This window comes from Mytilus edulis, chromosome 3 (genome assembly GCF_963676685.1).
Source record: "Mytilus edulis chromosome 3, xbMytEdul2.2, whole genome shotgun sequence".
Classification (NCBI taxonomy): domain Eukaryota; kingdom Metazoa; phylum Mollusca; class Bivalvia; order Mytilida; family Mytilidae; genus Mytilus; species Mytilus edulis.
In genome coordinates, this window is record NC_092346.1 from 51,219,633 (window position 1) to 51,291,721 (window position 72,089).

The 72,089-nt window shown below is 32.4% G+C and overlaps 5 protein-coding genes and 1 long non-coding RNA gene across 6 annotated transcripts; 2 read left to right on the plus strand and 4 right to left on the minus strand.

Annotated features, from left to right (window-relative positions):
* Positions 1 to 5,574: 5,574 nt before the first annotated feature.
* LOC139516750 (uncharacterized) lies at positions 5,575 to 16,338 on the minus strand. Its single transcript, XM_071307035.1, has 3 exons — positions 16,186 to 16,338; positions 11,885 to 12,019; positions 5,575 to 8,685 (listed from the first exon to the last, which is right to left on the minus strand). The coding sequence occupies exons 1-3, from the start codon at positions 16,228 to 16,230 to the stop codon at positions 7,408 to 7,410; spliced, it is 1,458 nt and encodes a 485-aa protein (XP_071163136.1). The 5' UTR covers positions 16,231 to 16,338; the 3' UTR covers positions 5,575 to 7,407.
* A 12,732-nt stretch (positions 16,339 to 29,070) lies between these two features.
* On the minus strand, positions 29,071 to 30,192 carry LOC139515311 (cholecystokinin receptor-like). The gene has a single exon (XM_071304878.1). The coding sequence runs from the start codon at positions 30,170 to 30,172 to the stop codon at positions 29,072 to 29,074; it is 1,101 nt and encodes a 366-aa protein (XP_071160979.1). The 5' UTR covers positions 30,173 to 30,192; the 3' UTR covers position 29,071.
* Positions 30,193 to 34,894: 4,702 nt separating this feature from the next.
* On the minus strand, positions 34,895 to 36,114 carry LOC139514879 (cholecystokinin receptor type A-like). The gene has a single exon (XM_071304472.1). The coding sequence runs from the start codon at positions 36,052 to 36,054 to the stop codon at positions 35,041 to 35,043; it is 1,014 nt and encodes a 337-aa protein (XP_071160573.1). The 5' UTR covers positions 36,055 to 36,114; the 3' UTR covers positions 34,895 to 35,040.
* Positions 36,115 to 39,697: 3,583 nt separating this feature from the next.
* LOC139516751 (cholecystokinin receptor type A-like) lies at positions 39,698 to 41,178 on the plus strand. Its single transcript, XM_071307036.1, has one exon. It carries the CDS (start codon positions 39,862 to 39,864, stop codon positions 41,023 to 41,025), a length of 1,164 nt encoding a protein of 387 aa, XP_071163137.1. The 5' UTR covers positions 39,698 to 39,861; the 3' UTR covers positions 41,026 to 41,178.
* Positions 41,179 to 47,344: 6,166 nt separating this feature from the next.
* Positions 47,345 to 49,003, plus strand: LOC139515312 (uncharacterized). Its single transcript, XM_071304879.1, has one exon. It carries the CDS (start codon positions 47,345 to 47,347, stop codon positions 49,001 to 49,003), a length of 1,659 nt encoding a protein of 552 aa, XP_071160980.1.
* A 20,015-nt stretch (positions 49,004 to 69,018) lies between these two features.
* On the minus strand, positions 69,019 to 70,263 carry LOC139514880 (uncharacterized). The gene is made up of 2 exons (XR_011662737.1): positions 70,097 to 70,263; positions 69,019 to 69,369 (listed from the first exon to the last, which is right to left on the minus strand). It is a non-coding gene; the product is annotated as an uncharacterized lncRNA (long non-coding RNA).
* Positions 70,264 to 72,089: the final 1,826 nt, after the last annotated feature.

Consider the following 72,089-nt stretch of genomic DNA (forward strand, 5'->3'; position numbering starts at 1 on the left):
GTGGTCGAGTGGTCTAGAGCGCTGGACAAGTGGCTAAGCGATTGTTGCTATAGTTTATCAAAGTTCGAATCCCGCTGAGGGACGAACAAACATTTGTCAGTAGAAAATGTAACTGTAGCAATGGTTGGTGTAATTTTCAGACTTATGTATATATATAATATTGAAACCGTTATTATCTTTTAATAAGTTTGATCTGTAAATTTTCTTTCTATATACAACTCGTCAGATCAGCTAAATTATTTATAGTAAAGGTTCCTACAAATTAATGTAAGATACAGTCAAAGAAAATAATTATATTTATAAGTACGTCTGAGCCAGTGACAACTCTACAACATATTTATCCGTCGGATCACCAGCAGTGATAGTGAAACATGGATGTGTACATTATGTATATACAACTCGTCTAAACATCAACCCACCAATGTTAGATCTTTAAGTTTGCTTTCGCAAATTTTTTCATATCCAACTATAGCAGTCATCACGTGACTTTGGTCACATATCACTCGTATTAAGCCCAAGTAAAATGTATAGAAATGCATAGGGGCTTTCTGGAATCGATGAAATACATTACTTTAAGTTCATGATACAAAAAGTGTGGGAATATTTAGTAATTCCTCATATATTTAGAAATATAAATATGCCTTTTTGAAAAGTTTAAATTTTGATCTTCTCCCTTCCAAATGCTTTTGAAAATTTTGTCTTATTGCCTCGATAGTTCACACTGTTAAATCATACAACTTCGATAAATATTGGATTTTCTGTCGTGTTTAACCTTAAATTGCGATTTAAACAAAACAGATGGAATAATTGTGGGAATATGTGCTTATTATTATATTCATAAATATTTGAAATATTGTATATGGAATAGTTTAATTTTCTATTATGTCCCTTCCAAATTGATTTGAAAATAAGCTGTTTTCAGAAAATCTGGTATTATTTTTCAAGATGGCGACCACATTGACAGCGTGGGGCGACATGGTAAAAAAATAATTTGTAAGCTTTTTTACAATGAAAATCAAATAACTGTTGTCTTACCTTAAAGCAGCATATAATCGAACATTGTTTTTTTTTTTTATTAAGCTTAAACATGCTGTTGTTATTTTAGAAAATTTTGAAAAATGGCGACCAAATAATTTTCAAACGTAGAGGATGTTCGACACTTATTTTGTCCATGCACATAATTCAATTTAATTTCACTGTTTATATTGCAATTAAAATATGACACGTTATTGTAACTATAATAATAGCCTTGGACATAGCTAGATTAAGGAGATATTAATTAAGTCATAACATCAACGTGATCAAAGAAAACAAACATGGCATCTAATTACGATGTAAGTTTTGACAATACCTATGTAGATGTAAGTTTTGACAATACCTATGCAGGTTAGTGTTGTCCGATTATCAATGAAATTCATTCGCGATATTATTTTATATTTATAAAAGAAGACATTGAATGAATACAAACCGAGGTGAAATAAATATATTTTTCAATTTTCTATAAATCATTCATCTGGTAACCAGTAAATTTTACAAAATCCTAATTGAACCAGTAACATGCAGAGTTATCGAACGTTATTATGACTGTTACAGTTGCATATGTGTTCTTCCCTCGCCGATATTCGAACCCATGCTACTGAGATATCGTGACACCAAATCGCCTGCACTGTAGCCGTCCCGCTAGACCACACGACCACCTGGGCTTCATAAAAATGAAGCTTTCGGTTGCCTAGTGTTACCTTACCACGTCAGTTTTAATCTAGCGTCGTACTACAGTACATGATATATAAGGCATGGAGATGTTATTTTCACAGATCAGCTAAATTATCTATAGTAAAGGATCCTACAAATTAATGTAAGATAAAAATATCTGCATCTTTATGTTTACTAGAATTTAAATGTTTCAAAAATCTCGGTCAAACCACGCAAATATAGATTGTACTTTAACATGAACAATACCTACGGAAATCCTCTATATACTGCTTTTAATTTATATTGTTTATTTGTATGTACTTTCTCATTTTGTATTTTTCATATTTCCTTATGCCATATTGTTCTTATTTTATGAGGGCCTCAAGTAATTCAAATGGAAACTAAATTTGTATTCCTTTTAAATAAAAAGGTTTATGCAGATAACTGCACTGCATTTAAAAGAGGGACGAAAGATACCAAAGGGACAGTCAAACTCATAAATCTAAAACAAACTGACAACACCATGGCTAAAAATGAAAAAGACAAACAAACAACAGCACACACGACACAACATAGAAAACTAAAGAATAAACAACACGAACCCCACCAAAAAACTAGGGGTGATCTCAGGTGCTCCGGAAGGGTAAGCAAATCCTGCTCCACATGCGGCACCCGTCGTGTTGCTTATGTGATAACAAATCCTGTAAATGGTCTAATTCGGTAGGTCACATTCATGAAAGGGAAGGGGATTGTTGTTACGATGTAAGGAACATATCCGATATCATTTGTGAAACGGTTATTCCATAACGGTCAACCAACTCGTGATGGCGTCCGTAAAATTTACGAAGGGATGATTTCAACTTCACCATTTGGAACTCTTGGTTTAGTTTAAACATATTTATTTATAGTGGATTGGGAAACAAGTTTTTGCAACTTATATTAATCCCTTTCCACTTTGCGGGTGCGAGTGCTGCCTTGTAGCGGCATTAGCCTACTCTTTTTCGAAATCTACAAGGGTGTCTTTAACGTGCAAGAGATATGGCTCTCTCTTAACACAGGTCAGCCATTTATCGTCCCCTTCCGACGGACTATCATCGTTTCCTTAAGACCATACTCGCAAATGGTGTCAAGGGAGAGCCGAAAATTGAGTTCCTGAAATTTTCATCCCGAACGGGAATCGAACCAGTAACCTTTGTGTTAGTAGTCCGATGCACTAACCACTACACCACGGCTCTCTATGGAACTCTTGGTTTAATAGCTTCCTTGTGAGCAGCAACCCTCTATCAAGAAAATCATGATAGGAAATGCAAGCACGGGAATATCGTATCAACTGGGAGATATATACCCCGTATGCAGGTGCTGCTGGAATGTTGCTACTTAGAAATGGAAAGTTCACAATTGGAAAGCTGAAATCATCTCTTTTGTCGTAAAGTTTTGTTTTCAACCGACCCTCATTGTCAATTTCTAGATGTAAGTCAAGATATGAGGCCGACGTAACTGTATCTGTAGTATCCTTTATCTCTAGCTCGATTGGATAGATGCGTTCCACATAGTCACCAAATTTTGAATTATTTAGTGAAAGAACATCATCTATATATATGAAAAGTAGAGTGAAAGGATATTGTTAACTTCTTATCTTTCTTTCTAAGAAGTTCCTGCATGAAGTCAGCCTCATAATAATAAAGAAACAAGTCGGCAAGTAGAGGGGCACAGTTTGTTCCCATTGGAATGCCGACAGTCTGTTGAAAAACACGTCCCCCCGAACGTTACAAATATGTTGTCAATCAAGAGAAGCAAAGCAATACCAACTCTTTCAATTTGTCTTTTAGTTTGGAATGTGGAATACTAGTGTACAGAGTAGAAAAGTCAAATGTTTTAATACTGTTACAAGATGAAAGAGAGTTAGATTGTATGTACTCTAAAAGATCTTTGGAGTTTTTAAGTATCCACATCTGATTCATTGCAGATTTCCCCAACTCGTTCGCTATGTCCGTTTCTGTATACGGACTTTTATTTTAAATTGAAGTACATAAATCTATTAGGAAAAAGTATGTATGGCTTTGTTTTCTGCTATGACGGTTTTTAGTGCATTTTACAAGTTACTGATGTCATGTTACGTTCCGAAATGGATCTGGGGTAGAAAATGATACCGACTATTGTATACTGGATAACTTTTACCAATTTTGACTATATCATTTAGATTCGAATACCAAATCATTCCAAATATTAAGATGGACACATAAATCAGGCACAATGGAATTTATATAGACTCAAAATTTGCAGTGCATATAAATTTTACATGGGTTGTGTGCGTTTCCGTAATGCTGTGAATTTCTTACTAGTATATAATTTCTTACAACAATACAATAATCATTTCTTAGTATGATCATTTACCTTCAATGAGTTTTACAATGGTCGATCAGACGATCAGAAATTGCTTAACGTATCCCCATGACTAAGTCATACTACTAATGGACAACCGTTGATAAAAAGCCATATCTATAAACTTATTAGAGTTACCCCTCTTGACATTAAGTTCAAGAAAAATACTGCATGTGTAGTAACATAAAAATTACTGCAATGAAATCTTTGATATCATTCACAATTAAGAAGGAAAAAAGGACTTAAAATAAACACAATTTAAATTTACTCATTACAAAATTCATAAATAATATTGTTGAGAAAAGGTACCGCTAAAGATGCAGTACAAATAACGTTTCTTCAGAGTTTTTTTTTATTTTTCATTTGCAAACATTAATATAAGGGGTAAATATATATATTCCCAATACGCAGAAATGTAATGCGCCCAACATATCCTCGGCAGTTCATTTTTCCCCTCTAAAAATGACTTTAATTTCGATATCTTAAAATATTCAATGATCTCCAAAATCTGTGGTCATGATATCACCTAATCAACATTCATATTAAAATCTTGATCGTGTGCACGTTATTAAGTCACGTGCTTTTATTACTTTAGTTACAAGTACATGTATGATATCTAAAATGATTTACGGGTTTGAACATCGGCAGCAGCTGCCTCTTGTTTATTTTTGTTAAAACCATATTGTGTAACATTGTTTTTAAAAAACGTTTTTATTCATGGTAGTTACACCCTAAAACAGCATCCAGTTTGTCATAAGGTTTAGCCTATTTTAAAAATATCTAACCAAAAGTTTATCCGCTTGCCATTACCTTCTTTGAAAATCTCAGTCATGTTCTGGTTCCGTTCAAGACATTTTTATCATAACCTATCAAACGTCATTTTTGTAAAAAAAATTATATATATCGTTATATCGTTTCGTTTCGTTTCGTAATTGTCATTGTGTTTCGATTTTGTTTCTCATTCAAGCACAACCCACCTAATGGTCCACGTAATCGTCATTTAAAACGATGTCAGAACACTGCTTAAAAGATAATTGTAAACTTAATAATGGAATTTTTTAATGGAAAGTGCATCGATACTTGCACATTTTATGTAAAATATCTGTTTAAAACTAAATTTGTGAAACAAGTCATGATTGAGGTTCGTAAATTATTATCTTTCCTTCATATATTTCGAAGCAAGAGTAAAAAAACAACGTTTTTATTCTATCTTGGTATGTATCTGTATCGACCAAGAACGTCTACGAATTGGAGATGAAACATGTTAAATTGTCTCAAGATATATTTGAATAATAAAGGCAACAGTTGAAACTCGAACAAGACACCCATAAGAAAAAGTGACAATGACTGAGTTGTGTTATTCTAATCACTATGGTATATCTTGATTTAAAAGCTTTAATATTTTTTTACTTTTTTTTTAAAATGTATTGAAACTTTGATGATCAATTCAATTCCAACATGAGTGTTTTAACAGCCCAAGAATAATAACAGAATCGGTACTCAAATGCCAAGCTTTTATTCAAAAGTGTTTATATGTAATGCGACCGTGCAAGTGACACGTGTATTTAACAAACAAGCATGCATATAAAAGAAAATTACTAGATTCCCACCTGACCCATATAAAAAAAAAAGTCATAATTAATTGTACTTAATTGAAATGAAAACAATAAAATGATTTACTAGTATCCGAGCAGAAAGTTGATGAACCAGGCAGGGATGGGGTAATTGAAAATGCAATGGTAATTAAGTGTATTGCATTACAATTTTCCATGTAATTGGATGTAATGTGTTTTAATTACATATAATGGTAATTTAATTAATTACAATAAAAAAAGCATGTAATGCTCAATTACTTTTGAATTACATTTCAATTACATGTACATTTATGGTATTAAGGATTTATATTTGATAATAAAATTGTAAAATTATATTTATTTTTCAAATATTGATATCACATATTTTTCAATATATGAAGTCTGTAATTTATTATGAATTTTTTATATTATTTATTTGACCTACAGAATGTTTTTTTTCTAAATAATCTTATAATTTTGATAAGTAATTAATCACCTTGAAAACAAAAACAAAAAAATATGTAAAAAATCGTTGGTAGACAGTTCATTTATAATTTAAAATCACTGCACACAATCATTTTGTCAAATTAGTATACACAAAAGGATTATAAAAATAAAAAGTAACAGCTGTAAAAACAAACAGCAATTAATCAAATTAAAATGTCAAGGGACAATGCAACTATTACATGTATTTTATCTAATTAGCAAAATGTTGCTAATATTTAGACATTATATACATTGTTTGTACTTAAAATTATTTTCAATATTGTGACAAACATCCTTTTTTATATTTTTGATTTAAAAATATACTTTTAATTTATTTATCATTTTTTTATTTATACTATGTTTGATTTAAATGACTTAAAAATCTATTTCTGAGATGTCAAAATATCCGTTAATGTATTGGCAAGTTAATAGGAACAAATTCCCTCTCCCATCAACACATCTTCTGATCATGGAAGTATAGTTCATGGAAGTATAATACGTCCATGTTCTGATCAAGCAATATCTGCCACATTAGCTCCTGTCGAAGGACTATTAAGATTTGCTGTCTGTCAAAGTGTTCAGACCAGAGAGATGCAGACTTAATGACAAAACATTAAAATTTCTAATAATAATCAAATGCTACTTACATGAATATTTTGCATATGCATTATACATACATGTATTATATTGTTAAAAAATGTTATGATAAAATGTAATGTGTAATTAATTAATTACTTTAGTAAAGTAATTGTAATTTACTGTGTAATGTGTAATTAGTGTAATTGATCAATTTTGCAATGTAATGTATAATTTAATTAATTACATTCCAATGTTATTGACCCCAAGTCTGGAACCAGGGTTATGTCAAGGAGCGTCTCTTCCTTTTTCTAAAAAAAAGTTCATCGGAAGATACCAAGACACTGTCGATAGTTATTCAGTATCAACTTCACAACAAATACAAGATTGTACTCCTATTTTTGACATTTATACCTATTATCTCTGTTCGTTTTGTTCACACATCGTTGTCAATATAATAGAATCGTATGTGATACAAGTGGGAGGTTTAGAAAGCTATTATAAAAACCAGGTTTAATCCACCATTCTCTACACAAGAAAATGCGTGTACCAAGTCAGGAATATGACATTTGTTATTAATTCGTTTGATTTCGCCATTTGGTTAGGGACTTTTCTTTTTGAATTTTCCTCAGAGTTCAATATTTTTGTGATGTATACACTGTAAAATAACTGGTTAGTAACGAACTAAGCACTTTATTTACCGAAGAAAGAAATATAAGGCACAACCAATGCCACCAAGGAACATAATGGTAATAATAGCAAAACCTGTTTTCCCACATTTACCTCTACAACACTGTTCACAATAAACTTCACATTTTACGTAACAGTTAAGACAACACTGACAATGACACAAATCAAACAGAATTCCCCCGATAATTGTGAGCAGATAGCGAAAAGAAAAGCCAACAAAAAATACAATTAAAAAATATACCAATGCTGGACGATTCAAATTTAAGAAACCGAAATATCCGCATAAAACAGCTAAAAGGATTGAACCATATCCGCCTAACACGTGCAAGGACACAATACGACAAAATTCTTTAGGACAAAGAATGTTTTTGCGTTTTGGAAGTAAACTGTGTAACACATAATAATAAAGAAAAATTGTTTCTATAGCAACCGATACTACCAGAGAAGCTCCACACGTTTTAAAAATAGCTTCCTCCGCGAGCTGTCCTGCCAAGTCACAGACAAACTTATTATACAAGAACTGCTTTGTTCCATTAAGATGCTGCTTGCTGCTTTGTTCTGCAATTCCGGATCTTGACTCCGCTACCTTAATTCTTGTCTCTGCTTCGTCAATTATATTTGCTCCTATCTTATTGCCACACTGGGGAACATGTTCTAGCGTCCCGACACTATAACTGACGATCGCAGCAACAATAATTGTGACGTAAGCACGCCGAACTAATGAACCGGCAATAGCGCCTAATGATGATACTAGTAATGCCGCTCTTAATCCTACTTCCCTCGAATCGATCAAAAAATTAAAACAATCTGCACGACATCGGTTATCATCCACCTGTTTACATGAACTTTTACCAGTAAGGATATACTTGACAACATGCTCACAATTATTCCAGGAAAGTTGATAATCTCGTTCTCCAAGTCGTTCGTAAAGGCGTTTCCATGCTTTGCTAAAATCGTCATCATTCTTTGGATAATCAGGGTTTTTAATTAAATGTAATCCTGGTATTTCTGTTGTGCCATATCCTAACAGATCATGATCACTTGAAATTGTCTGACATGTAAATTTTCCGGATCCTCTGCTGTCTTCGGATAAAATTTCTGCAGAACTTGTAAAATGGGCAACTGTGAATTCATCTGTTTTAACATTTTTATTGGGTATTCTTATAACAATAAAGTGGTGATAATATTCTCCAGTGCAAAACTTGCCGCTTCTTCTTACTCTGAAGTGTGCAAATGGTGTTGCTTTGTCTTCAAAATCATTGTAATCTTTCACATGATATTCGTCCTGAAAATAAAAAGGAACCGATAGCTGAAAACTGCAAAACAGCCGCCACTCGCATGCACATTTTGAAAGAAAAAATAAGTTCATTGTTAGCAACTTATACTTCCTTTATTGTTAATAGATGGCCAATACCCAATAGTATTCTTTAACAACAAGAAGTCAGTGTAGTTATTAGAAACTTTAACTGGTATAAAGAAATTTTCCAGGGCCCTTATACGCAGTGGCTATTTTTGTCTCCATTTTAAAACAATTGGACAAGGGTGTTCCTGACTTTGATATGTACCTGTCCCAAGTAAGGAGCCTGTTATTCAATGGTTGTCGTTTGTTTACGTGTTAACTTTTTGTATTCGTTCTTTTTTTGTACACAAATAAGGCCGTTTGTTTTTCTTGTTTGAATTATTTTACATTGTCATTTCGGGGCCTTTTATAGCAGACTATGCGATATGGGCTTTAATCATTATTGCAGGCCGTACGGTGACCTATAATCGTTAATTTGTGTATTATTGATTTTGGTGATCTTGCTGAGAGTTGTCTCATTTGCAATCGTCATTAATTTTTGTAATCTTGTCTTTCATCTTTTGTTTATGTGCTTTGTCTATATTTTCCTGGGAGTTCAGTGCTTTTTGTGGTTTTACTTTTTTGTATATTAATACAAAATTTGACAAAACAAAGAAAACTAAATTATCATTTCGAAATAAATCCCAATGCCATATCACAAACCTTCCAGCCGTTTGATCACAAAGACCCTTGTTCGTGTTAAACATTCCAAGTGTATAACATTTATTCAATCTATTCCGGGATACATACGAACATTGATATCAAGAAAGCCTCGCTTTTGACACCCTTACAGACTGGTGGATTTTAAAACAAAGGACATACTTAAAAAAAGAAAAAAATGCAGAATATTTTGATTGTTACAGAATACTGAAACCAATACATTATCAGCATTTGGGAAAAACAGTTTTGAGCAAACTTGTAATTCTTTGTCTTCGTATGACAATAAATAAACTCATCATAGCTAGATGCCAGGATTAAAATTTTATATTTACGCCAGACGCGCGTTTCGTCTACAAAAGACTCATCAGTGACGCTCGAATCAAAAAATGTTTAAAGGCCAAAATAAAGTACGAAGTTGAAGAGAATTGAACACCAAAAGTTCCAAAAGGTTTTGCCAAAAACAGTTAAGGTAAATCTATTCATTAGGTAGAAAAGCCTTAGGTTTTGAAAAATTCAAAGTTTAGTTAACAGTTAATTTATAGTAATGAACATATCAATGATAACTCAAGTCAACACAGAAGTGTAAGCATATTTCATATCAACAGGATACAACAAAAATTCTAAAGTGAAATACTCAGACGAAGTGTGAAAAAATACCATGGAATTTGGGAAACTCTACAGAACAATTTGACATAAATGAAAATTGTGTATATGTCGGATTGGAACATTGAGACTTTTTAGGAGGCACATCTATTCTAGACGATCCGGTACATAGTAAATTTGCTGGTTGGTCTTTTTTATAAACTTCTCTCTCTCTATATATAACTCGTCTAAACATCAACCCAACAATGTTAGATCTGTAAATTTGCTTTCGCAAATCTTTTGTTCTTCACTCGCCGGGATTCGAACCCATGCTACTGAGATATCATGACACAAAATTGCCTGCACTGTAGCCGTCCCGCTAGACCACACGACCACCTGGGCCAAATAATAAAGCTTCGGGCGGCCGTGTGTTACCTTTCCTCGTCAGTTTTAATCTAGCGGCGTACTACAGTACATGCTATATAAGGCATTGAGATGTTATTGTTACAGATCAGCTCAATTATCTATAGTAAAGGATCCTACAAATTAATGCAAGATACAGTTACAGAAAATAATTATGTTAATAAGTACGTCTGAGTCAGTTACGTCTGAGCCAGTGACAACTCTACAACAGACTTATCCATCGGATCACCAGCAGTGATGGTGACACATGGCTGTGTACATTATGTATATACAAGTCGTCTAAACATCAACCCAACAATGTTAGATCTGTAAATTTGCTTTCGCAAATTTTTTGTTCTTCCCTCGCCGGGATTCGAACCCATGCTACTGAGATATCGTGACACCAAATCACCTGCACTGTAGCCGTCCCGCTAGACCACACGACCACATGGGCAACATAAAAATGAAGCTTTCGGTGGCCGGGTGTTACCTTTCCATGTCACTTTTAATCTAGCGTCGTACTACATTAACATGATATATAAGGCATGAAGATGTTATTCTTACAGATCGGCTAAATTATCTATAATAAAGGATCCTACAAATTAATGTAAGATACAGTCACAGATAATAATTATAACTATAAGTACGTCTGAGCCAGTGACAACTCTACAACAGACTTATCCATCGGATCACCAGCAGTGATGGTGATACATGGATGTGTACATTATGTATATGCAACTCGTCTCAACATCAACCTAACAATATGTTAGATTTGTAAATTTGCTTTCGCAAATTTTTTGTTCTTCCCTCGCCGGTATTCGAACCCATGCTACTGAGATATCGTGACACCAAATCGCCTGCACTGTAGCCGTCCCGCTAGACCACACGACCACCTGGGCTTCATAAAAATGAAGCTTTAGGTGGCCAGATGTTACCTTTCCACGTCAGTTTTAATCTAGCGTCGTACTACAGTACATGATATATAAGGCATGAAGATGTTATTTTTACAGATCAGCTAAATTATCTATAGTAAAGGATCCTACAAATTAATGTAAGATACAGTTACAGAATATAATTATATTTTATAAGTACGTTTGAGCCAGTGACAACTCTACAACAGACTTATCCATCGGATCACCAGCAGTGATGGTGATACATGGCTTTGTACATTATGTATATACAACTCGTCTAAACATCAACCAAACAATTTGAACATCGGTATACTACTGTTGCCTTTATTTAGACCTGTACATTTGCTTTCGCAATTTTTTTGTTCTTCCATATATATATATATATATAAAAGCCAGGTAACAAATTTAAACTCTTCAGCAGTAAACTACCTTTAAAAAAACCTGTCCAAAAAGTCAGTTATAAAGCTTCAACAGCAATAAATAAACAACGACCTGATTTATGATAAAACAAACGAACAATAAGTATAACAGACAACCCAGGACTGAATTACCTTTAACGGTTTAAGTGTTTATAATTAACGTATACTTACATCATTGCTTTTACATGCAGCATTTCTCTTGTCTTCATTTTGTTTTCCTACACTATCGTCACTATATTTCTTTTCTGCATTTCCCAAATATGCACTTTGAACTTTCCCCTCTTCATTCTTTTGCTGTTGTTCATCCTTCCATTATAAAATATATAAGAATAATAGAAACTTATTTATTCAGCTGATGTAATGACTTAAATGAGGTGAACTATTATTCTTCTTTGCAACCAAAAATCTAAAATTTGACTACAATTTCTTATAACTATGACCTTGACGCTAAACGTAGATAAGGTATTATAGCTAGCTATAAAATCAGGTTTAATTTAACATTTTTACGTAAGAAAATCCCTGTCAGGATTATGACAGTTGTTGTCCCTTCGTTTAATGTGTTTGAGCTTTTGTATTTTGCAATTTGATTAGGGACTTTCTGTTTTGAATTTTCCTCGGAGCTCAGTATTTTTGTGATTTTACTTTTTGCAAAGATAATGTTAAGTGCAACTACTAATTTCATAGAAAAGCTAACTTTAAAATAACTTCTTTCTATATATATTCAAGGAATTATACATTTCGTATAATAAATTTTGCAACCGTAAGTATTAAGGTAAATCAGATAGGTCAAATCGCATATTTCACCTAACAACTGTGTTTATCTAATAGCAAGAAAATCAAAGGACCAGTCAGAATCATAAGTCTAAGAAGGACAATCAAAACGAAAAATAAAAAAAAACTATCAGCGATCTACAGTTACAAACTAACATATTAAACGGGAAACATAACAAAATTATACACCATCGATACACTTCTATATAATTCATGGGGAAATATTATTCATATTGTCGGATATGTCAGGAATATGACAGTTGTTGTCCATTCGTTTTTGGTGTGTTTTGTCATTTGATTTTGCCATGTGATAAGGGACGTTCCGATTAAATTTTCCTCGGAGTTCGGTATTTTAGTGATTTTACTTTTTTTCAGAACAGAGAATAAACAAAGCAAGTAGTATTACATACAGCACACAAACATTGTAACATTTCTTATTTGTTTATACCACAATGAAACCCCCACCCTGAAAAGTATGAAATCAGGTTCTCCAGGTGGAAACTAGTCGCATTTTTAATTCTCATTTTGGCAAGTGGTCAGTCAAATTCTTTCATAATCATGAGCATTGAAACGGTAAATAGAATTGTAGCTACGACAACTGAAACATCACGGTTGTCATCTGTAACACAGATGGTTTCTATCAGTCAACCAAGTCATGATTACGCTGAGCCTCGCAAACTTTCAAATTTATGATTCAGTTTACCACCATGAACATTTGTTAAATTCCTTCTACAGAAATAACAATGCATCTATTAGAATCCCAGGTTCCAGTATATCATATTACAACAACCTATCAAAGTTATGAAGCTTCCTTTTTTGCACTTACATGTGACAAACAAAACCGTTCGGCTGAAGACCAAATGCCACATAAAGAGCATTGGGCTAGGGACAAAAAAGTCGCAAAGATGTAACTGTGAGTAAAACCGATGAAATGCAATGTAAATAAAGTATGGTCGAAATTAAAATTGAGATAATTGCTTAAGTTCATTTCACGATCATTGAATTATTCCCCAAAGACGTTAAGCTTTGAAATTAAATGTATCGATGGTTTATAATATTGTCATGGTTCATCTTTTCCTAGAGATTCCCAGTGCATGTATCAAGACAAGAATATGACAGTTGTTTTCCATTCGTTTGGTGTGTTTGAGCTTTCGAATTTTCCTTCGAGTTTGGTATTTTTGTTATTTTACTGTTTATCAATCTGTTACTATGGATCGCTGATAGTTTTTTCGATCTTTCGTTTTGGTTATCCTTCTTACCAATCTAATTAAAAACCGATCTCTCATGCTCCCGTTTTCTGATATGTCGCGTGGGAGATCTCCCACGCGACATATCAGAAAACGGGAGCATGAGAGATCGGTTTTTAATTAGATTGCCTTCTTACAGTTATGATTTTGATTGTCCCTGCATGAAACGGTCTTTTGTATGTGTAATTCCAGCAAGCAGCAGACCTTTTTATATCTTCTTTTACTGATTATTATGTATTAGCGTGGTACCCTTCCGGAGCAACTGAGATCACCACCAGTTTTGGTGGGGTTCGTGTTGTTTAGACTTTAGTTTTTTTTTATGTTGTGTCTTGTGTACTATTATTTGTCTGTTTGTCTTTTTTTATCCTTTTTTAGTCATGGCGTTGTGTAGGGTTTGCTTGTATTAAGTCAATTATAATTTTATTATTCATATATTTTTAGAATAAATTGGACTCAAATATATCGTTGCTTCAAATTCTATAGTCTTTCAGCAATTTTTATTTTAAACTAAAAAATGTGATGGAATATAAAGTTTACAATTAACTTGCTTTATATTTTTAACTTATGTTCTAGTTTTCCTTCTTGTATTTTATATTATATAAATGATTTTCAGTAATGCAACTCTATTAAAACGATTAATAAAATTGAGAATGGAAATGGGGAATGTCTCAAAGCGACATCAACCCGACCATAGAGCAAAAAAACAGCCGAATGCCACCAATGGGTCTTCAATGTAGCGAGAAACTCCCGCACCCGGAGGCGTCATTCAGCTGGCCCCTAAACAAATATGTAAACTAGTTCAGTGATAATGGACATCATACTAAACTCCAAATAGTCCATTATTTTGAATATAGCTAACAAAAAAAGATGAAAAATATTTAAATTAATATTGACATCTGTTAAAAAATAAATGGAGGTTATATTGCCCGAGTCCGGACATGACATACCTCATCTTTTTTCCTAATAGTATGTCTTTTTTTAATCTTTTTTTGTTATTTGTAGAATAAGGTAACATATCATTGATTGCCTTGTATATATTTTATATTTTTTGTTTGTACATTCTATCGACTCGAGACGACCTTGATATGATTATCAGCAGACAACCTGCATTTCTCATTTTATATTAAGATAATACTGTCTAATGTATTTATACATTTTAAAGACTCTAAACGACCGTAACATTAGCAGACCATCTGCATTTTTTTATTTTATTATAAGATGATACTGTCTTATATTTCATATGAACTCTAGATGACCTTGACATCAGTTTACAAATTGCATTTTATATTTTCTAATACGTTAATACCGTTTAATTTAATTTTAAGAATAGGATATTAGTCGAGGACATATGTCCGAGTGGTTATATCATATTTATAGTACTGTTCCTTATTAATCAGTATATTATATCATATATGAGCACTTATTTTGATAGCCATGCTAATTTTATGATATAACAAGGTATCAAATGTCACTGAACTGTCTGTGTACAGTATATAGAAATGCATATAAAAAGTTTATTTATAAGAGTAGACTTCTGTCGGTGCTTTGTGTATATTGTTTTAATGTTAGAATTTTATTTTGCTTTGTTGCATTCTGAAGAGTCCATCCTTTTAAACGGGTTTTTACTGTTTGTTCTTATGTTGTGCTGCTTCACCATTGCTAAAGGGAAGATTTGCTCGCTCAAAAACTTGTTTACCCTGTACAAATTCTCCGGTGTCTGATATCATATATGAGCAATTATTTTTTCTATACCCATTCCAATTTCTATGATATAACCAGGTAATAAATGTCACTGTCTCTGTATAGTAACTATAAACATCTATACATCTTATTTGATAAGTGTATATCGGTGTTTTTGTCGTTTTAATGTTATATTATTATTTTACTTCGTGGCATTCTGATGAGTCAAACAATTTCACCAAGGTCAGGGGAGAGTTGCTCGCTCACAAGCTTGTTTAATCCCGTCACATGCTGTATTGCAAGACTGTACAGTAATTAAAGGTTAGAAAGTTGGGTGAGATTGTTTAGGTAGAACATTTTCACATAGTATGTGTCATTTATCAAAACTATATGGCTTGCATTGTCCTGCATTTTGTAGGACAGAATACTAATCTTGATCCCGTCTACTCATTTCCATTCATTAACATGCCATAAAAAAAAACACTTTGCAAAGCCCTATTTTACAAGGCATACATATATCTAACATGTCTAAATAGCTATATCAATAATTGTAGAACGGTGGACTTGTGCATTCTACCCTAACAATTAACAATTTGGAAATTCGCGTACAAATAGTGAACGTTAAGTGTGTTATTATTGTGTGTAAATTTACTTTAATATGTCATTTAATGATAAGCAGCCTTTATGGCACGATAAATATATAAACAAAAACGTGTGAGAGAGTTAACAATGGCACACTTAGTATGAAAAATAATATATTATATAACTACCTACCGTTTGGCATATATTCGTCAAATCAAAGTTGGTATTATCAGCCATGTTTAAACCAGAAAGAAGTTTGATACGGTTACAAACTTACATTGATATTTAATAAGTGGACCGTTGCAAGAATTTTAAATGTTGCATATTTTTAATGTGAATTACAACAATTATTGATTGACCTACACCAAGAATGTGTATTTATGATAAATCAATTCAATACACAAAATCAGTACATGCACAGTAAAAAAACACAAAAGTAAAGGAATTTGTTTATGTCTTTCACCTAGCTCTTATTTGTGTTAAAAACTTTAAATAATATTAAGATTATATTTTCAGCCACATAATTTCTTACCAAAGATGAAGCTAGTCTGTATATCATGTATATTGAACGCTTGGTTTTGAAATTTAACCTTTTCAATCTTTATGTTTTATTACATTGATCTTTTTCAATTTTTTTTTATATGTTTCACATTTTTTTTCTCACATTGATTGCTTTCATATTGATACATTGTTCTATAATTCTGTCCGTTGGATCGTCGATTTTCAAAATAATTTTGTGTGAGATCAGTCAGTTGAAGGGTTAACATATATAACTTTTTTTAAACTGACCAAAATACTGCAAATTTCAAATGGCAAAATGTGATTTCACAATTTAACTAGATGACTTCTATTTGGCATATCAGATTATAAATTACGTACGAAGTTATGAACCCCTAACTATGCACTAATTTCATTGACTATTTCTTGATGCAAGTACAAATATGGAGCAGACTTAACTTTATCTAACTTCATCTGCGGCATTCATACGGGAAAGATTCAATGCACATAGTCACAAAGCTTTGAATTGTTTAGTCAGAAGACATAAATATATAGAAAGCGGAACGTAGAAGTAAAGGAAAATGTTGTTTTTAAAAATTCTTCATGAGAAGGTCCTGTATGAAATCTGCCTAATTTATTGGTTGATTGATTGTTGTTTAACGCTACTTTCAGCACTAATACGCTATTTCGTGGCAGTAAGTTTTTACTGATGGAGGAAGCTTCAGTACCAGGAGAGAACCACCGACCTTCTATAGTAATACTGGCAATCCTTGTAAATTAAGATTGGAGTCGAAGGCACCTGTCACATGCCGGAATCGATCTCACAACATTAGTGTTGACAGGCTAGTGATACATCATTTAGACCACCACCGCTCACCCCCCCCCCCCCCCCCCCGCAAACCGGTCCAATGCAATTGATAAGTGGTAATGGTCATCCACCATTGTCATAGCTTAGAAGTAAGTGTGTATTTTACGAATGAACGAATACTTAAGACTTTCCTCATTTTTATATTATTCATATTTGTCTTTGTAAATGTCTGGTACTGGTATTGTTTTCTGTATATCATCTTTCTCTTCCTGATTTATCCCATCTCTTAATTCTTTTATAAGCAACGGAACATTTCATGAGTTATAGTCATTTGTATTATTTTGTATAAGCATCATAACTATATTTTAAAGTATGCCATGCTTTTGTAACCATAACATTTCAATAAAAAATATTCCCACACTGCATGGCCAGAAAACAATCAAAATAGATTTTATGCTTGATTTTAAATTGTTTTAATATCTCAATAAATACTTAAACATGTGTCATATTTATTAGAATGTTTACTATAAAGTACAACTTTATATAAAACTTACCAATATTATGATAAAAATTAAAGGGAAAACACTTTGAAATCGGTATAGTCATGTAAAAAGAAACCTGAAATAGTTTCAGAAATAACCACACTGGATACTGCATGGTCATTGGTTTGATACAAGTGCACAATAAGCTGTTCACAATTTGTTAACTCTAACTTAATCATGCTATTTCGTCAGATGTCTTTACATTTCACTACTTTTACAATTTTTGAAGAGCTTTTTCACTTCGTCTTGAAATAGTTTGTCGTAAAAACCATAAACGAAAGGATTTATTATATGATTCAGTATTGCCATTTCTCTGATTAACGATATAACCGTTGTGTCCACTTCATATGTGTCAAATAAATATTTGCCATCCTTTATTTCCAAGAAAAGAATTATAAACTGTGGAATAACGGATAGTCCGAATCCTATCGCAATTGCCAACAACATGTATGAAAATTTGTGTGAACATTTAAGGCAAAACAATGTTGACCCGTTAGTACCGTTGTTCTGGGCATGTTGGTTTGCGCAAGTTTGAAAACGTTGCCTCATCTTTATTTGATGATATATAGTTCTTCCGATAAGTCCATAAAATACTATTAGACCTATCAATATGATTAAGGCCATAAATGATGCGTAACTAATGAAAACATAGAATTCTACTCCCATAGAATCTTTGATTAAAATGTCACAGTTACTTCCGGTGACATTTTGATGCAAATTTGATACAAGGATCTCCGAATTATAAAAGTTCAGTGGGATTGCTGCAACTATTGATAAGACCAATGTAAAAAGAAGAGCTGCTCTCTTACAACGTAAGGTCATCTGTTTTCAGAACGGTCGACATACTTTTAAATATCGATGAAATGCAATGACAAGTAACAATAGCATCGAGGAGAAAGAAAATATGTTGATAATCATCCAAATTATTTTACAGTATTCAGTTCCTTTTTGCATGACCGGAAATGATTTTCTGGTGAGTTTAAAACACGATCGCATGGTACCTGCGAAGAAATCGAGCATGGCGAGCCAAGGAATGAAATACCGGTCTTCTTTTGTATTTAACCTAAGTTTGTACACAATAATAACCAACAGATTACCAGTAAATCCAACTATAATGTAGATAATCAGAAATAGTTTGTTTACAATAAATAATTTAGACACTTTTGAATTCCATTCGTCCACATTAGCCATTTTTCTTCTGATTACTTTGCGCGCAATAGTGTTGCAGTTATGTACTAAATTCAATATCGTTAAAGATTTACAACCACATCTATTTGTGTTGTCTTGGTTCACTACAATTTTAAAAGAAAGCAGACGACCCTTTATTATATTAATGTTTTCTCAGTAGAATTTATTTTATGGCATGTATAGTCATGACTGGTGCAAATAATGTTTGTATTTTAACAGCATCATTCGAGTAATATTGTTTTGCTATTGTTCAGTCTAAAAACCCCAGAGAATAAGTCATGACAATCTGTTTATTTGAAAACATAATTTAGTAGATGCATTAAAATTGAGGCTTTCTTGGTGAAAAATTGCATAGTATTTTTTAATGTATTGTCCTCTTTTTAAATATTTTCAACAAAAGATAATTTGTTGCAACTGATGAAGCTATAACTTAGGTTTATGACCGCCAATGTTTTAAAAACATTTATTTGATATCAGTTGTAATTGTCGTACGATCCTAGCGGAACGAAAACAACAAATATAAAGGTTCCTTCTTGAAAACATTTAAAAAAAACACAAATATACTATATATGTGCATTGGTACATTGTCGGAAAATATAAAATGTATGTGTAAAAAGTAAAATCACAAAAATACTGAACTTAGAGGAAAATCAATTCGGAAAGTCCATAATCACATGGCAAAATCAAATAACAAAACGCATCAAAAACGAATGGACAAGAACTGTCATATGAGCTTTAGAAACAGGACGAAAAGCGAGGCTGGTCGGGCTTTTCTCATGTTTTGTAGCGAATACACATAAATTCTATATTTTACGACAATGTGCATGATATATTATCTTTATCGTGAATTTTACTCCAAACAACTGACAATTTAGTTATTTAAATCTTAATCATTGTCTCCAATTTCTCAAAGAAATCGACACTGTTTAAGCGCGGACCGCGAAGAGAACGCCAAAATCAACTGGTACGGAAAAAGAAATGTCCACATTATCTGTAACTTGCTTAACATGGAAGCTGGGTAACAGGAGACTTTACTTGTATAAGTAATTAAAAAGCACAAATTAATTTGTATTCCTGTTAGTTTTAGTAAGTCAAAATTACTGCAAGATATATAGATGAACGTTATATGTAAAAAGTGTCAATGAGACAACTGTCCATTAAAGTAACAATTTATAAAAGTAAACCATTATAGGTCAAGGTACGGCCTTCAACACGGAGCATTGGCTCACATAGAACAGCAAGCTACAAAGTGCCCAAAAAATTACTAGTGTAAAACCATTCAAACGAGAAAACCAACGGTCTTATCTATATAAAAAAGAGAAACGAGAAACAAATATGAACTATATAAACAGACGACAACCACTGTATATAATACATCAGATTCCTGAATTAGGACAGGTGCAAACATTTGCAGCGGGATTAAACGTTTTAATGGTACCAAACCGTCTCCCTTTTCTGAAACATTGGTATAACATCACAACATAGAAAGAGACACTATAAAATATCATTTGGAAGGCTTAACTCAATAAAAAACAACGCAAATTAACACATTATGAACTAATAAATTTGATCTGTGGTACAATGCAAAATTAATGCATAGTTAATAGTTTGTCTTTATTAGAGAGAATAGCTGAATATGATGCTTCTTAAAGAGGACAGACACGGAATATAACCTGATTAAAATGGAACCTATTATGTAAATTAGTTTACAAAGCTGATAATATATGCATTCCATTGGTGCTTTTTTTAAAGATATTAACACATTTTTAGAATTGACAAAAGAATGCTGATGTATCTGCTTAATGTGATTGATAATTGTTCCGTGTTATCTCCGATTATGGTTTACTTTTTAGTACCAGGTTCATGCTATCAAAAGATGTTTCCTTGCCACGTGGTACAATGCACAGTATCCAAGAAAAAAAATTCACATATTTGTCTTGACTTTACAACTTGTAGGAAAATTCGAAAGTTTTTTTTTTTTTTCGAGCGTCACTGATCAGTCTGAAGTAGAAAAATGGGTGCCTTGATTACAAAAAATCTAAAGCCTGTATCTTTGATTTACACAGAAAATACAAGAGTTGGTTTAAAATATAAATACTCTCAATATAAAAAAAAATCTCCGAAGATTTTTGATTTAGGATTTACACTTCGACTGTTATTCTTTTATTTGTATAAAAATGTTGGCATATGATCCTTTAATAGAAAGGACGAACATGCGTATTAATTTATGACGTAAAGACACTAAAAGATATTGAGAAGAACAAAAGAACAGCAGCTTTTTCACTGTTATTCATTTGAAGTCATAGTGAGTGTTTCATGGAACAAGCTCAATACAGCCATAACACCTGTTTGAGAGGGTTTTTTTGCTAGATGTTGGTAAAATCATGAAAGTATTATATTGTCAATATAATACTTTCATGGTCGAAGCTATAGCTGTGTATTAAAGAAAATGAGTCTGTCCTACGATATATACAAATGTCTATTTGTCACGTCTTCACCGCTTAATAATCAATATATCCGTCTTGTTTATAAGCTGAATAAACAATTTGTTGCAAAATATTTGTTTTAAGTATAATCACATGATGTATCTGTAACCGGGAGACTGGCTACTGATTTGAAGTTGATAACGAGCTGCAACCCACGACCGGTTGACTAGGATCTAGTCACTTGACTGAGAATACTCGCTTTAACTCCACTTGTAGAATTAGACACAAGTCCTATGCAGTAGTTAACAATTTAATGATTCAGGATGAAATACGTGTAGTTTTACAAAATGATGTACTTTACTTAAACACATTGAATTTAACAGATTGATACAAATTGAGCGGATGTTGTCAGTACGAATGCCCGACTCTCACTGAAGTTACAAACTTCGCCGTAATTGAAATGACTAAAGGATTAATTATTCTTTACGTAAGAAAACTTAAGACCTATGTAAAGCTGTGACTTTATCTATTACTTACAAAAAGAATTATCTTGAAACAAATTTCTGACTTTGTGAAAATATACTTGACACTTAATTATTACTTATAATACAAAAAGCTTTACAAAGAAAAATCGTTACATCATAATGAAATTACTTTGACGGACAAATATTGCAAATAAAATTATTTCGATAAAATAATGAATAGTTTAACAATATAATGACATTTTATGACCGAACAGTTTGTCAATGAAAGTTCAAAAGTATCATGTTTATGAAGAATACCCTTTTCAAATAGTTCCAAATGAAGATGCATAATTTACACAAATCATCCCTATCACATATCAATCGAATTGGTCATCTAAAACATATAACTACTGTAACACTTTATAATGTTACATATTGCGTAATCAGCAATCGAAGCCATACACACATACATTTTGACATAAAATATGAGATTTCATAGAATAATTGTCCGATTTAAACCAAATAATTTATCTTTCCTATTCCCATGTGACAAGAATCACCATAATTCCAATCCATTTTGCACTTTATTTATCAATTGTTGATTTAGTTTTTAGCTGGATAAACGATACAACGGTTCACAAATGGAAAACAAACTGCAAGAATGGAACTGGGAAATTGCAGATCGATACATTGTTAATGATATATTTCTCATTATCTACATCATAATTGGAATCTTAGGGAACTTTTTAGTGATAATTATATATGAATTTAAATTGAAAACAAACCGTGACGACCGTTATTTCATTCCATGGTTGGGTTTACTTGATTTATTTGCCGGTACTCTAAGGTCATCATTTGAGTTGATCCGTAAAATTTATCCGGTGATGCTCCGTGGGACAATATTTTGCAAATCAGTTTGGATGATAATTGATGTATTCGCATTCTCATCAACGTGCCTTTTGTTGGTGATCGCGTTTCATCGTTACTTGAAAGTGTGTCGACCTTTTGGACAACAAATGACACTACCATTGAAAAGATTATCACTTGTCTGTACATTTATCTTATCACTTGGGATGGCAGTGATTTTAAATTCATTCAATTCTGAAATTCCTGTTCGAAGTGACAAATTCAACGTTACTGGTTGGACGTGTGATATTGATATAAATTATTCCATGGGAGCTACATTTTATGTTTTTGCGAGTTTTGCGACAATAATGACTTTAATTATTGCAACGGGACTTGCTGTTTTTTACATCTTGATTGCAAGAAGAATCTGCAAACAAATCAAAGCAAGAAATAATATGAAATCTACTAATTCTAACAACATGAAATCAAGTGATCTTAACAAAGAAACAAGACATTTAGATGACTATAACTGTAAAAAATGTATACAGCTTTCACATACATTTTCATTCATGCTAATGGCCATGGCAGTGGGATTTGGAATATCTTATATTCCCCAGTTTGTAATATTGTTTCTGACAATAAACAATGGTCGGTTTTTGTTTGACAAGTATGACTCTGAAACCATATGGATATCCTTCTTTAGAGAGATGGCGATAATTAATCATATCATAAATCCTTTTATTTATGGATTGTATGACAAGGTTTTCAGATTGGAGGTACAAAAAATCATGTCATGCCATAGAAACGAGGACATTGCTTGTATTTGATTTATATTGGAAACTTAACACGAAACACTGAATACTAAAAGTAAATACGATTTAGAATGAAATGTCCATGTTTTTTAATGTTCTGTCGCTTCTCTGTAACTATAACACTGATATAAGAAGAACGATTTTCGATTTTTTCAAGTTTTTCATATTGCCATGCAATTATCGGTCTTTATCGTTTGAAATATAAATTATTAATTTTATTAATTGAGATGTGCATTATAAATAAGGATAAGCGATTCTCACTAATTTTCGATCTTAGTATTATGTAATAGTAACTTTAACTTAATACAGTATTAACTAAATAAATATTAATGTTCGTGCACACAGTGGCCGATCCAAGAAGTCCGCCTCCCTTTTTGATCGGCAAAACAAATAAAATCTCATGTTTTTTTACGATATATGTACATTTTTTGTATGAAATCGTCATGAAATATTTTTTGACTCGCTCCGCTCGGCGGAATATATTCAATAATCGTAAATTAAACCTCTCTCCTTTGTTAAATATCCAGGACCCCCCCCCCCCCCTTGCTTGTTATTTGTTTGTCATTTATGATACTTGTACTATTGTAGCTGGTATCATAGAGTTAAGTGCTTTCTTTTGTTTTGTTTTTAATGTGCAGACGTCCTATTCAAATGCCATATACACCAGACTATGTTTTCATTCTCCAGAGATATCAATAATGACTTTTGTGAGCTATGTTCAATTATCTATACATATTAGACCGTAGACATATAAATGGGACAGTTGAGACTCAGTGGTAAATGAAACTTTGACTATTCACATTTATCATGTAACGAATAAACCAGGTTCGCTTTCTTTGTTTTAAGTTTTCTTTATACAGTTTAGTAGGTCTAGAGAAAGGTATCCTACTTCAAGTCCTATTCCATCGGTTGAGAGGCATGTGCTGTATAAATAGGAATTCAATTCTGACGGGATGGGACCATCAACTCCTATGACCCATGTAAAATAAGCACAGAGTCCTCTGAATATAACAAATCTCTGAGTTGTTCACAAGTTTTCAGTTGCAAGTTATTCAACGTAAATCAAGCTTCATCTTGAAAGAACCTTCATTACACAAACTTTACTTCTATTTTATTTGTCTATTTGTTCTCGTTCTAAATTTGAAATAAAAATTGTGAATGGACATTTATACCATTTCAAACTTCGTGGTTATGTTTCAAAATGATAATGTGCCTCATAAGTGATGTTTTATATCTTTATTAATCATTCTGACAGAAAAAAAATACCAATTACAAACTAGTATGAGATAGGTCTGAGGAACATGAACAAGTTTTCGGTTTTGTTTAGTGGTTGTATGAATTGTTTGTCTTGAATTAGATTGTTTTCCTAACTTTTCTTTGGTAATAAGATATAATTATTAAATTAACAACACTTTTGAATTTGCCAATCACGTCATTGATATATTTTAAAGCAGTGGTGCAAATAATATATAATAGAATACTGTTTAAGATAAGGGTGAAGGTTGGTACCTATGAAAACGGTTAAACCCGTTGCATTTGTTTGCACTTGTCCTAAGCTAGGAACATGATGTTCATTAGTTGTCTTTTGTTGGTGTGATTCATGAATGTTTCTTGTTTCTCGTTTTTTATATAGAATAGACCGTTGGTTTATCTCTTTTAATGGCTTTACACTAGTCCTTTTGGGGGCCCTTTATAGCTTGCAGGTTCGGTGTGAGCCAAGAATCCGTGTTTAAGACCGTACTTTGACCTATAATGGTTTACTTAAGACTCCGTGTTGAAGACCATACTTTGACCTATAATGGTTTACTTAAGACTCCGTGTTGAAGACCGTACTTTGACCTATAATAGTTTACTTAAGACTCCGTGTTGAAGACCGTACTTTGACCTATAATGGTTTACTTAAGACTCCGTGTTGAAGACCGTACTTTGACCTATAATAGTTTACTTAAGACTCCGTGTTGAAGACCGTACTTTGACCTATAATGGTTTACTTAAGACTCCGTGTTGAAGACCGTACTTTGACCTATAATGGTTTACTTTTACAAGTTGTGACTTGGATGGAGAGTTGTCTCATTGGCACTCAAACCACATCTCCTTATATCTTTTAACTAAACAAAATTTTTAAAATAATGTCTGTACTTAAAGAAATCTGCATACTTAATATCTAGTCCTAGAACACAATTATTTCGTAGTGCATTTCTATTAGACAAAAAAAAACGCAAATTTATAAAATCGCATCTGTTCTCTCCAAAAAACGTTTTTTACAGTGTAGTGTACTACTTTTTGGACAAATAATGTCAAAGTTATAGAAAAATATAATGTGGACAATTTTAAGTTAAGTTAGATGCAATTCAGTTTGACCTCTTCAGACATACTTTTTGTTTACCTTTTAAGACAGGACCAAATTACTACTTTATTTAAAAATGCATGGCCCATTTTTTTTTTTTTACATATAATTTCATCCCTACATTAGAAAGGTGTATGAAAATAATGCGATTTTTGCAGAGTCCACACTTAGGACTCTATGTCTCCGGACCTAATAGGATAAAAAGACTGGACCAATTTTAATAAACATGGCATGATCCAAGCTTAGGGAATTATAAGACATTTTGTTTTTATTTTCATGATAATAGCATATATATTGAATGCCATATGGTCATTCTTATATTTAAAATTTTGGCATATTTTTTACGTTTTAATTGAACAATTTTAACTATTAAGATGTGAGCCTTCAAAATTTAAATGTTGCAAATCATTGCACTTTAAATGCCTAAATAGAATGAAATTCAAAACAGTGTGGCTGTGGCCATTGATTGACACATTAAATTCATCCATTGACTGGGACAATTTACGTGAACGTTTGTCTGTAACGACCACTGTTCACGACGTACCTACGATAGACATTTAAACTGTGGGGTCACCATAGGTTTCTTAACGCCTTTAATTATAAAATAATTCGAAAAAATAATCAGGAATAACCTTTATGTTTTGATTTATATAATTAGTATAAATCAAAACATCGTGTTATTTCTGATTAATTTTTCGAATTACTTTATTAAGGTGTTGTGAACCTTTGGTGACCCCATAGTTTAAGTGTCCTTAAAAAGTACATAGTGAGCAGTGGTCGTTACATACAAACGTTCACCTAAATTGTCCCAGCCAATGGATGAATTTAATGTGTCAATCAATAGCCACAAGCACACTGTTTTGAATTTCATTCTATATGTAGCATGTATTTAAAGTAGCTGAACACTCGGACACCGAAAATCAAAGGATGATAAACATGTGCCCGGACCTTCTGCCTCTTTTTCTCTCTTTCCTGCATCTTAAATAGGTCTGTACGTGTGACCTAGTACTTGCTAATCTAAAAAGCATCCACTAGATACCAAATGACAAGGTGTACGTTTTGATTCTAAGATAACTGGAAAGGTCAATAAATTTCAAATCCCTGCTACAATATACAGAAGACTTTATACTGCAACTAGTTGTGTTTATTTCCTAAATATAGTAACACAGCTATATTTTGTGCAATGTCAATTTCACCATGGAACACTTTTTCCACAGTAGATATCAAAGACGACGAAAAGCAGCATTTTCATGGAGAAATTAATATTTCAAATAAGAATATCAATCTTTTGGGAGAACTGTGGTATTTAATTTCCATCTCTGTCTGTTTTCGAGTACGTCTGGATATTGTTACAAAAGATTTTATTGCTTGTTATTTGAGACATTTTCTAAGCCATACAATCAGTGTAATAAACGTATCTAATATGATACCATTCAATTTCAAATTCATTACTCTCGAATGACAAAAAAATCTATACATTTTAATCCAATATCTCTTACTACGATTCAGAGTACAAGAGAGCATCTTGTTTGTTTAATTTTCATCATGAAATCTAGTATTCTAAGTTGTTCATGTACTGTATCACTGAGGTTGTGAGTTTGAAACCATGCACGAGGCAGTTGCGTCCGTCACCAATAATAATTTTTTTTTTAGAATGAATGCCAGTTATCCTGCACGAAGGTCTGTGGTTCTCACCGAGTACTCTGGCTTATCTGCACGATTTAGGCAATGGTGCTGAAAGTGAAAGTAGTGTTAAATAACAGAAATCAATTGATCAATCCAAATTCATATAAATCAATTCCATCTTCGTGCTATAAATATCATATACTGTGTTACATTGTATTGTTTTAAATTAGTCTAGGTGGACGGGTGGTCTAGAGCGATTGATACAGTGCACGTGGTGTTGTCTAGAGCGATGGATACAGTGCACGTGGTGTTGTCTAGAGCGATGGATACAGTGCACGTGGTGTTGTCTATCTAGCGACGGATACAGTGCACGTGGTGTTGTCTAGAGCGATGGATACAGTGCACGTGGTGTTGTCTCGATATCTTCATAGCATACGTTTGAATCTGGACGAGGAAAGAACATAATTTGCTTCAGCAAATTTGCAGATTTAACATATAAAATATTTCATAGGAATAAAAAAACAAAGTGAGGAGATTTCAAGACTAAAAGCTATACATAGATTAATGCCACCCTTTGACGTCACGAGAAAATTGGTGCTTGATCAACACTAATCCCTCTACATCGTTCAAAACCAAGACTTTAGCATCGTGAAAGGGGAAAAAAGTCTACGCCTTCGCAAATAAATTTCGGGGATATGTCGTCTGATTATTACGGCAGAATCTTTTACAAACCAATGTTTTAAAATCCCTCGTGTCTTTTGAAATAAATGTATGAAAACTATCATAAGGATTTAGATGTTTTTTTAATTAATAAAAGAGTTTATGATAGGCCAGTTGCTAGGTTTAGAAATTTTCATGACACTCAAAGCGTTTTGTGTTCGTACCGACATAAAACGTATCCCACAATTGATTAAGGTATAACGTTGATACAACACAAAAATTAGGAAATAAGAATTTTGTTTCATTGAAAGTCGTTTAAAAAAATCTCATCTAAAGGATGGTTCTGAATATTTGAAAGTTTTGATTATATACTTTTTTCCATGGACTGCACTAAAACCTGTCACATATCGTTTCATTTCGACACCTATTGAGTATTATTCATCTCTTAGGATCTGCTCACTCTTCCGGAGCACCTGAGATTATATATGCATGTATTGGTTCAAAGTTAGAATTACCCCCCAAAAAAATCGTATCATCAGACTTTTAATCCATGATGCTTTAGCCTTAATGATTCGATATGTACAAACTGTGTGTTATGTTAATATAAAATAAAGCTATAATAATTGAAGTATTGACGATTTGCAATATGGTATACGTTATACACAAAGATACACAACAGCACATACAATCATTTATTTATGTCATTTTCTTTATTCTTTATATTTATTTATGTCATTTTCTTTATTCTTTATATTTATTTATGTCATTTTTCTTTATTCTTTATACTTATTTCATTCTACTAAATATAATATACGTTTTTTAAAGTAAATTCTTACTAAATTGCTACGAATGACGAATTTTTCATAAAGACATGGACTTTCTTGTTGAGCAACAACTACAAAATATTTCTGAAACTGCCTTGCGAAATCTTGTATCAAAAAAGGTATATATAAATGGATTTATAGCATGATTTAAAAGGTACATCCTATAGAGGAACAATAATCCTGCAATTGTCTCATTAGGTTTGTTCCAAAAATTTGGATCAAGACTTTCCAAAATCATCAGTGTTAATCGTGGTGTATAACCAACGATAAATAGTGCAGTGATTGTCATAAACATGTATGAGTATCTGTGCGTTCGAAAATGTTGTCCTATTGTGTAGAAACGTCCTTGGTCAAGGGTATCAGTGGATCCTCGTCTTAGTTTTTGTCTATATGAGTCGCATTCAACGAGATCTTTGATACTGTTAGCGCTTGATCTTGAAACGTTATCTTTATCAACCGGTTCTACACTTTCCGCCTCCGTAGAGCTACTAGGTGTTTTGGTAAACTTTCCCTGTTTCATAGATATATGGAATCTTATAAATTTTTGATAAATTGTCTTTCCAATCAAAATGTACAGTATAATAAGAACAATGGAAGCAATCAATGCAAATACTGCAGCACTTATATCATGAAGAATGAAGTGTTCTTTGTAATGGACCGTATGTCCGCACCAGTATCCTGTAACATTAAGAATTGGATTGTACATTTCTACCACACCATAATAGAAAAATATCGGAACTGAAAATGCGCATCCAAAACTAAAAGCCAAAAAAGTACAAAAATATTTCATTTTCTGTGTAAAAATAAATGATGGCTTACAGACTTTAAGGTAACGCTGCACTGCTATTATCATTAATAAACTTGCAGCTACAATTGTTACACCTTGAGAAACAAAGGACAGTGCTACACATGCAGATTCGTGTTTGAACTTTACCGGTAAAAGGTTCCAAGTAAAGGCATACGATGCACCAATGAGACATGCTATAAAATCCACGGTCGCAAGCACCGGTATAAAAAATCTATCATCCCTTTTGACCTTCATTTTAAAAACATATACCAAAATAACAGTTAAATTTCCAATTGTTCCTAGTATCAGGTATAGAGATAAAACAACGTTATTCGGAAACAAATATTGCATAACACTGTTGTTCCATTCGGTCAAACGTTCATCTTGTATTTTTGTTGACGCCATTGATAGGAATATATATATATTTACTACAGCAAATACATTTTTTACACATATAAGTGAACAATTCTGTGGTAGATGGTAAATGATAATTTTCTTTACGAGTATAAAATAATTCGATTAATCTCTCTTAATCTTAAGGATCTGTATTGGTGAACTACTACGGATATATAATTGAAAAATTATACGGATATATAATTGACAAATTATACGGATATATAATTGAAAAATTATATAAATTTCAACGTTACACGCAGAAAAAGACTCGCAATGATAGTAAGATAGAAAGTCGAGCAGTTATCCGTTTTGCTTCGACGCACCAATCAAACCTCAATTTAAAGACTGACCATTTGTCTATTAAAAGAAGATCATATTGACATATCGTTTGTTAATTGTCCCAGTCAATGGATGAATTTAATGTGTCAATCAATGGCCACAGCCACACTGTTTTGAATTTCATTCTATAAAGCAAGATTGAAAAATGTATATAAATAATGTTTTATTTGTGACTCAAGACTTTGAAAAAAATGATAAGTTTACGACACAGGCACTCGTCTCAGAAAAAAAATTCCTATACACATGAAAGGTATATAGGAAAAAAAATTCTGAGACGAGTGCCTGTCGTTTACGATCATTTTAGTTTTAATTTTACGGACTTTATATTTATACGGGTTGGTTAAAATCACTATCTGTTCCATCAAATTTTGCAATTTTCATAGCTTTCTAAATATTTTACCTTAAGTTTAACTTCATAGAAACCTGGTATATCCTGAATTGTGCATTTATTAGCTTTCTACATGCCAATTTTCAACATAACTTAAAAGCCGTCTAAAAAAAAACCTGACCTTCAAACAAAGGTACTCCAAAAATAACCCCCGTTTTCCTGGAAATGTTAAATTAATATTCTATAGAGCGCATTAACCCTCAATTTGTAATGCAAACTCATATACAAGTTATTTGAATCAAAATAGTCTAAATATATTTCTCTTTCACCGAAAGTTTCATTTCTGCAAATTTGTTAGTTCAAGGACATCAAAAGCACATTTTTTTTTGTCAAAGTAGGGCTGCTTTTAGGTTCTAAATTGGAGGGAGTAACTAGTGGTCTGATACCTAAACAGTTATGGAATATTCATTTCACAGATATTTTCCGAATGTCGTTACAATCCCATCCTCTGTTCCCCGAATGTGACCTACCGAATTAGTCTTATTAGAATCTTTCGCCTCTCTTTTAGTGTTGGTTGATACCAGTGTGTTTGTTGGGTTTTTTTTTGTAGTAGGGACATATTTTGTCTAGAGGAGTTTGAATATGATGAGAAGAGTTAGGATCAGCTTATTTGCCATCAAAAGTACAGTTAAAATATATGTGTTTCCATGATTTTGTAGAAGATATCAGTTTTTGCAAATTGTTTTCCAACGAACTGTTCAGTTTTGGCTTTAGGAATACTTAATTTGAGTAATTGTGAATGATTATGTTTCTATTGTGGTTCTCGTATTTCTTTAATTTCATTCTAATTCATATTACTTTTACAATCATGGATCTCCAAATGGTTAGATGGCATACTAGCACTTTTTAATTTTGTTTTGTGAGGGTTATTATTTTCTTTTCTTTTTTTATCTTTTAAAAAACGAGTTTATCATTTATTTCCTTCTTTTTTTCTTTCTATTCATTTGCCAAAAAAAAGTCCACAATATTTATTTATTAACACACACATGCATGTACTTAATATACTCAACTGAAATTTACACCAATTTTAGTTTTTGTAATAGATTTCGACTTCTGAATTTTGAGATGAAGGCCAACAATGTAACTTAAGGCACCTATCCTAAGTCAGGAGTCTGATGTTCAGTGGTTGTCGTTTTTTATGTGGTTCATAAGTGTTTCTCGTTTCTCGTTTTATATAGATTAGACCGTTGGTTTTCCCGTTTGAATGGTTTAACTCTAGTATTTTTTGGGGCCCTTTATATCTTGCTGTTCGGTGTGAGCCAAGGCTACATTTTGAAGGCCGTAACTTGACATCTTCCTATATCTATTAACGCATCAGATTGAATGTGGCCAGGTACTTGTATATCCCAACAACAAGAAGACACTAAGTAAAGATCTGAGAGTACTAACAGTTACTGACAGCTAGTTTAAAACCACTTACAACTTTAAAAAAAATGCATCTTAGACTAAATTATCAATCAATAAACATCCAACATCCAACGGATTATTAAGATTAAAGACGTCATAAACAGTTAGAGACAAACATTACCTTTACTGATAACAACAGTTGGATGGAGATTGGTCTAATTGGCACTTATATCACATTTTCCTATGTTTCCTATATGTATTAACGCACCAGATGGATACAAATAGAAATCCATATAACAATAAAAAAAAACCCAGATTGGACGTGGTCAGGTACTTGTATATCCGAACAACACGAAATTTCTGGCTTAATGATTTACCAGTAATACATAGATAACTTTCGTTAAAATCAAAAACGTCACAACAGACAAAGGCATTGAGAACGAGTTGTGAAAGATAAACACCGCAAGATGGTGCCAAAGGAACATCACCATCATAAAGGGAAAATTAACAATAGGGAACGTAACGTCGTCCCTTTTGTCGTAAATTTTAGTGAGGAGTTTCTCGTGTAAAACTGAAATATCTTAATCTAGGAAAGGACAGTCATTACCTCTTGAATTTGATTTATTTAGAGTGAGTACAGTGACCTATAGTTGTTCATTTCTTTGACATTTGGGTCTATTATGGAGAGCTGTCTACTTGGCAGTCATACCATATCTTCTTTTAATATCCTTTGGTAAATTTGGACAGTATATTTAGAAAATTCTTGATTATTTAACGAAAAATATCATCAAGATAACGGTAAGTGTTGTTGAATTATCAACTAAATGCAATTTAGACGGGTATTTACTGTGTTTGGTCATAAACTGTGATTCATAATAGTACAAACAGGTCTGCTATCAAACCGACGCAATTACTGTCCATAGGAATACTTACAACCTGTTGATAAACTTTGTTGCCGAAACGTTCGTAATTATTATCCAGGAGAAAATTAACAGCTTCATATATTTCATCACATCTCCAGTAAGTATATTGCATATTTACTTTTCTCATTAGAGAAAATTGGTTTAAATGATTTGCAGCAAATATATTTGCATTCAATTAGCAGCAATAACGAAAAACAGAACAATATTGATGATTAGGCAAATACATACAGACTAAATTTACACACAAATACATACAGACTAAATTTACACACAAATACATACAGACTAAATTTACACACAAACGCAAAAGTTGTTGCTTTGCTGACATTTTTTTCCAGATAAATCTTGTATTCTTCTTTCTACGAGAAAATTTTTCATCTATTTTAAACTCTGAATAAAGTTATAAAGGTTGAAGAAATGGCGATATACAACATGGTATTTCTTATGTAAAAAAGGGTAAACATCAACGAGAGAGCAACTAAGCAGCACGTAAACCCAAACACAGGTGTACTTTATTGAACTTCATAGGGAGCAGGACATTTTAGCGAAAAAAATTAAGTACTTGGGGAGGGGAGGGGGTCATTTTAGTGCATACATAAGATATAAAAAAAGAAGATGTGGTATGATTGCCAATTAGACAACTCTCTACAAGAGACCAAAATGAAACAGAAATTTACAACTATAGGTCATCGTACGGCCTTTAACAATGAGTTCGAGCAAAGTCCATACCGCATAGTCAGCTATAAAAGGCCCGATTAGAGCCCGTTTTAGCGAAATCTTACCTGGTTGAACAAAATTCACCTTACTGAAACCACAAATAGTTCCATGAAATTCATAGCAAACAAATAATGATTTAGAGTCGCTCCATTTCCCATAATTATTAGCAATTTCATAGATGTCACCAGCTATTAACGCTTTTCTTGACACTATCATCAAATTGCAAACAACATCATATTATATAGATATACGAAGTATTAAAGACCACAACCTAGAAAAGATTAAGAGAAAGAACAGCAACTGTATTGTACAGGGGGTATATCCAGAGCTAGGATTTTTAACTTTTAACATTGTATTTCGTTGAGACTTTTAGTGCTTATCTTAATGGGATTGATCAGGATGATATTTGTTATAGTGTGCCTTCTATTTAAAAAAACATTATCATCTATTATTAAATGAGTTAAAAATATTGCGCTAAAATGGGAATTGATAATTTTAATTTTTATCATTGAATTCAGTAATTTTGATTGGCTAATGCATTACATTTTACTTTCGTATAAAATACAACAACATGCTATCCAAGACAACTATTTTGCAAAAGAAGAAAAAAAAACAAAGGATTAATTTTACTCGTTATTTCATGATGTAGTTATATGCATTGAATGTTTCATTTTGTAATTAGGATAAAGGAGCCGTTAGAGCGCTGAACGTGCTCATAATTTTTAGTATAAAGCGTGGTCATACAAAATATCATTCCGTCAATGCTTTTACATTCCAATGCAAAGAGGAGCATTCAATTATAAAATTAACTGTACCAATTTTCTTGCACCAGATGCGCATTGCGCCAATACATGTCTCTTCAGTGATGCTCGTGGCCAAAATATTTGAAATCCAAAGCTGATATACATTTGTTCAATTAGGGGATGCCGTTGTCACAAAATATTTAATTCAAATCAATTTATCTCAGCATTTGTGTATTAAAGTATAATAATAAATACATAACAAATCTTAAAAGTAACTTATAAAAATTGATAATCTTAAATGCATGATAAATTGAACAACGTTACTTCTGAATAATGATAGTACTATTTTTACCAATGACGAGTTCATCATAGCGACACGGATTTTCTCGTAGAACAACAACAACAAAATATTTCTGAAACTGCTTTGCGGAATCTTGTATCGAAAAAGGTATAAATAAATGGATTAATAGCATGATTTAAAATGTACATCCTATACAGAAACAAAAATCCTGCGATTGCGTCATTAGGTTTGTTCCAAAAAGTAGGATCCATACTTTCTAAAACCATCAGTGCTAGTCGTGGTGTATATGCAATGATAAATAGTGCAGTGATTGTCATAAACATGTATGAATATCTGTGCGTCCGAAAATGTTGTCCTATTGTGAAGAAACGTCCTTGGTCAAGGGTATCAGCGGAGCCTCTTTTGACTTTTCGTCTATATGTATCGCATTCGACGAGATCTTCGATACTGTTCGCTCTTGATCGTGAAGATCCGCTGTCTTTATCTTTATCAACAGATAGTACACTTTCTAACTCCACCGAACTCCTGTGTTTTTTAGTATACTTTCCCTCTTTCACAGATTGTTGGAATACTATAAATTTTTGATAAATTGCCTTTCCAATCAAAATGTACAATATGATAAGAACAAAGGAAGCTATAACTGCTACGACAACGGCACTTATATCATATATAATCACGTGTTCTATGTTTTCTCTCTTTTGTCCACACCAAAATCCTGTAACATTCAGCTTTGGGTTATAAATTTCTACCGAACCATAATAGAAAAATATTGGAACTGAAAATGCAAATCCGAAACAAACAGCCAAAATAATACAAACATTTTTCATTTTCTGCGTAAAAATAAATGATGGCTTGCATACTTTAAGGTATCGCTGCACTGCTATTATTATCAATAAAACTGCAGATATAATTGTTACCGCTTGAGAAACAAACCACAGTGCTTCACAGACAATTCCATTACTGAACTTTACTGGTATTATGTTCCAAGTAAAGGCAAACGATGCTCCAATAAGACATGCTATAAAGTCCACGGAAGCAAGCACTGGTATAAAAAATCGGTCATCTCGCTTTACTTTCATTTTGAAAACATATACCAAAATAACAGTTATATTTCCAATAGTTCCTAGTATCAAGTATAGAGATAAGACAACGTCGTTCGGAATCAAATATTTCATAACACTGCTGTTCCATTCAGTCAAACGTTCATCTTGTGTCTTTGTTGAAGCCATTGATGAGAATTTATAATATAAAAACATTTATATATATATATATATATATACAGGTAATCGAAAATAAGTTTTTCTACATTCAAAAAATAACGTATTCCTTGGTGAATGAAAATAATATTCTTTGAAAAAATATGAAATAAATCCTATTGTTTCATATCAGTTAATCTAACTTAATCTTAAGGATCTGTATTGACGAACAAATACGGATATATTAATAAAAAAATCGTATCAATTTCACCTAATACATTGTTTACATAAAAAGACTTTGCAATAATAGCAAAATCGAAAGTCAAGCAATAATCCCCCTAGATTCAGCGCATAAAAAGTACGCGACTCTGAAGTTTTGTCATCGTAAATCTGATAGGTCTACGATCTTGTTGATTAATTAATATTGGTTCATATACGTGTATTAGTTCTTCTTTCTTTTGTTGTTGCTGTTTTTCATCTTTCTGGGGTGGGGTGGGGGGAGGGATATACTTGGAATAGTTGTGGTCGGCTTATCAGTCGTTAAAACTAGTTCTGGTAAAATATTTGTGTTTCTAAGATTTTAATTTTAACGAATGTATGCGAATTGTTCTGAGATGCATATCATAAATGATTATGTTTTTATTCTGGCGCTTTAACCTCTTCAGTTTCATTCTGGCATTCGTTTTAAATCTGTCATGAACCTTTTGTATCATTTATCTTTAAATTAATCTTTCCAGTCCTATAGGTGTCTTTTCTCTTTAATATATAATAAATGAAGATTATTATAATTTCACAATATTTTTTTGTATAGAGATATATACTCGACTGACACTTCTTCAAAAATTTCACTCTCAATATCCTCTTTTTTCTTTTCTTTTTTAACTTTAGTATGTGTACAAGATTTTTATTTCAGTTTATTGTAAGATGATAGGATAATATTTTGAATAGATTGTTAATTATGTAACAACTTTATAATCGTATTACTCTAAATACGTATGTATTTACAACATATGGAAATATCCATTCGTTCATTAATCAAAATCGCAATATACTAAATACATGTACGTATGTATTTACACATATAGGAAATTGTCATTCAATTTTCGCACATGATCGTCTCGCATTATGATATCCGTTTAATTTCTTTGGATTGATAAGTTAATTGAATAAGGCCAATGTTAACCTTTTAAATGTGAAATTTGATGTTGTTTTGACTCCTTTACGACCCTCTGTGTTTAAGTGCTCCGACTTTGAGATGAAGGACAGCAATAAAAGCCTTTTGCCTTTATTTTTTTTATTATTTTTTTTTTGGGGGGGAGGGAAGGGATGAGAGGGTAGGGGTATGCTGTTATATCACTTGATATAGTGTGACCTTATCTACATGACGTGTATTTTTGCAGGAAGTCAAATACTTGCCACTGAACAAAAGTTCTGATAGGAATATAATGAGGTTGACAGCATTTACTTTTTTACAAAAGTATCGATTCCCCTTTTTTAAATCCAAATAAATGCTGATATTTAGTAAAACAATTGATAAGCGAGATTTACCTAGATCTATCAAATTCCATCTACGATTCTGAAGAAAAATGTTTTTTAGACAGTTATTGGCTACTATTTCCAAACTGATTGATTGTTTGATTGATTGATTGTTGTATGCTTAACGTCCAATGGCAAATATTTCATGCATATTCAGGACGAGAACAAGTTCACAATAAATACAATAGATAGGTCTTGTCATAATAGAGCCCATTTGGGATGATGGTCGGAGAAATTTGGATTGACACTGGAAAATAAGGGTATATTGGATAGGGACAGAAATTTTGCCTTGCAACAGGCCACCTACGGACCCCTCAGAGAGTTGTTGCAAGGGTTCTTAACGTGCAAAGAGCATGGCACTCTCTTTACACGAGACATCGGATTTAACGTTCCCAGTCTGACCGAACATTAATCAGTGAATTCAATAAATGTTTATTTATGTCATGATTAAAAGAAAATTTGGGATATATGTCGATGAGACAGCAGCCATAACCCCATCAAATCTGAATGTCAAATGCCACCTTTCACAAAAAACATGTTTTTGAATAATTATGTCAAGCTCAAAATTGTTCAGAATCTAAAATTTTGAGAACCATTTGTAAGAACACCAATTCTTTACATAGCAAAACAAAGCATGATAAATAACATAAGATAACAAATGACGAGATTATTAACTTTTACAATCATATTTGTGATCATCATGATTTAGTAAAGTCAGGTAATATCTGAGGGTCGGGGTGGTATTTACAGAATATAGAATAATGGACAAAAGGTGAAAAATCAAGAGTAAAGCAAATTAAATAAAAAAAATCATAGGCAAACAAATAAAGAGCTGCGCTATAAGCGCATGACACGCCCGTTGCCCTTTTAGCTTGTCTTTATGCTTTGAATGATATTTTTGGGTACACTAATTTTAAAGCTGTTAGTTTTCTCATTTGAATTGTTTTACATTTGTCATTTCATGGTCTTTTATAGCTGACTGTGCGATACGGGCTTTGCTCATTGTTGAAGGCCATACGGTGACCTATAGTTGTTAATTTTCTTTTATTTTTTGAAAGGTAGCTTAAGTTAGCAGATATAAACAATTTACCAAAGTTTCATAAAATTTTGTGAAAATGTTTATGAGTGATTGTCCTAAAACTGGGAAATCCCCCCATTTTAAGCATAAAGAATAGAGAATAAACCAACAAAGAATAGAGAATAATGGGCAAAATAAAAACAGACTAGAGAAAATGAATTAAAAATTCAGAAAGTAATGACCCGCATTCAGATCCTCATATCTGTTCCACACATTTACATGGATTTGATCCATTTTTGTAGTTGGAACTACTTTCTCCTTTCATATACTCCAACTGTAGAGATTGTAGAGAATGTGTGTTTGAAAATTCAAAATTCAAAATTCAATTTACACTTAGACTAAGCTAGGATAAATTTCACATTGTGATACAATAATAACTCGTATGGATAAAACAAAAACAAAAGTATATAATAGAACTATAATGTACAGTCAAAATCTAATGTTTAAGTATGTCGGTGACTTATAAAGACATCAATGGAACTATAATGTTTGTCAAAGGTGTTGACATTCATACCATAAATATTTAATCCACATTTAAGATAAGGAAATGGTCACTCCTACCTTTGACTGTTCACACCTTTTAATATTCTTGAAGTGGTCGTATATATATCCGGTATTAATTTTATTCAAAAGTGGAATACTTTGACTGATTCAGAAGTATGAAGAGCTATAAATAATTATCAATGCTTTTCTATAGTCTAATCTTCATCAGTTTACCAATACAAATTCAAAATTTGTTCATTCATTTTCATAACAGCATTATTCTTTTATTTAAAAGAAAATGTTGTTCTGATACTAACATCAATTAACTTTATTTATATCTAATTGCTTAATTGAAATGTTGTTTATTATTCAAATGTCGTCGCTGCAATATGTCCCGGAAGACAACAGGAAAAACCTAATAATTGTTTCACCGGAAAAATAAATATGTCACCCTTACCTAAAACGATTAATAACACATGATATTTTCGTATTTAAAATTTGTTGATTGTGGGATGAACTTATTTTTGTGGATACAGCATTGACACTGTGAAAGCATTTTAGATTTGTTTAATTTGATATACTAAGTTGACATTATGAATAAAACTGACGAAGAAAAGCTTTGGGAATGGAATAATGAAATAGCTCAAATATACATAGTCAATGATATATTTCTTGTAATATATATCATTTTAGGACTATTTGGAAATGCAACTGTTGTAGCTGTTTATAGTTTTAAAATGAAATCGAAACGGGACGATCGGTATTTCATTCCATACCTTGCCGTAGTTGATCTTCTGGCTTGTACAACAAGATCATCATTCGAACTAGCCATGAATCTACTGCCAGTTAATTTCAGAGGCAGCATTTTGTGTAAAGTGCTTTGGTTTCCGGTCAATGTTACTTCATTTTCATCAATGTTCCTTCTTCTAACCATATCCCTTCAAAGATATTTGAAAGTATGTCGACCATTTGGAAAGCAAATGACAATCAAATGGAAAAGATTTGCTTTAGCAGTGACGTTAATTTCATCGTTTGCTCTTTCAATGCCTCTTAACATCTGGAATCAGGAGATACCAGTGGTTAACAAAGCGCTAAATATAACTGGATATATGTGTGATGCAAAACTTGAAGGAAACATAGGGGCTGCTTTTATCATATTTGTTGTCTGTATCACAGTTCTTGCCTTAATTATTATGTTCGGAATGATCATATTCAATACTCTTATTGGTTTAACAATCTACAGACAGTTGAAACTGGAAAGAAAACGACAACAGCAAGTAGAACTAACGCGACATAGACAAGCTATAAGCAGGAAGACTATTACAGCCATTCCAAGCCATGTATCAGAACAATCAGAAGAACTAACACCGTCTTTGACTGCAAATGACGAATCTTCTACCGATATGAACACTGAAAAGGTGGATGATAAATTTAACAGAAATGAAGAATTAACACCAAAACAAAGAGAAAAAATGGAAAGGAAGCGAATGTTGTCCTCTCACAGATATTCTTACATGTTTATGGTTATCGCTACAGCTTTTATGTTGTCATACCTTCCACAATTTCTCTTGCTTTTCGTAGGGATTGGTGATAACAATTTTTGGGTAAACCGAACAAATGCTGAGTTGACAATTTTTTCATTGATAAGAGAGATGAACGTCATTAATAATATCGTTAATCCATTTGTTTATGGGTTTTTCGATAGAACATTCAGACAAGAAACAAAGAAGTTTATTTCTTCATTGAAATGCTGGTAAATACATCACAAATAATTTGTTTGTAAATTAATAATATAGGTCTACATTGTAAATACAAAACTGACACATGTAGCTCTTTGTATATTGATAACGTTAATTTGCTTTTTGAAATAAAACTAATAGTTGGCTGTCAAACGCAAATTGCAAGTGAAATATGAATTGATTTAATGTCATAACATGTTAACATAAGATTGTGGATTCGTTGGGGACTGCATATTGAGGACGATTGCATTTTTGTACATTGATATACCCCTTTTGAAATTAATATTGAAACCTCTTCGTGCGTCAATATTAATTAGTTCACCCATATAAAGTATATATGTCATAGATGACCACGCATTCGTGTCTGTTCCATTGGTCGTAGCCACCTTCCCTTCAAACTTTGTTCGTTGGTGTCGTCATCGAATAAATATGGTCTTCCGATTTTTAAATGTCTTTAATAATGTGACAGGTACAGGAACTGATTACGGTCATCCGGATCGTCGAGGTTCAATGCCTGCTTTTTGCTCTATTTTTAGTTTATCTACGTTGTTTAATCTGGATTTATAATCGCTCCCGTGTTTTCCCTTTCGGCCATTGCAATCTTCTAAATAAACTAATCATAGATACCAGGATTCAAATTTAATATTTACGCCAGACGCGCGTTTCGTCTACAAAAGACTCACCAATGACGCTCGAATAAACAAATGTTAAAAAAGCCAAATAAAGAACGAAGATGAAGAGCATTGAGGACCAAAAATTCATATTTTGATACTTTAAACACTTATAATTAAGGAGATTCTGAAACTTTAGATATGTACATATAAATAAATAAAAAAATGACTACAGATAAAAAAAAAAACAAAAAAAAAAAACAATTATACGAAATACTCAATATATCTAGAACAATTTACTTAATTGTTTTAATATCCCATGGACATCAAGTGGTTTATACTAATTATACATATCTACATCAATTGATATGTTATATTCAAACAAACCTCTAATCTACTTGTTGCACAAAGGAAAGGAACAATCAATGTTTTTGCGACCTTTTAAAATCCGTGAAGGGTCGGTTTTTACCGGTCTGATTTGATCATACAAAAGTAAATATTCTCGCTATGAACTTGCACCATATAAGTGCTATAACAAATGTTCTCTTTTTCTTTCTTTAAGGTAATGAATGTGTATAACCAAAATCACTATCCTTTAGTAATATACAATTGATTTATTGGTTGATTGTTGGTGTTTTAACGCCACTTTTAAGCGCCACACTTGGGCTATATCGTGGCGACCAGTTTTTATTGTTGGAAGAAGCCGGAGTGCCTGGAGAAAACCACGGACCTGCAATAGGAAAACTGACAACCCTAGTCAACTTAGATTGAAGTCGGGTGCACCCGCACGGGCGGGTTTTGAACTCCCAACCTCAGTGTTGACTAGCTAGTAATTACATAAGTGGAACTACTTAGACCACTTACTATTAATATGAAAAAGGACGACGAAAATATCTCGTCTACGTGGGTATTCTTTATATTTCTATTTCCTATGATCAATTTAAAAATGGATTCGTCGTCTGATCCAACAGTGCTTTTCTACAGAAGTTGGAACCGTACAAACAAACTCGTGTTATTCTTTATTTTTTTATTATTATTTGTTTTAACCTGGAAACTCTTACTAAGAGAAAGATCACTCGGATTCCAAAAACAAATTGATATTCCAACAAACAGTTGGGTTCCAACCTTTTCTGTTGTACAGACCTATTAGCTGATTTGTGTACTCCTTTATGGCAGATTTCATACAAAAACTTCTATGAGAAAAAAGGAAAAAGGATCTTATAAAATTTCTTTCATGTCACTTTCAGATATCTTGTCCACTCACTCAATACCTCCTCCACTTCCAGCGAGTGCTCGGTCAAATAACATATAAAAAGAATCAGATGAAGGATTTTCTCGAAAATTGGAGGTCTATACTACATTTTTTTTCTTTTCTCGATAGCCAGATGGACGACTAGAATACAAATGACAAAGTTGATGATTGGACAATCCAATCGTTAACTTTACATTCCTGTGCAGTAAAATACTCAAAGCACCCTCATATGTAGTTTATGATCTAATTGATACGCTTACTATCATGGATAGCGACATATTTTAGCGGGCTTAGACCTTAAAATACCGGAATATTGATATAATCTACCGTTTGTGACATTTTGCATGAGTATGGCATCGCATGGCGTATACAACAGCCATTGCACTCACGAGACGCTAACTCTGTCGACGCAACCGATTTCGTTCCTTTCAATGTTCATACAATTGCAGCATTTTTTGTGTGTGTCTTTTTAGATATCTGGATTTGTCTATAAAATTGCTTAATGAGATTAGAACATCGGTGAACTTCTGTTGTAAATATGTAAATCATTCAAGTCCACAACTAAAGTTCGTTCAAGGAAGACAGTAAATGGATTAATATATTTATATTTGCAAAGTTCAGACAGCGGCATAACGTCCATGACTGTGAAGTTATCAACACATCAGTTTTGTCTTCTATTGACAAGCTGCGGTACACATTCAGCATCACAGTGGCAGTAAATTTTGGAATTGAACTCCTACTTTTTTATTATGTGTTGCACGATGCCAAGAAAGAATAATCTAATAGTTTGTGAGCAATCTTTAGATAGCTAACCAAATGATGGCATTTTATGTAAACACTTATCCCGGTATTGTGGTAGAGTATCTTTTACTTCTTTGACCTAGGCCGGCAGACGACCATAAGCTTACCATGTCCAAGGCGGACTCAACCAACGGAATTTTTAATTTCTATTGATATTTATTTTCTTTCTGTCTATAATTTCAGGATGTTTATAGATATAACATATTTTATTCATGAGTTTTGTCTGCTGAAGAGGGACAAATTAAAGAACAGTTTAGAATTGAATGTTGACAAAAAAAATCCTCAATATGTCTCCTGAAATGCCGTCGTTGATGTACAAAACTTGAAATAACCTTAGCTGTACTTGACAAAACGTTTTCTAATTTTAGATCCTAATCCTCTTCAACTTCGTACTTCATTTGACTTCATGATGAATTACTGACATGATATGTCGCCTCACTGAAAATTAGAACATAAGATAATGCAAAAATAACAAGGTTTGTATTGTTCCAAAGTGCTTGGTATTGTTATTTTGAATTAAAGTGTGAATTGTTCTAAACAATACTAGTACCAAGCCATTTGAAACAATACATACCTTGTTTTTTTGTGTAATCTTTTGTTATAATTTTATATATCAAAAATATATTTATTTTTCGCTCCCCTCCTCAGAACCACTTTAGTCAAGGCGTTTTCTTTAGAGTAAAGTGTGAATTGTTCTGAAAAATGTCAAGCACTTTGGAACAATACAGACCTTGTTAATATAATAGCAGAATCTTATGTTATAATCTAATAAATCGAAAGTATATTTGTTTTCATAAGAGTAGGTACTTGGATGTAAAAACTGTCATCATTTTGCATTGTTTATTTATAAAGAAAGCAAAGAATATTTCTGATTTCATTTCTCTATTCTAAAAATGTAAAGTGATCTATAAAATCATTTAACGATTATATAAGTGTTATCTTTCTCATAACACCATATTGTACATTTTCATTTAATTAATTATTTTAGTAGAGAACTTTTTTTCTTGAAAACTGACGGCAACTGAAATTTCAGCTTTGCATTATTAAAAAGTAATCTATAAAATCATAAAACCATTATATAGAAAAAAAGTAAAATCACAAAAATACTGAACTCCTTAAGTCCTAATTACATGGCAAAATCAAAAGCTAAAACACATCGAACAAATGGACAACCACTGTTATATTTTTGATTGGAACAGCCATTTTCAATGTGGATTAAACCTGGCTTTATAGCTACATGTAACTACTCATCTCACTTGTATGACAGTTCCATAAAATTCCATTATATTGAGATCGATCTGTGAAAAAACCAAACAGACATAATAGGTAAAAATGTCAAAACGTCACAAAAAGGGGTACATCAGTCACCATTGTGTCATTATCTTAATCACAATAAAACAAACATATGTGTAAACAAACATTGACACAATAACACAATGACGGGATATGTAAGCACAGAGCCATGTGATATATACGAAAAAAACACAAAACGGCATTTAGACAAAGTATATTAGCAAAAATGAAATATATCAATACAAACACAGAAAACTAAAGACTAATCTTTGTGTAAATGATCACTACTTATCTTAAGGAGAGGCGAAATATACCAGAGGGACATTCAAACTCATAGATCGAAAACAAAACTGACAACGCCATGGCCAATAAAGAAAAAGATATGTATATATACAATCAAAAGTAAAAACGACACAACATTAAAAAAAACAAAGACCTAGCAGCACGAACCCCACCAAAAACTGGCGAGATCGCATGTGCTCCTGATGAGTGAGCAGATCCTGCTCCCCATGTGGCATCCGTCGTGTTGCTCATGTTATCAAAAACCCATAACATTGCAACTCAAAATGTACATTGCTTCCTATATTTTGAACTAATACTATTCGGTTATTCTAGTGGAAAGTTTTAATCTCGGCCGTTGCAGTGCTTTCCTTTATAAACTCATATGTAGTCGATAAGATGTATAGTGGTGACGTCAATTTGACGTTAGCGTTCTTTTTAACTTTGAGCTGCAAGAGAACAGACGTGTATAATTACAGAGAGAAGTATTTTGAAAATATCAAGTAGATTACTATAGTGGATATTAAAGTTGGTATTTTATATATGTATAATATGCAAAGCGATATATGGATAATACAAAAAAAAATTGTTTTAAAAAAAATAATTGTAAAATAGTTAGAAATTGTTGAATTTCGAAACGGCGTGGCCGCCACGTGATGCCGAATATGAAATAAAAGAAAATTTATTTAATCACAATACGACTTAAATTAAAGAAATGATATTTTTGTTGTGACTTTATATTTGGTGAATAATTCACCCAGTGCGGAAGTAATTACTTCGTAGAATACGACATACTATCAATTCAACAAAAACGATACATACATCGTTTGAACGGCTACAGCTTTAAGATATATTGTCATTGATTAAAGACTTTTGGTTACACACACAAACAAAACGAATAAATTTGAAATAAGTAAATAAATAAATTTAATAAAAATAAATGAATAAATAAATCTATTTGTGAGTTTCAGTATGTTGAGAAGAGGTACCAGGAAGCGTACAGCATCGGCGAGAGCTGGAGTAAGAAGGACCCCGGTGGTGTCGAAGGGAGTTTCGTCACGGGCGTCAGTACAATCATCTATGACGGTTACAAGGCCTGAGGCTATCTATACATCTGGACATGACGGCGCTGCCATACCAACAACTGCAACAGTATCAACGACAAGAATGTTGATGCCAACATTTTCTAGCAATCAGGACAACTCCGTCCACATTCCGGACATGATACCATGGCAACCAAGACGAGCAATAGACCTCCAGTCAACTGTTGATAACACACAGTTTGTGTCACAAACAGGTAATGTGACCAATAATGATTATGTACAAATTCCCAATAGAATTGAAAGTGTTCATGAGAATCTAGGCATAAATGTAACACAGTCAATTAAAGAAAAAATATTGAAAGGGGAATTCATAGATTTAGCTTGTCTATTAAATAATTCAGTCAACACGGGTTCTGACAAACAAAAGTTGACATGGGCTCAAGGGGAATTCATTTTACAACCCATTTCTCAACAATCAAAAATTACAAATATTGAATAGTGGACAGATGCTTTCATCATTTTTATTTATATTTATTGTGCTGTGCACGTAAACCGATTTAAGGAACTGTTAAAATACATGCACATAATACGCCTTGGGGCTCAAAGAAACCAAGGTATGGGTTGGAAAAATTATGATGAGCAATATAGACTAAGAAAAGCTCATGAACCATCCAGTTTATGGAGTAATATAGACAATGAGCTTTGGTTGTTATATATGCAACAAGTGAATACTATCTCAAATGTGTCCTTAAATGTATCTAATAGTAATATTCAAGACAGTAGTGGTCATGGGAACAAATGCTATAGTTATAACTATGAGGGAAGCTGTTGGAAAATACCTTGCTTTTATAGCCATTTGTGTTTAAGGTGTAATGGTTCACATCCAATTATAAACTGTCAAAGACAACTGGGAAATGTGAGACCACATGTTGGTAATACACAATATAACACGGGCTCTCAGTTTCAGTTTCGGGCACCCGGGGCTCAGTATAGAGCAGGGCCCCAGTTTCAATTTCGCCCAAGGATCGCCAAGTCAAGAGTGAGATTTTCCCCAAGAAATGCCACACAGTTCACACAAGCAAGATCTAGACCAAATATCAGAACTATGGCGACTTGGTAGAACCCCTATTAAGATTGGTGTTTTGAAAAATATGCTGAGGGCATATCCGCATGCAGGTGTAGCAAAAGAATTATATGAAGGATTTTTATGTGGTTTTCGTTTGAAATATTCAGGTCCGAAAATTTCTTTTATTTCCAAAAATTTACAGTCGGCAAATTGTCATAAAGTTGAAACGTTGGATAAGTTAGATCAGGAGGTAAAAGCGGGTAGGATGGCTGGTCCCTTTTTAGAAAAGCCGATTTCTACTCTTAGGACTTCTCCTATCGGTCTAGTACCAAAAGAGAAAGGTTGGAGGTTAATATCTCATTTGTCATATCCGGAAGGTTCCGGGGTCAACGATTTTATTGATCGCGATGAATGTTCCGTTCAATATGCATCTTTTGATGAAGTTATACAAATGGTCAGCTCACTCGGAAAGTCTGCATTGATTGGGGTACGCGACATAAAGTCCGCTTTTCGTTTGCTGCCAGTGCACCCATCAGATTTTGAATTATTAGGGATTTATTTTGACGAAAAGTTCTTTGTAAATAAAAGTATGGCTATGGGATGTTCAATTTCATGTAAGTTTTCAACCTTTTTACACTGGTTAGTAGTTGAACGGAGTGGAGTGAAATCACTTGTGCATTATTTGGATGATTTTTTATTTGGAGGCCCTGAGGATACACCTGTATGTAAAATGATGCTAGACACTTTTTCAGATATTTGTGAGGAACTAGGTGTTCCGATTGCTTCGGAAAAATCAGTTGGACCTGTAACATCTTTGAAATTTTTAGGATTGGTCATTGACACTGTTGAAATGGTTGTCAGAATACCACAAGACAAATTGTTAAAGCTAAAGTCCTTACTTGAACCGATTTTGTTGAATAAAAAGATTACACACAAGGACTTAGAATCAGTAGTGGGTTTGATGGCTTTCTGTTCAAGGGCGATTACTTCGTCTAGGGCTTTCCTTCGCAGGTTTTATGATGTCATAGGGTCTATAAAAAATAAAAAGCCTTTTTATTCAATTATAATAAATAATGATCTCAGAGAAGATGCAAAAATTTGGCTGATTTTTCTGGAACATTTTAACGGAGATTGTTATCTATCAGAAAACACGTGGATAACAAATGAAACGTTGCATTTGTACACTGACAGCTGTGGTAACTCTGATTTAGGTTGCGGTGCATATTTTGATGGTAAATGGGCACAATATAAATGGCCGGAAGCATGGTCAAATATGCCAATCATGAGGGACATTACTTTTTTAGAGTTAGTTCCAATTGTTTTAGCTATGTTTATATGGGCATCAAATTTCCAAAATCGAAAGATTTTATTTCGAATTGACAATATGGCATTAGTTAGCATTATCAATAAAAGAACTGCCAAGTCGAAGCGTGTGATGGCATTTATTCGTCCCCTTGTTCTTTTTACAATGCAGCACAATATTCAGTTTAAAGCACAACATATTGATGGTTGTAAAAATGAAATTGCAGACTCGATTTCTCGTTTTCAGTTGAAGAGATTCCGGGAACTAGAACCCGGGGCCGAGTCGGTTCCAGAAAACAACCCAGAAGAGTTCAGAGATTTGATATTGAGTCTGAAACAAACAGAATAATTAATTGTTCGCTTGCTCCTAATACAATTCAAGCTTATCAACGAGCCTTAAATGCTTTGGCTAAATTTAGGGATAGTTTTGATTTAGATCATAGTTTTCCAATACCATTGAACCACATTACTCAGTTCATTGCATACATGTCTTGCTTGGACATGGCTCCATCTACGGTGAAATGTTATATCTCAGCTATCAGTTTTTATAATAAGATTAATAATTACGAAGATATGTCTCAATTATTTGTTGTAAGGAAAATGATTGATGGGATGGCAAGGTCAAAGTTAAAGAGACCTGACAGTAGATTACCTATTACTTTAGATCTGTTAAAAAATATTATAAAGATTTTGCCCGCATTTTGTAGCTCCAGATATGAAGCTGTCTTATTTTCTAGTGCTTTTTCAATGGGATTTTTTGCATTTCTGCGAGTTGGTGAAATGACAACTGCATGTGGCAGGGAAGGGTCTAATCATGCCATTAAAATTGAAAATGTGGAGGTTACTAATCATAATATAAAAATATACTTGGCGTCTTCAAAAACAGACCAGCTAGGTCGAGGGATTTCAATTTTTGTGGCCCGACAATCAAATGTTGGAATTTGTCCGGTAAAATTACTGCAAGAATATTTAAAGATTCGACCTCGAATTAGTGGTCAATTATATTGCCACTTTGATGACTCTCCGATGACTCGATATCAGTTTTCAGGAATTCTAAAACAAGCCCTGGGGTATATTGGTTTTGATCAATCAAAGTATGGGACGCACTCATTTAGAATCGGTAGTGCTACTTCAGCAACTATGCTTGGTTTTTCTGACGAGCAAATTAAAGTAATGGGTCGTTGGAGTTCTGATACTTTCAAAAGTTATATACGAATACCACAATTTTGAATAAATTTCGTTGAATTTGATGGTCAATTTAGAATATTTCATGTCAATACATACATGTATTAAATTGTAGGCCAAGAAGTGTCAGTATGGATAGTAGGCTCATCTTTGATAAGAAATGCATTTGTACATGCAAGAAGTAAAACAGGTGGTGTTAATTTAGGTCTCCATAGAATAGGAGTTTAAATTTGGTGGCAAGGGTATGGTGGCATGGGTATAAAAGATTTGGAATCAACAATAAAAAGACTGATGAAATATGAAAAAGCGCCGAAATATCTTTTCCTTCATATTGCTGGAAATGATTTGGGGAAGACAAAACTAGGGTTTTTAAGGAATGAAATCAAGACCACCTTGGAGAAGGTACAAAGTTATCTACCCAATAGTTCGATTGTCTGGTCTCAAATTTTACCGAGAACAAATTGGCGTCATTCAATAAGTCAGGATAGCATGATGGCATGCAGAATTAGGATAAATAGTGCCATTGCATCATTCGTGTTAAAGAATTGGGGACATTATATAAAGTATCCAGATATTCTTCCTAATAGTACTTTTTAAAGGAATTAAGATGGTGTTCATTTGACAGACCTCGGTAATGATATATTTCTGAATAATTTGCAAGGTGCGCTTGAAATGTTTATTTGTTCTGGTTCTTATACATATCCAGATACATTTGGTACTAGTATGTGTATATCTTAAGTAATTTTAAAACAGTATTGGCCACAGTCCTATCGCAGCTTCATCCCCACTTTAGTGGCGGTTGATCCGGTACGGTTGAGTTTGACATATACCGTACCTAATCAATTTGGCAACTTCGCTGCGTGTGATAAACTACAGTTACAGTTGTCTATATTTTAGTGATATTAAAAGTACATTTTGTGGATCGCTGTATCCCAGGATCCAACAGCTAAGTTAGTTGATCGCTGTATCCCAGGATCATACATCTATCTATCTATATATATCTATCTGTAGGTTGCCAGAGGTAACCAAAAAATGATCTATACATCTATGAATCTAGTTATCTATGAATCTATCTAGTTGAACAATATATATCGTTGAATCTATATATGTACATATTTAAATTTGTGTTTAATAATAAAAAGCTGTGGTCAATACTGCCAATAAATCTTAGTTTTACAAGCCATCTCGAATAAGCTATTTTTTGTAATGTTTGTATGTAGTAAAGAAATTATATTGGTCACAAAACCTACAACGGGAATTTCTCGCTACATTGAAGACCTGTTGGTGACCCTCTGCTGTTGTTTTTTATTTGGTCGGGATGTTGTCTCTTTGACACATTCCCCATTTCCATTCTCAATTTTAAATTTTAAAATTTAATTATAATAAAAGCATGACATGTTGCAAAAAATACTTTAAACGTCAATCGTTTAGCCGATTGATTTGGCGGACTTTTTGACGTTACGGACGACTGTAGCGCCACCTAATTAATTCCCCCTGCTATTGTTGCTGATAAAGCTTGACGACCACGGACGTTACCAAGGACTTGCTTTCCAACTGTTTATGATCGTAAGATGAATAGATACGTAGCAATAACTGTAACGTTACGTTACATTAACAATAGTGTGCGCGAAAGTACGGGAAACAATTACATAAGATAACGTGCTAAAGTCTCTTGGCCTATATTCACGACAGACATCAAGTGGTTTATACTAATTATACATATCTACATCAATTGATATGTTATATTCAAACAAACCTCTAATCTACTTGTTGCACAAAGGAAAGGAACAATCAATGTTTTTGCGACCTTTTAAAATCCGTGAAGGGTCGGTTTTTACCGGTCTGAATTTGATCATACAAAAGTAAATATTCTCGCTATGAACTTGCACCATATAAGTGCTATAAAAAATGTTCTCTTTTTCTTTCTTTAAGGTAATGAATGTGTATAACCAAAATCACTATCCTTTAGTAATATACAATTGATTTATTGGTTGATTGTTGGTGTTTTAACGCCACTTTTAAGCGCCACACTTGGGCTATATCGTGGCGGCCAGTTTTTATTGTTGGAAGAAGCCGGAGTGCCTGGAGAAAACCACGGACCTGCAATAGGAAAACTGACAACCATAGTCAACTTAGATTGAAGTCGGGTGCACCCGCACGGGCGGGTTTTGAACTCCCAACCTCAGTGTTGACTAGCTAGTAATTACATAAGTGGAACTACTTAGACCACTTACTATTAATATGAAAAAGGACGACGAAAATATCTCGTCTACGTGGGTATTCTTTATATTTCTATTTCCTATGATCAATTTAAAAATGGATTCGTCGTCTGATCCAACAGTGCTTTTCTACAGAAATTGGAACCGTACAAACAAACTCGTGTTATTCTTTATTTTTTTATTATTATTTGTTTTAACCTGGAAACTCTTACTAAGAGAAAGATCACTCGGATTCCAAAAACAAATTGATATTCCAACAAACAGTTGGGTTCCAACCTTTTCTGTTGTACAGACCTATTAGCTGATTTGTGTACTCCTTTATGGCAGATTTCATACAAAAACTTCTATGAGAAAAAAGGAAAAAGGATCTTATAAAATTTCTTTCATGTCACTTTCATATATCTTGTCCACTCACTCAATACCTCCTCCACTTCCAGCGAGTGCTCGGTCAAATAACATATAAAAGAATCAGATGAAGGATTTTCTCGAAAATTGGAGGTCTCTACTTCATTTTTTTTTCTTTTCTCGATAGAGACTCAGATGGACGACTAGAATACAAATGACAAAGTTGATGATTGGACATATAGCGACATATTTTAGCGGGCTTAGACCTTAAAATACCGGAATATTGATATAATCTACCGTTTGTGACATTTTGCATGAGTATGGCATCGCATGGCGTATACAACAGCCATTGCACTCACGAGACGCTAACTCTGTCGACGCAACCGATCTCGTTCCTTTCAATGTTCATACAATTGCAGCATTTTTTGTGTGTGTCTTTTTAGATATCTGGATTTGTCTATAAAATTGCTTAATGAGATTAGAACATCGGTGAACTTCTGTTGTAAATATGTAAATCATTCAAGTCCACAATTAAAGTTCGTTCAAGGAAGACAGTAAATGGATTAATATATTTATATTTGCAAAGTTCAGACAGCGGCATAACGTCCATGACTGTGAAGTTATCAAAACATCAGTTTTGTCTTCTATTGACAAGCTGCGGTACACATTCAGCATCACAGTGGCAGTAAATTTTGGAATTGAACTCCTACTTTTTTATTATGTGTTGCACGATGCCAAGAAAGAATAATCTAATAGTTTGTGAGCAATCTTTAGATAGCTAACCAAATGATGGCATTTTATGTAAACACTTATCCCGGTATTGTGGTAGAGTATCTTTTACTTCTTTGACCTAGGCCGGCAGACGACCATAAGCTTACCATGACCAAGGCGGACTCAACCAACGGAATTTTTAATTTCTATTGATATTTATTTTCTTTCTGTCTATAATTTCAGGATGTTTATAGATATAACATATTTTATTCATGAGTTTTGTCTGCTGAAGAGGGACAAATTAAAGAACAGTTTAGAATTGAATGTTGACAAAAAAAATCCTCAATATGTCTCCTGAAATGCCGTCGTTGATGTACAAAACTTGAAATAACCTTAGCTGTACTTGACAAAACGTTTTCTAATTTTAGATCCTAATCCTCTTCAACTTCGTACTTCATTTGACTTCATGATGAATTACTGACATGATATGTCGCCTCACTGAAAATTAGAACATAAGATTATGCAAAAATAACAAGGTTTGTATTGTTCCAAAGTGCTTGGTATTGTTATTTTGAATTAAAGTGTGAATTGTTCTAAACAATACTAGTACCAAGCCATTTGAAACAATACAGACCTTGTTATTTTGTGTAATCTTTTGTTATAATTTTATGTATCAAAAATATATTTATTTTTTGCTCCCCTCCTCAGAACCACTTTAGTCAAGGCTTTTTCTTTAGAGTAAAGTGTGAATTGTTCTGTAAAATGTCAAGCACTTTGGAACAATACAGACCTTGTTAATATAATAGCAGAATCTTATGTTATAATCTAATAAATCGAAAGTATATTTGTTTTCATAAGAGTAGGTACTTGGATGTAAAAACTGTCATCATTTTGCATTGTTTATTTATATAGAAAACAAAGAATATTTCTGATTTCATTTCTCTATTCTAAAAATGTAAAGTGATCTATAAAATCATTTAACGATTATATAAGTGTTATCTTTCTCATAACACCATATTGTACATTTTCATTTAATTAATTATTTTAGTATAGAACTTTTTTTCTTGAAAACTGACGGCAACTGAAATTTCAACTTTGCATTATTAAAAAGTAATCTATAAAATCATAAAACCATTATATAAAAAAAAAAGTAAAATCACAAAAATACTGAACTCCTTTTGTCCTAATTACATGGCAAAATCAAAAGCTAAAATACATCGAACAAATGGACAACCACTGTCATATTTTTGATTTGAACAGCCATTTTCAATGTGGATTAAACCTGATTTTATAGCTACATGTAACTACTCATCTCACTTGTATGACAATGACAGTTCCATAAAATTCCATTATATTGAGATTGATCTGTGAAAAAAACAAACAGACATAATAGGTAAAAATGTCAAAACGTCACAAAAAGGGGTACATCAGTCACCATTGTGTCATTATCTTAATCACAATAAAACAAACAAATGTGTAAACAAACATTGGCACAATAACACAATGACGGGATGTATAAGCACAGAGCCATGTGATATATACGAAATAAACACAAAACGGCATTTAGACAAAGTATATTAGCAAAAAGAAATATAGCAATACAAACATATACCATAGAGCAATAAATACAATGACATCATACGTAAAAGAAAAACACAAAAAGGGATATAGGCAAAGCATTTTATGACTTTCAGACACTTTACAGTCAAAAGTCAAACAGCAGTTTTCTTATTCCGTGAAATTGTCCACATTAACATTAAGATTACTTTGTAACCCGGATTTGTTTTCGCTTAATAGATTAAAGAGTATGGAACAGCGGAATACTGTTGTTACCTTTATTGATAGACAAACAAACAGCAGTCTAAAAACGCAACATAGAAAACTAAAGACTAATCTTTTTGTAAATGACCACTACTTATATCAAGGAGGGGCGAAATATACCAGAGGGACATTCAAACTCATCGATCGAAAACAAACTGACAACGCCATGGCAAAAAAGAAAAAGATGTATATATACAAACAAAAGTAAAAACGACACAACATAAAAAACCAAAGACCTAGCAGCACGAACCCCACCAAAAACTGGGGGAGATCGCATGTGCTCCTCATGAGTGAGCAGATCCTGCTCTCCATGTGGCATTCGTCGTGTTGCTCATGTTATCACAAACCCGGAACATTGCAACTCAAAATGTACATTGCTTCCTATATTTTGAACTAATACTATTTGTATAGCCTGTAAATTTATAAAAGATCCGTGTTAATTTATTTGCCCTATGATTAAATTTATTTTCGCAGTTCATCAATAAAATCTTTGAATATTGTTTGTATCGGTTTTTATTTCAAAAGTGTAATACTTAACAAAAAATAATATTAATTATTCTTGTAACTCTCATTTTCCAGCATCTCGCCAATACCTATATTTTATGAATATTTCAATTCAATTTTCTTTTTTTTTAGTTTTGCAGTTATGATTTCTTTACAATTATATTCTTGTTCTGATTGATAATTCATCGAGGAAATGATTGTTTACCTAAAAGTTTTGCTTGTAATTTAATATGATATTTGTTAGTTCTGTTTAGGTTTTTTTAACAATCTCAAGAATCTGACTATTTTAAAATAATCGTGTGCTGATTCTCCACTTCCTTAGAAGACAGATTGAATACTCACAATCGTGTTTGATTACAGGACATTCTTTATATGCCAAAGCTACGAAACTGTAGTCACAATGGTACTAAGTCGCCAGCTACCATTAATGAGGGACGAAAGATATCAGAGGGACATTCAAACTCATAGCTCGAAAATAAACTGACAACACCATGGCTAAAAATAAAAAGACAAACAGACAAATAATAGTACAGAAGACACAACATAGATAACTAAAGACTAAGCAACACGAACACCACCAAAAACTGGGGGTGATCTCGGGTGCTCCGCAAGGGTAAGCAGATCCTGCTCCACATGGGGCACATAACTGTTTCTCGATATAGCTTAAATTAAACCATTAGTTTTCAGTTTGAAATTGTAGGATTTCGTTATCCCTGTGCTTATCATGAATATGTTATTTGTATAAAAAGATAAAATATATTTATACACGTGCCATATGGACCAACTTCAAAAGGCAAACTAATTCTCTTTTCTAGCTCTGAAAAAGACATAAAGATGCCGGAATAAATAAGGTCAGGAAAAGTTATCCAGTGGACTAACAATCGTGATTAATTTATCTGTTGTAACATTTATGTTTTTAAGAATTTTGGGTAAAACAGCTTGTGTAGTTATTAGATGAAACCTAAACTCAACGATTGGTTTCAAAACCCGTATCTTGCCGTATATCACCTTATGGCCAGTGTATCAATATCCTCATTTGAAATAATTATTAATATTCTGCCAGTAAATTTCAGAGGGTACACTTTGCATTAAGTTGTTTTGGGTGCCGACCAATGTAGCTTAATCTTTATAATTCTGTAATTCATATCTCTTCGTAGATGTTTAAAAGTATGTTGACCGTTTTGATTGCAGATAACTCTCAAATAGTTGCCTAAGAAGAGACTTTACTTTTTTTAGTTTGCACTTTATTTAATACTCCTTAACATCGTGAATGAGAAGATATAAGTTGGAAACAAAAGACTAACAACTGAGTATATGGTCGGTGCAGAACTGGAGAAAACTGATGGCTGCACATTTAAAATAATGCTTGAAATAATAACAGTTAGTATTAGTTGTCTATAAATTTAAAAGCAGTTGATAATGAATAGAAAACGAATGCAACAAATAGACATTCAAATACATTTAAAAAAATGCTGACGATAAATGGCGAACCAGCTATTCCAATTCACAAATCACAAAATTCAGTAATGTATATGGCTGAAACTGAAGAGTCTCCCAATACAATGCTGACTGAAAGACAATCGATGAAATTATATAAGAGAAAGATTGAAAAGGATATATATTCTTAAATGTTAATGATCATCGTTACTCTTTACATTATATCATACCTTCCACAATTTATATTTCTTTTCACAGGGATTGGTAATAATAATATGTGCATGAATCGAACAAAGCTGAGTTAATTTCTTTTATTGACTAGCAAGATCAACGTTATTGATAATATAGGGTTATTGCATGAATATTGGGGAATATTGTCCCGAGTAGAACTTTATATTGCACGAGCTTGCGAGTGCAATATATGTTCTACGAGGGACAATATTCCCCAATATTCATGCAATAACCCTTTTATTGTATAGCAATATAATATTTGAAGGTACAAATTTGTTTAAACTAAGATTTTGTCGTTGATGACGTCATGAATTTTGAAGATTTATTGCACTAGTGCAATATTAGAATTTATTGCACGCTAACTTTTGGTTACTTTCTGTGGGAAATATTATATTGCTATACAATAATATGATTTATCAATGTGTGCATGATTTGTTTTCAATAGACCATTCAAAAAAGAAATTTAAAGGCTTGTACGTTATCGAAGTGCTGTTAGATACTAAACAACCAGTTTTGGTGGTATTATACAGACATTGCATACTACCGGTTTCGTTTAGAAGTTCGTAATGGAAATAATTTATAACCATATTACTGAATATCATTAATTCAATCGTTTTTTTTTCTTTATGCTTCCACATTCTGTATGTGCCTGTCTTTAACCAGAAGCCTGTAATAAAGTGGCTTCGGTTATTTGTTGTGTTATACATTTGTTTTCGTTCATTGTTTTGTACAGAAATTAAGTCAATTGTTTTCTCGTTTTTATTGTTTTACATTTTTCTTTTCGATGGCTTAAATAGCTGACTAAATAAGGTATGACTTTGCTCATTGTTGAAGGCCGTGTAGTGACCTATAGTTATTCTGTGTCATTTGGTTTCTTGGGAATATATATATATAGTTGTCTCATTGGCAATCATACCACAGGTTTTTTTCCCGGATAGAGCGGGGTACATTCGAATGTCTTAATGGTACTGTTTGTTTCTTTGCCAACAGTAATGACCTTAATTTACGAATCTAAGTACGACTATGAAGTTATGTGTAGTAATATACTATCTCCATCAGCTTATGACGTTAATAAGTATAACCATTCTCTTCAGTGTTTGTATGTTAAATATTGCAAGAAATGAGCAAAATCTGCTTACCCGTCTGGACCAATTAGATTTCTCCCAAATCTTAAGTCAGGTATCTATGATTAGTTTTTATAATACCTTAATGATTTGCAAATTAGTTGATTTTACGGACGCCATTACCAGTTGGTTGACCGTTATGGAATATGCGCTTCACAGATGACCGAATCAGGGTTATTACCGGGAATTTTTTTCTAGAATTAAGCAACACGACGGGCGCCACATGCGGATCAGGATCTGTTCATCTCCTTTCGGAACACCTGAGGTCACTTCTAGATTTTGATTGTTCGTGTTGCTTAGTCTTTAGTTTTCTGTGTGTGCTGTATTTTGTGAAATATTGTTTGTCTGTTCGTCTTTTTCCTTTTTAGCCATGGCGTTGTCAGTTTAATTTCGTCTTATGAGTTTGACTGTCCCTTGTACTGTTATCATTCGTCTTTCTTTAGCAAGGATTCGGTGTGATTAGGTACGTACTATTGCAGTATTGTGCTCACTAACATTATGTCGAAACCCTAGATGAGATAAGATAATAAACAACGGAATTAAAAATGTATCAATTTAAAAAAATCATTTTAATGCATGTAAGATAATTACAACTGCCTTTTATGCTGCAGATACATTATTTGTATGTCTAAATATATATATCTAAGTACTCTTTATAATGCACATTATCTTGAAAACATCAATTGGTCTGTCTGGTTTAAATGAAAGCTTAACGTACACAGGTGGTCGTCAAAATATCCGTCATAATTTCATATCTAGACTAAACATTAAAGATAATATCAGAGACATCAAATGTACATCAATAGTAATCAAAATGCCATTGACCATCAAGTACAATACTTAAAAATAGATTGTGTTACCGTTCATAAAGCATATAAAAGAATCATTTAAAAGTTATGAAAATGTATGTACAAATAAGTTATCTATAATACTAAAATTACTAGGTCCAATTTGTCAGCCGTCATCACGTAAAAACGAAGAATCAAAGAATTCAACTGTATATATAACTAATATAGTACAATGTGTTGATTAAAAATTACACCACTCCGAACCCTTTTGTTTTCCACATAATTAATATTGCCAATAATTAAAAAGTTCCGGGTCGAATCCGATACCGATACCATTAGTATATTCACCTGTTACCTATTAACTGATCTGTACGTTCCGCATCTGACAGGCGCACCATCAAACGCTGTATTTAAGAGTTTGCTATATACACGGGTCGTAATCACAGGGTTGACACAACTAAATTCAATCGTTGTCACATTGTTCCCGATTGTAGTATTTTAATCAGTATGACTTTCTAAGATGACAATACGAATAATAAAAATCTGGACTTAAAATAAGGCGTATAGGTACAGCATGTACAGTTTTCAATTTGTTAGCCGGAATGGCGTCAAACAGCGAATCAAAGAATTCAACTTTATTTATAACTCATAAAGGACAACGCTGTTGATTAAAAAAAACTCCTTTCCAGGCCATTTTGTTTTCCAAATAAATAATAGTACCAATAATTGATAAGTTCCAGATCGACGGGTTCAAACAGAAAGATGTTGAAAGCAGAGAAAACTGTGCATCTTATAATCGGCATGACTTTATCAGATGACAATACCAATACTAAAATAAGGCTTACGCATAGTTATATTCTTTAATTCAGTCACAGACCCGCGATATCACGGGTGTGTTCTAGTTTAATATAGGACAATGACAAACATTGAAACAGATAACATTCGTCAGTGTCCATGCATCGTTTCCATGTGGAGTTATACTATCTGAAAATCACGGTGCGTGTTAGCTCCATATAGTTTCAATATAAAACTTATCTCTGTTTTCTTGAATAACAACTGTGTACTCTATTTGGCCTTTTGAACATTTTTTTATTCGAGCGAGTCTTTTTTTTTAGACGAAACGCGCGTCTGGCGTAAATATAAAATTTTGATCCTGGTATCTTTGACGAGTTTATTGTAGGATTTGCAATTGCTTGATTTTGAAATGAATATACAGAATATTTTACATGATATGAATTGAAGAAGGGAATATCAATTTTCTGTGAGATATTACTTTAACATTCAACCTTTATTGCATTTATAGCATAAAAATTTTTGTCTTTAAGAGATTTTCCTTTGTACTTCATCCTTCACTAGATTAATACAAAAAACAACTCTTCTAATATCAATTTTCTGTGAGATATTACTTTAACATTCAACCTTTATTGCATTTATAGCATAAAAATTTTTGTCTTTAAGAGATTTTCCTTTGTACTTCATCCTTTACTAGATTAATACAAAAACAACTCTTCTAAAATAGGTTTAATCTTTCCAAAGGGAAATATTTAAATTCATGGCGTGAAGTAAATGTGGATACTAAAAATATTAAAATAGCTGTTAGCGTACATACACTCTAAGTCTCTTTCGTCTTGAAATGATATTAATAGTTATCAAAGGTACCAAGATTATAATTTAATACGTATTAAAACATTTGACTTTTCCACCCTTTACACAAGTATTCACCATTCCACACTAAAAACAAAACAAAACAAAAAACATTGGTCCAGTTTTGTCTCGTTAAAAGATGATCAATGTAAATATAAGTATCTAGTCTTCCGGAGGGGATTTGACTTTGTTAAAACAAAAAAACGTTTATTCAATATTAAAATTATCTTAAACTGACATTATCAAGGTTCTTGATTAACAACATATTTGTAACGTTTGGATGACGTGTTTTTAAACCAAACAATCGGCATTTCCAAAGAAAACTACTGTGGATCTCTTCTTGGCGATCCTTTGATATGAGGCAGATTTTCAGTTGTTTGAAAAGACGTTAGGTAAGTGTTGTATTTATCAATCCTCTTGAGTGAAGAATAACAATAACAGGAAAAGTCTGCTATAAAAGGGATCAAATTGGTGCCAATCAATATACCAACAACCGTTTGATATTTTTTTTTATTGCAGACAAGTACAAAGCTGTTGCCAAGTAGATTATTTAAAGTGCTTCGGTATCTGTTCATTTATACCCAATATTTCTCTCTGGATGCCAAAAAATATTGCATTTAATTTTAAAGGCAAAAAAAACGGTACTACCACTTTCAATGTTTGAAAATATAAAAACACTCATAAAGTCAACAAAAGAATAGTATTTCCTTTAACAAAAAATAGAAAAGTAAATTGAAATTAGTTCAAACAAATAAAATGAAAACATTATAAATCGTTGAATGACTATGTGTCAAAAGCTCTTTGGGATAACGAAACGAGATGAATAATTAACATATTATTTACAATAATAATTTATACTTTTTTAAAGGAATGTAGGGGTGTTCCTCCATTGAACTTTTGATTCAATTTAGATCATTTTTTTTTCTAGTATTACAATTAATATTCCAATACCCCAATCACGAAGTCGATGGTTTTTTTTATATTCAATTTAAAAGAACACAGTTATTTTTCAGCTAATGAATAACTAAAGAAAGATGAATCACTGCCGTATTTTTAACCTTAATTGGACAATAAAATTATAACAAACATATAAACAAGGTACTTAACTCTTATTTCAAACGAATATATTTGATTACTTAAAAGCATTAAATAAAAGTAAGAAGTAAATTTAAGAAGTGAAACATATGTTCGGTCAGTACAACGACTCGAATCCGTAAACAAAGGCAAACTTGATTTTGAAATATATTAACAATACCAATGAATGAAATAACCAAGTTTAGTCCACCATTTTATACTTTCGAAAATACCTGTTCCATGTCAGGAATATTACAATTATTATCCATTCGTTAGATGTAGTAGTGCTTTTGATTTTTTCTTTGCTTAGGGACTTTCGGCAACTCATTGGAGGGTATCCAGAATATTTTGTATTGCTTTTTCTGTCTTTTTAACAATATGCCTATTTCTATTAACTTGATTTTAATAAAATCTTGTTTAATAAATAAGACACTCGCCGACTGAAAACAGTAAAACGAATTTTTGAAATTTCAAATCCTTTAGTTAAATTACATCACTTATTCTCGGTTTTTTTAAGTATCTAAGTTTAAAAAAGTAAACACAAAATAATTCTTAATAAAGATTACACAAAATTTTTTAAATTGTATTTTACAGTGAAAATATTACGCGATGTAATAATACTCTTCTGTCTTTTTCTTTGGTTTATTGTAGATGTATCCTTTCGATATCTTTTTTATTTATTTAAAAAGAAAAAAAATTCTCATCACTTGGCGTCCGTCGTCGTTAACTTTTACAAAAATCTTCTCCTCTGAAATAACAGGGCCAAATTTAACCAAACTTGGCCACAATCATTATCGGGGTATCTAGTTTAAAAAATGTGACCGGGTCACCAACCAAGATGGCCGCCATGGCTAAAAATAGAACATAGGGCGTAAAATGTAGATTTTGGCTTATAACTCTGAAACCAAAGCATTTAGAGCAAATCTGTCAGTGATGATATTGTTTATCAAGTCAAGATCTATCTGCCGGTAAATTTTCAGATGAATCGGACAACTGGTTGTTAGGTTACTGCCCCCAAATTGGTAATTTTAAAGAAATTTTGCCGTTTTTTGTTATTATCTTGAATATTATTATAGATAGAGATAAATTGTAAACAGCAATAATGTTCAGCAAAGTAAGATCTACGAATACGTGAACATGACCAAAATGGTCAGTTAACCCCTTAAGGAGTTATTGCCCTTTATAGTCATTTTTTACAAATTTTTCGTAAATTGTGTAATTTTTTACAAAAATCTTCTCCTCTGAAACAACAAGGCTAAATTTAACTAAACTTGGCCACAAGCATCATTGGTGTATCTAGTTTTAAAAATGTGTGGGGTGACTCAGTCAACCAATCAAGATGGCCACCATGGCTAAAAATAGAACATAGGGGTAAAATGTAGATTTTGGATTATAACTCTGAAACCAAAGCATTAAGAGCAAATTTATCACGAGGTAAAATTGTTTATCAAGTCAAGATCTATCTGCCTGTAAATTTTCAGATGAATCGGACAACCGGTTGATGGGTTGCTGCCCCTGAATTGGTAATTTTAAGGAAATTTTGCCGTTTTTGGTTATTATCTCGGATATTATTATAGATAGAGATAAACTGTACACAGTGATACTGTTCAGCAAAGTAAGATCTACAAATATTTCAACATGACCAAAATGATCAGTTGACCCCTTAAGGAGTTATTACCCATTATAGTCATTTTTTAAATTTTTCGTAAATTTTTATCTTTTACAAAAATCTTCTCCTGAAACTCCATGGCCAAATTTAACTAAACTTGGCCACAATCATCATTGGGATATCTAGTTTAAAACATGTGTGAGATGACCCAGCCAACCAATCAAGATGGCCACCATGGCTAAAAATAGAACATAGGGGTAAAATGTAGATTTTGGCTTATAACTCTGAAACCAAAGCATTAAGAGCAAATCTGACTAGGGGTTAAATGGTTTATCAAGTCTATATCTATCTGCCCTGAAATTTTCAGATGAATTGGACAATTGGTTGTTGGGTTGCTGCCCCCAATTTTCTTTTAAGAAATTTTGCGATATTTGGTTATTATCTTGAATACTATTATAGATAGAGAAAAACTGTAAACAGCAATAATATTCATTAAAGTAAGATATAATAATAACTCAAAATGACCACAATGGTCAGTTATCTCCTAAAGGAGTTATTGCCCTTTATAGTCAATTTTTAACAATTTTCATTAATTTCGTAATTTTTGTTAATTTTTACAAAATATTTTACTCTGTATCTAAAGGGCCGATTAAGTCTATATAGATAGAGAAAATTGTAAGTAGCAAGAATGTTCAGTAAAGTAAGATCTACAAACACATCACCATAAAAAAAAACCACAACTTTGTCATGAATCCATCTGTGTCCTTTGTTTAATATGATATTTTGGCTCTCAATAACGACGACTTCATAAATAAATAAATAAATAAATAATCTTTATTTCAAGAGGATGATCCCATTAGTTAAAACTAATCTTCCTGAGAGTCCTCAAAATAATAATAACATATTTATAAGTACATAGAGTATTATAAAGTTATATTATACACAATATACAATTGTATTTAAATAATAATGAAAAAGCATATTAATTTGCACAATTGATGAAAAATTTGTAACATTTTGTTTTAAAAGATACAAGTGTATTACTCATTTTTATTTCATTTGGTAAACTGTTCCATATTTAAGAACCTGAATATGTAAATGTTTTCTTTAAAAAATTTGTTTTTGGTTTTGGAAGATTTAATAGTTTTTCATCAGCTGAACGTAAGTTATAATTTTGATTATCAGTAAAATGAAAATTTTCTTGTAAATAGTTAGGAACCATACCATTTAATGATTTAAATACAAGTATTGCCTTTTGGTATTGAATGCGTTTTTCCATATTTAAGCAGTGTAAACTATTAAACAATAAACTGGATGATGTCATTATGTCAGCTTCTACTATAACCCTAGCAGATTTCTTTAATAACTTATTAAGTTTATTTATTCCACTTTCACAACAGCTTCCCCATATATTGCAACAATAATCAAATAATGGCAGAATATAAGCATTAGAATAGATAATACGTATATGCATAGGTAAATATTTTCTTATCTTTTGTAATAAATTGATTCTGTTTGATATAGTACATGACATTTTATCTATCTGCTGATTCCAACTTAGGTTTTTGTCAATATATAAACCAAGAAGTTTTTCACAATCTACATTTTCTATTTGTTCATTTGAAATATTGATATCTAAACTGTTTCCAGTTGAACAAAGCCTTTGTTTTGAACCAATAATCATTGATTTACACTTTTTGGCATTTAATTTCATACAATTTTGCGAACACCAGTTTTCAATTACATGAATATCATTTTGAAGGTTAGAAGTTAACTGAAGTAAATTATTACCTTTACAATGTAATGTAGAATCATCTGCATATAAATCTATTAATGAATGTTCTATATTAAGTGGTAAATCATTGATATATAAAATAAATAACAGAGGGCCCAGGATAGAACCTTGTGGTACCCCAGTTTTTATGCATTTAGTATTAGACATGACGTTAGTGACCTTAACTTGTTGGCTTCGTTCAAACAAGTATGACTTAAACCAGTCTAGTGTACAATTTGAAACATTATAGTGTAAAGTTTTTTCAATAAAATTATGTGATTAACCAGATCAAAAGCTTTCTTTAAATCTAAAAATATAACTCCGTTTATCTCTCCATTATCTATATTTGCTAACCATTCATCTACTAATTTAGTAAGAGCAGTAGTACACGAATGTTTAGGTCTGAAACCTGACTGTGTAGTATTAAGAAGGTCATTACTATTTAAAAATATATACAAACTATTAGCTATATGTCGTTCTATAATTTTTGAGAGACAAGGCAAAACTGCTATTGGTCTATAATTATCAGGATTACAGGCATCGCCACTTTTAAAAATTGGGCAAACTCTTGCAGTTTTAAAAATACTTGGAAATTTACCACTTTTGATGCTTAGATTAAATATATATGTCAAGGCTGGTGCAATGACATCGCTGCACATACTCAAAATATTGGGTCCGACATCATCTAAACCAGTTGCTTTAGACTTGTCAAGTTTTTTTAAATACATGTTTACATCTAAAATACTCATTTCTGGTATAATGAATTTTTCACTATGTATACTAAAGAAATTATCCTGTGAAACTTACTTTAAATAAAGCTAATACTAACAATGACCACTGCGCTTTCCTCGATCTTGATATCTTTATCATTAACAGAAAGCTTAATACTAAAATTTATGATAAAAGAGATGATTTCTCATTTACTATCGTTAATTATCCATTTTTAGATGGTGACGTTCTTGTCACCATCTTACGGTGTTTATATATCTCAACTTGTACGATTCGCTCGTGTATGTAACAATGTTTTAGATTTTAACGAGAGAAATGTATGTATTACTGAAAAATTATTACACCAGGGTTTTCGATATCACAAACTAGTCAAATCATTTACTAAATTTTATCATCGGTATAAGGACATCATTCGTAAATATAGCTCAACATGCTGACTTCTTATACGTTCAGGTATTTCACATCCAATATTTTATGAAATTATTCTTAATAAAGCACAAAAATGTCAGTATTCACCTCCGAAGCTAACAAAACCTTTGAATAGACTTATTAAGAAGGGATACAGTTACGATACTGTTGTCAGGTCATTAAAGATTGCATATTTTGGAGTTAATATTGATTCACTTATAGGGTCTTTGCATCGGAACTAAACTCATTTATTCAAAAACCAGTTGTTGGCATGACACGAGTAATGTTCTCCTCATACATGTTATGATGGTATGATACTAAACCCCTCACGGGAAGGATCGTGCCTGATATTCATATGATGAAGACATAATCTTTCAATCAGTTTAATTGAAGTCTGGAGCTGGCATGTCAGTTAACTGCTAGTAGTCTGATGTTATTCATGTATTATTGTCATTTTGTTTATTTTCTTTGGTTACATCTTCTGACATCAGACTCGGACTTCTCTTGAACGGAATTTTAATGTGCGTACTGTTATGCGTTTAGTTTTCTGCATTGGCTAGAGGTATAAAGGGAGGGTTGAGATCTCATAAACATGTTTAACCCCGCCGCATTTTTGCGCCTGTCCCATGTCAGGAGCCTCTGGCCTTTGTTAGTCTTGTATTATTTTTTTTATTTTAGATTCTTGTGTACAATTTGGAGTTTAGAATGGCGTTCATTGTCACTGAACTAGTATATATATTTGTTTAGGGGCCAGCTGAAGAACGCCTCCGGGTGCGGGAATTTCTCGCTGCATTGAAGACCTGTTGGTGACCTTCTGCTGTTGTCTTCTCTATGGCCGGGTTGTTGTCTCTTTGACACATTCCCCATTTCCATTCTCAATTTTACATAGACCAAGGTGAGCGACACAGGCTCTTTAGAGCCTCTAGTTTGATATACTTTCAGTCTTTGATTTAATAATATCATTTCAATCTAATTTATAACGTATCAGTGGGATTTCCAGTGACACTAGAACAATAGAAAAATCACTCTTCTTATGAAAGAGATAGAAAAGGTAGAAAAAAAGGAGAGACAATTTACGCATAAAAACCGATATGCATAGGGATGAATATCTCTTAAAACACAAAACCATTATATAACTTTTATACAACCACTATAAATAAAGTATATGCTAAAGCTAAATTTGTTAATATATGAATTTTTAATTGCCAAACATGCTGTTAATTGAACAATCTATTGTTCAACATAGGGGTGTGTAAAAAACTGCCAGATTTGACTGCATATTTTTTATTTTTTTTTTTGAAAAAAATATATATCAAACCTTAATAATGCAGCTTTCTGAGTATTTAATTTTTAACGTGTTCCGAAATGTAGTTTTGTCACAAGAATTTTTCTTGTCATTTTGTCTATATGAATGTCGGTAAATTCGTATGATCGAGCACACCGACAAGTGTATCGTTGGGACAACTCGATATAATGTAATCAATATATTATGAAATTCAAAACAGTGTAGCTGTGGCCATTGATTGACCCATCAAAATCATCCATTGACTGGGACAATTTACGTGAACGTTTGTCTGTAACAACCACTGTTCATGACGTACCTACGATAGACATTTAAACTGTGGGGTCAACAAAGGTTTCTTAACGCCTTTAATTATAAAATAATTCGAAAAATTAATCAGGAATAACCTTTGTGTTTTGATTTATATAATTGATATAAATCAAAATATCGTGTTATTTCTGATTAATTTTTCGAATTACTTTATTTAGGTGTTGAGAACCTTTGGTGACCCCATAGTTTAAGTGTCTTTAAAAAGTACATAGTGAGCATTGGTCGTTACATACAAACGTTCAACTTAATTGTCCCAGTCAATGAATGATTTTAATGTGTCAATCAATGGCCACAGCTACACTGTTTTGAATTTCATACTACGTGACAAATAACCTAATGTGAAGTTTATTAAAATCATCATAACATAATTGAACAACACATTATATTTGAAAAACATGAGTCCTATAATATAAGACTTTAAAGGTTCATATCATTTACATTCAACGTTTTTATTGGATTTTTTTTTACTACAATGTAACCTCGAGGTTAAACGTTGGTAGTACAAAAAAATCCCAGAAAAATGTTGATTGATTTTGTAAATGATATGAACCTTCGAATTCTTATAATATCGGAATAGAAAATATGTGATCCGAATTAACCATGTACGTGTATTGAAGAAGACTTTGCACTTTTATGAAGTACAGGGGGTAAGGTGTTTTTCTTAAACAATATTATGATCCCAAATTTGAGGAATTTTGTTGGCAATATTTTTAAAGAAACACTACATATAGGAAAGTATATTATGTTAAATCTCAATGTATTATTATTAACTAACACTAACTGCCTAAAAGGGGGCCCGCTTCAGTCTTGCGTCAGTGATTTAATATATACTAGTAATAAACAAAATATTGTCTCATACTGGAAGGGCCGGCCGAGCAACCTGCACAGCCAAGCCTTTTATAGCTGACTATGCGGTATGGGCTTTGCTCATTGATGAAGGCCGTACGGTGACCTATAGTTGTTAATGTCTGTGTCATTTTGGTCTTTTGTGGATAGTTGTCTCATTGGCAATCATACCACATCTTCTTTTTATATTGTCTTGCAAAACAGCCAAGATTTACAAAACATTTCCAACAAAAACCTTCAGTTGGGCAATCTGACTGGAATCTAATTATCGCTACTGATAAATAATGCAACTCTAATGATACATTTAAGTTTTGGAAGGATTTTATTCACAAAGAATGTTTCTCATTGATGTACATTTCTATGCTCTTGTCTTTTCGGAGTTTATATTGGAAATTAAATTGTTCCATGAAAGAGTCTAGCTCCACATTCCTATGCATATGATTGTCATATGTACGTGAGAATTATTCCATAAAACATCCGTTTGATATCCTTTCAATGCCAGACACTGTATATACATAGTGTGGGAAATCTGGCTAAACTTGTGCTGGATCAGACACTTGAATCTTACATCGTTATTGATGTTAAGCAATTAGTTTAACGGGCCATCCGGAACTGTTAGATTTTATGACAGTCTTCCTTCTATACAGAACATCACTGCAAAATAATTTGAACATTCAATTAGGTGATTATAATATTATTTGGCAATCCAAAGAGAACCTGAAAATATTAGACCAACGTACGTTTGAACAGAGATGCTAAAAAAAATCCCCCCACAAAACCCCAGCCATTTTACTTTACAATCAAATTGAAAAAGTAGTTAGTTGCATGTCCCATCATCCTTTGGTTGTAGACCCCAATTAAATATAATCTAAATTTCGTAGCATTTTCACCCCCCCCCCTTTTTTTTTAACTGAATTTGTTCACGGTATAGTGGTTTTACCCCTTTTCAGATTTCAGTATGTCATGTTGTATATATTTTATAAATTAGATGAATTTCTAGTAAGTTTCTACGATATTCTTTATCATTTGACAAAATACTATGCATCTGAATTAAATTGTTTACTATTTGAAAAAGCGCGCCTTCTTATACTTGAATTTACCTCCCATTATTTCACATAGCAACACAAATTAAAAACTGCCAATCTTTGCTGCATATCATTTTTTTTTCCCCGATAAAAATATATATCATGCAATATAATCAACTTTACAAATTGGGAGAAAATCAAGGTGTTCCGACCATTGGATAAAATTTTTAAAAAATAATGAAAGGATGGCATGATTACATGTTTGATCCCTGACGACACTGAAAATCGAAAATTCACGCATTTACCTAGCATATGATGATACGATGAAATGATAAACTTAACAAGAAATAATTTACCTGATTCGTTATCATATTCACATTATGTTGACACGTCTTAGTTCGTTTATGCTAGCTCATTTTAAACAAGCTAAACAATTACAGCATCATCCGTTTTTGTTTACCGATTACCTCTAGTCAGAAGAGCGCACTGTTTACAGGGGAGGTAATATTTTGTCACCAGTTTGCCCACTGGTATATTATATCTTTCATGCAGTCCAGTCAAATCAAATTCAAATCAAATATTTATTTTTCCAAACAAAGTTTTACAAGAGGCATAAACAAGCAATTCTTGATACAAATACAATATAATGAACAAAAAACATGATACATTATACCTTATTATATATTGTAATGGATAAACAATGAAATACAAAATGGGTAAAATTTAATTGTAATACCCATAAATGAAAGAATAAAAAAATGAATGAATAAATGAATGAATGAAGAAATAAATAAATAAATGAAGAAATGAAAAAATAAATAAAGTATCTCATCAAAATAAAATAATAAAAATAAATACATAAATAAATACATAGATAGATAAATAGATAAATGATTAGATAAATAAAGATAAGTAAATAAGAATAAATATGGCTATTTGATGAAAATACCAAATACTATGGATTCATTTTTATTCGTGGGATACCATTTTACGATTTTAAATGTTCGACAAGGTACACAAATTATTTTGGTCTGTATGCAGACTTTTGCATAATAACGAAATCAAATATTAACACATTTTCATGAATCCACAAAAGTTGCGAAAATAGACTAATTCATAGTATGTAGGATTGGGGTTTGAACTTACTAATAAAATAATACCTCAATTGTATGTATATCTTCAAAAAGATTAACAAATTCAAGAGGGTATTGGAAAACCATATTTTGATACCATGACAAAAAAAATAGCAAACCACCATACTTGGCACAGAAAATAAAGGCTTGTCAAATTGAAAAACATAAACTAATAAAAAAAACATGATCTCAAGTTTTAAAGGTTTCCAACTCCTGGTCCTTTTTTTCCGTCATGTTATTCATTGTAAATAAACATGTGGTATACGATCAGAATCGAAGATATTTGATACGATAAAAAGGGCAGGATTGGAGCTTCGACGAATGGAACATTTTCGTTGTCAATAGATACTTCACAACGGTAACACAAATAAGATGGGCATCCGTATTTCTTCCGAAGAGAAAAAAAACAATTTTATGAATAACAAATTTAGGTGAAAAGGTTTCCATGTGTTGTGTTATACGCTGTGCAATAATTTGTGTTTGTAAATGACTATCTTCTATCAAGGAATCAAAAAGATAAAGAGTGTACGAAACATATTTATTTCATATACCGCGGCTGCTGTAATTGGAGTACAATTTATAATTCCCTTCGCGTCCACTCCTGTCTATTTGGTCCGGACATCTTATTTCTGTTCATGTTTGCTGATTGTTGTATTTTCGGATGAAACTAAGATAAACGCTGTAAAAATAATTTTCTTACACAGAAACAAATTGAATGATAAAAGTTATACACAATAGAATAAACGTAATTACACGTCGGTGCTGCTCGTACAGGAATAAAGCATTTTGACGATACCTTTGATCAGTATCATATATTTATATACATGTATTTGCATTAGAAAATTTTAGCTTGAATCACATACAAAATACGTTACATTCTAAAAAGTTTCAGGAACAACAGAATTTGATTTACACAAACAACAAGTATTACATCTCATCAAATGAATGCTTTTTTCTCTAAACTTTTTGTCATAATATCCATAAATAACTGGGTTAACAATGTTATTCCAGACGAACATTTCTCGAAAAAACGCCAAAAGTGAAAGCTCAGCTTTACTTTTATCTATCCACAAGTTATCGCTTCCAAGTGACATAAAAAGAATTATAAACTGTGGAATGTAAGATAGAAAAAATGCAATGGCTACCATCATAAACATGTAAGAAAATGTGTGTGAAATGTTTTCTTTTTTCATAGCCTTTCGCGGCTGAAACGACT

Coding starts and splice junctions, on each gene's coding strand:
- LOC139516750 (XM_071307035.1), bottom strand. CDS start 16,230: ATGGCTGATAATACCAACTTTGATTTGACGAATATATGCCAAACG. Junction 12,020..16,185: donor TGACGAATATATGCCAAACG/GTAGGTAGTTAT, acceptor TTATAATGGAAG/GATGAACAACAGCAAAAGAA. Junction 8,686..11,884: donor CTGCATGTAAAAGCAATGAT/GTAAGTATACGT, acceptor TTTTATTTTCAG/GACGAATATCATGTGAAAGA.
- LOC139515311 (XM_071304878.1), bottom strand. CDS start 30,172: ATGCAATATTTGTTTCCGAATAACGTTGTTTTATCTCTATACCTGATA.
- LOC139514879 (XM_071304472.1), bottom strand. CDS start 36,054: ATGAAAGTAAAGCGAGATGACCGATTTTTTATACCAGTGCTTGCTTCC.
- LOC139516751 (XM_071307036.1), top strand. CDS start 39,862: ATGAATAAAACTGACGAAGAAAAGCTTTGGGAATGGAATAATGAAATA.
- LOC139515312 (XM_071304879.1), top strand. CDS start 47,345: ATGCCACACAGTTCACACAAGCAAGATCTAGACCAAATATCAGAACTA.